The sequence below is a fragment of the Trachemys scripta genome, chromosome 5 (genome assembly GCF_013100865.1).
Source record: "Trachemys scripta elegans isolate TJP31775 chromosome 5, CAS_Tse_1.0, whole genome shotgun sequence".
In the NCBI taxonomy this organism is placed as follows: Eukaryota; Metazoa; Chordata; order Testudines; family Emydidae; genus Trachemys; species Trachemys scripta.
Genome location: NC_048302.1, coordinates 93,713,325 through 93,785,413, shown reverse-complemented (window position 1 = coordinate 93,785,413; position 72,089 = coordinate 93,713,325).

The following is a 72,089-nucleotide window of genomic DNA, read 5'->3' as shown; positions in this document are numbered from 1 at the left end:
GTTAATCTTTTATTCCTATAAGGTCATTTTACTTCTAACAAGCATTAAATCTTCCACAAGACATGAGATAGGGTCATAAGATCAGGTCACAGGTCAACGTTCTCGCTGGCTTCCATGACCAGGTTGTTACACTGTAAAAATGAAAATAAAATATGCCAGAAGCAGATGATTGCTGAACAAATATTACAAAAGCGTCAGCTGTAAATCCAGTGCCAAAGCCAAACTGTGAGGAGCAGCCAGAATGATGTATCTGGCATGTTTTTGTAAGATGCTCAGATGCCACAGTGGTGAGCATGCGACAGATAGGGAGCCAGTAGCCATTCCTCTGCATAGGATAAAATCCACAGATCCATTACTGTCGGTCTGCCCCTTCTTGCAAATGTATTGCAGGCAGAAACCAAACCTGTCAATCAAAATAGACTGGGAGTGGCTGCACCCTTGAAGTGGAGAGGAAAAATAGATCTGTGGGTCACCAGCATAAAGACGGTTGTTGAAATGTGAGCAGCATCAGGTCCTATGATATTAGATTACTATGAAACTATCTGGATTGACAGGACTGGGTTTCTGACTTTACCTGCTGCAGACAAAATCCACCAGAGCTTCCTCCTAGAGTAACATATAAAGAAAATGGATTTAAAGGTATCAGTGACAAGTGTGGGATGGTCAGACAAGGATTTGCCTACATGCTACTGAGACTCTAAAAGAGGAGACTACATCTAGGACAGTGTACTTCTAATGCATTTTTATTTTATTTATTAATGCAGTGTTTTAGTTTCCTATTCCTGAGTGGTTATTTGTGGCTTGTTTTGTGCTGTCAGCACTATGGTCATTATCCATTATTGATGGCAGGAGGTATGTTCACATAAACTAAGAGCTTTTACTGGCCACATTTGGACAGGAAGTCCTACCTGACCCATGCACTAGTGAATAAAAGGTGGGGGTGAGGTGGTTGCAGATACATGCTTTTCCCACGTATCTGAGACTAGTCTTAGACTGACGCTAGGACAGATGCATGTATGATTATTGAATTGTGTTGTCACTGTACAACTAAGTCAGGACTGGTACACTTAGTCTGTGAATTGTGGATAACCATTTGCAGAAGTCAACATTTTCTAAACAGCTATTATATGCATCTTAAAATCTAAATCAGATGATAGTTCATGCTAGTGAAATGTACATTTTATATAAAGCATATAAAAAACTAAAGAAAGCAGTGATGTAGGCCTCTTTGCTAATAAAAGGTATTAGCTCAGCTATCCATTAAACCAGTGGTTCTCAAGCAGGGGGTCTGCCAAGCAGGACCAGTGTTAGACTTGTTGGGTCCCAGGGCAGAAAGCTCAAGTCCTGCTGAGCAGGCCTGAAGCCCAGGGCCCTGAGCCTGCCACTTGGGGCTGAAGCAGAAGCCCGAGCAGCTTAGCTTTGTGGAGGACCCTGTGATGTGGGGCCCTGGGCAATTGCCCTGCTTGCTATCCCTTAACACCAGCCCTGGCTTTTATATGTAGAAAACAGGTGTTGTGGCACAGGTGGCTTGTGGCGTTTATAGCATGTTGGGGGCACAGAAAGAAAACGGTTGAGAGCCCCTGCACTAAACAATGGATTTTGTTTCTATAATTTTAGTTATATTGTCTCCATGTTCTGTTCCTTCTCTTTAAGAGGGTCATCACTTTCTTTTTACAATTAAATTAGTGTTTGCAAAAGGTGCCAGTTTGATATGATATCGCTGACCAGGCCTTTTTATTTATTCGTAAGTAACAATCCAAGTAGTGACTGTCTAACTCCTTTGACCCCTTAAAAGACCTTAATCATCTTCCGAAGGAACCACATTTAGGAGGTGAGAGGATAGGTCAATCTCAGGGTCCATTCAGTCCTTTGTGTTTTGAATGACTGCTAAAGGGTGTCAATTGGGATGAGAATGCCTATTCATTAAGAACTGGACCAAGATCACAATTTGTTTTAAGTCATGTTGTATTAAGAACTGATTTCCTCTTTGTTCCTCTGTTACCTGTCTCCCTCCCCGCACACACTTTTAGATGTTAAAATGTTGTACAACAAGAATAAGATGGTTAACAATATTCATTTGACCATAGTTAGTTGCTCATCTTAATAGAAGTAGCTATTGTGAGAGGTACTAACACTTCGTTTTTCTTTAGTCTGGTTTACAGAGTGAACTCAACCCTCCACCACATCTAAAAAAAAAAAAAAACCCACATCTTTTCTAAGTAATTTGCCAAATAAATATCAGGAGATTTGGCAAGAGTGACTGCAATGTGAAAGCAAATTATGAAACTGAGTCCAATTTTGCACCATGACCTATCAGAACATTTTTTGTATTCCCCCTGCCTCCTCTCCCAGGAAGAAACCACCACCCGTCCCTGACAGTTGCAAAAATATTTGATTGCATCTGGTTAAAGATTAAGAAACCACACACAGCCACAACAACACGTATTAGAGTAATACTACACCATAGCATTTTAAAATCAATCAGGCTAGACCAGTGGTTCCCAAACTTTAACAACCTATGAACCCCTTTCACTAAAATGTCAAGTCTTGCAAACCCCCTCCTAAAAATTAATATTTCCAGGGATTTTTCTCCTTCACCGGAGTATAAAATAATAAAAGTAGTGAATTTGGAAATATAAAATTGGTTTTTATGACATGCTCATTACACACTATTATTAATCATTACAGTATTTGTATTACATTATGAAAATGGCAACACTCTTTTTTCGACATAAAGGGCCCTTTAAATCAGTTTCTTTATTCCACCTCCGACGAGGGGATTAGTGATAAAATCGGCCTTAGTGGGTCGGAATTGGGGTAGTGTGAACGGAATTCAATGTTATTGGCCTCCGGGAGCTATCCCACAGTGCTTCATTGTGACCGCTCTGGACAGCACTCTCAACTAAGATGCACTGACCAGGTAGACAGGAAAAGCCCCGCAAATGTTTGAATTTCATTTCCTGTTTGCCCAGCGTGGAGAACACAGGTGACCACGCAGAGCTCATCAGCACAGGTAACCATGATGGAGTCCCAGGATCACAAAAGAGCTCCAGCATGGACAGAACGGGAGGTATGAGATCTGCTCGCCATATGGGGAGATGAATCAGTGCTAGCTGAACTCCGTAGCAGTAAACGAAATGACAAAATATTAGAAAAGGTCTCAAAGGCCATGAAGGACCAGAGGCCATAATAGGGACGCACAGCAGTGCCATGTGAAAATTAAGGAGCTAAGGCAAGCCTACCACAAAGCCAGAGAAGCAAACGGAAGGTCCGGGGCAGAGCCGCAAACATGCTGCTTCTATGTGGAGCTGCATGCCATGCTATGGGGTGCAGCCACCACTACCCCAACCATGTGCTTTGACTCCGTCAATGGAGAAACACACAGGGAAGAGGGTTCAGGGTACGAGGAAGATGAGGATGAAGATAATGTAGATAGCTCACAGCAGCAAGGAAGCGGAGAAATTGGTTTCCCCAACAGCCAGGATATGTTTATCACCCTGGACCTGGAACCAGTAACCCCTGAACTCACCCAAGGCGTGCTCCCAGACCATGAGGGCACACAGGGGACCTCTGGTGAGTGCACCTTTGTAAATATTACACATGGTTTAAAAGCGTGTTTATGATTAATGATTAATTTGCCCTGGCAATTGCAGCCAGTACAGCTACTGGAAAAGTCTGTTAATGTTTATGGGGATGGAGCAGGAATCCTCCAGGGACATCTCCAGAAAGCTCTCCTGCATGTACTCCCAAAGCCTTTGCAAAAGGTTTCTGGGGAGGGCTGCCTTATCCCATCCGCCATAGTAGGACACTTTACCACACCAGGCCAGTGGCACATAGTCTGGAATCATTGCATAACAAAGCATGGCAGCGTATGGTCCCGGTGTTTGCTGGCGTGCAGACAACATCCATTCCTTATCGCTCTTTGTTATCCTCAGGAGAGTGATATCATTCATGGTCACCTGGTTGAAATGGGGCGATTTTATTAAGGGGACATTCAGAGGTGCCCGTTCCTGCTCGGCTGAACAGAAATGTTTCCCGCTGTTAGCCACGCGGTGGGGGGGGGGGGGGGGGGAGTGATCATCCCCGAGAATTGGGTGTGGGGGGGGAAAGGGGGATTAGTTGGGTTTGTGCTGCATGTTAACCCGGAAACCACAGCCCCTCCTTTTACATTGCAAACCCATTTTAAATGGCCAACCCAATGGGTGCTTGGTATGGGAAATGAGGGCGCTACTGTTTGAAACCATTCCCACATGTTAAGGTTAAAAAACCCAAAAGACTGTGGCTTACCATGGCTGCCTGCAAGCCGAAATCTGTTGCCTGGCACTGCGTGAGTGATCTTTCACACCAAACCGCAGGCCCTCAATATAAGAGGAAAAATGCCACCTGGTAATGAAAGCACATGTGCTGTGTAATGTGAACAGCAAAATTTAACATGAAAGAGTGTACCCATAGTTCTCTAAAATGTGTCTTTTTAACTACCACCTCTCCCTTCTCCTCCACCAGCTGCAAATGTTTCTCCTTCGCAGAGGCTAGTGAAGATTAGAAGGAGAAAATGGCGGACTCAGGATATGTTCTCGGAGCTCCAGATGTCCTCTCATGCTGACAGAGTACAGCAGAATGAGTGAAGGCAGACAATGTCAGAGTGCAGAAAAGCACAATATGAACACAAGGAGAGGTGGTGGGCTGAATCGCGGGCTGAAGAGAGCAAGTGGCGGGCTGAAGAGGATAGGTGGCATCAGCTTGCTGACAGAAGGCAAAAGTCAATGCTCCGGCTGCTGGAGCATCAAACTGATATGCTCCAGCGTATGGTTGAGCTGCAGGAAAGGCAGCAGGAGCACCGACCGCCGCTACAGCCCCTGTGTAACTAACAGCCCTCCTCCCCAAGTTCCATAGCCTCCTCACCCAGACACCCAAGAACACAGTGCAGGGGCCTCCGGCCACCCAGTTACTCCACCCCAGATGATTGCCCGAGCATCAGAAGGCTGGCCTTCAATAAGAGTTAAAGTTTTAAACTGCAGTGTGTCCTTTTCCTTCCCTCCTCCCCCACCCATCCCGGGCTACCTTGGCAATTATCCCCCTAGTTGTGTGATGAATTAATAAAGAATGCATGAATGTGAAGTAACAATGACTTTATTACCTCTGCAAGCGGTGGGGTGGGGTTGGTTTACAGGGAAGTAGAGTGAACCGGGGTGGGGGGGGGAGCAGAGGGTTCATCAAGGAAAAACAGAAGTTTCACACCGTAGCCTGGCCAGTCACAAAACTCATTTTCAAAGCTTCTTTGATGCATACCACGCCCTGCTGTGCTCTTCTAACCGCCCTGGGGTCTGGGTGCACGTAATCTGCGGCCAGGCAATTTGCCTCAACCTCCCACGCCGCCATAAATGTCTTTCCCTTACTCTCACAGATATTGTGGAGCGCACAGCAAGCAGCAATAACAATGGGGATATTCTTTTCGCTGAGGTCTGAGCGAGTTAGTAAGCTGCGCCAGCGCACTTTTAAACGTCCAAATCCCCTTCCACCACCATTCAGCACTTGCTCAGCCTGTAGTTGGACAGGTCCTGACTACTGTCCAGGCTGCCTGTGTATGGCTTCATGAGCCATGGCATTAATGGGTAGGATCACGATAGGCATTTCAACATCCCCAATGGTTATTTTCTGGTCCGGGAAGAAAGTCCCTTCCTCCAGCTTTCGAAACAGAGCAGAGTTCCTGAAGACGCGAGCATCATGTACCTTTCCCGGCCATCCCACATTGATGTTGGTGAAATGTCCCTTGTGATCCACCAGGGCTTGCAGCAACATTGAAAAGTACCCCTTGCGGTTTATGTACTCGGTGGCTTGGTGCTCCGGTGACAAGATAGGGGTATGGGTTCCGTCTATCACCCCACCACAGTTTGGGAATCCCATTGCAGCAAAGGCATCCACTATGGCCTGCACGTTTCCCAGAGTCACTACCCTTGATATCACCAGGTCTTTGATTGCCCTGGCAACTTGGATCACAGCAGCCCCCACAGTAGATTGCCCACTCCAAACTGATTCCCGACTGACTGGTAGCTATCTGGCGTTGCAAGCTTCCACAGGGCTATCGCCACTTGCTTCTCAACTGTGAGGGCTGCTCTCATCCTGGTATTCTGGTGCTTCAGGGCAGGGGAAAGCAACTCATAAAGTTCCATGAAAGTGCCCTTACGCATGCGAAAGTTTCGCAGCCACTGGGAATCGTCCCACACCTGCAACACGATGCGGTCCCACCAGCCTGTGCTTGTTTCCCAGGCCCAGAATTGGCATTCCACGGCATGAACCTGTCCCAGTAACACCATTATTTGCACATTGCTGGGGCCTGTGCCTTGTGAGAGGTCTATGTCCATGTCAATTTCCTCATCACTTTCGTCGCCACGCTGTAATCGCCTCCTCGGCTGGTCCTGGTTTTGCTTTGGCATGTCCTGGCTCTGCATATACTCCAGGACAATGTGCATGGTGTTCATTGTGCTCATAATTGCCGCGGTGATATGAGTGGGCTCCATGATCCCAGTGCTATGGCGTCTGGTCTGAAAAAAAGGTGCAAAACTAGTATCTGACGGAGGGAGGGAGGGGTGAGTGACGACATGGCATACAGGTACAGGGAATTAAAATCAACAAAGGTGGCTGTGCATCAGGGAGAAACACAAACAACTGTCACACAGAATGGCCCCCCCAAAGATTGAACTCAAAACCCTGGGTTTAGCAGGCCGTTGATTTCACAGAGGGAGGGGGAAGCAAATGAATACAGAACAAATCTATTTTTTACATCTTAAGCTGGCAGACGACGGTGCAGCATGACTGATAGCCCTCGGCATCTTCTGGGTGCTTGGCAGAAAATACTGGGCACTTGGACGAAAATAGCATACTATGACTGATAGCCATCATCGTCATTGGGAAGGCAGTACGACAACGAAGGATACCAGTTGTAATATACCATCTTCTACCAAAAGGCAAGGGCTGCTGCTGTGTAGCAATGCAGCCGCACGTCTGCCAGCCCCACATCTGCCAGCACCCAGATTGCCGATGAAGGCTACTAGTCATACTGCACTGTCTACGGCCAAAAGGCAATTAGCTGCTGCTGTGTAGCAATGCAGTACCATGTCTGCCGGCACCCAGAGGACATATGGTGACGGTGAGCTGAGCTGAGCGGGCTCCATGCTTGGCGTGGTATGTTGTCTGCACAGGTAACCCAGGTAAAAAGGTGCAAATCGATTGTCTGCCGTTGCTCTGACGGAGGGGGAGGGGCCTGACACCATGTACCCAGAACCCCCCGCGACACTGTTTTGCATCATTCAGGCATTGGGATCTCAACCCAGAATTTCAATGGGCGGCGGAGACTGCAGGAACTGTGGGATAGCTACCCATAATGCAACGCTCCGGAAGTCGATGCTAGCCTCGGTACTGTGGACGCGGTCCGCCGACTTAATGCACTTAGAGCATTTTATGTGGGGACACACACAATCGGCTGTATACAATCGATTTCTATAAAACCGGCTTCTATAAATTCCACCTAATTTCGTAGTGTAGACATACCCAGAGTTCCTCCTACACAAGCATTCAGGTCTTGAGCAGTCCAGGCAAACACCGCATGTTACAACAAAGCTTAAACTTGTTCTTGATAATTTTAAAAACAATACTAGCTGCCTATTTAATTTTAAAAACGCAAAAAATATCCACCTCCCTTTCCATTTCTTATAAGGAGTCTTCAAGTTTAAATCTCCTCAGTGTGATCGATATGCTTGCTTTGATCTGGTTAGCTCTTGGAAGTCCAGGGGCTCCAGGCTGCTAGCCCAGTGCTGCCTGGGGTCCCTAGGGACAGCTATATCTGCCATTAGGAATTCCCCCCCTCCCCGAGAACCCTCTGTAACATTTTGTGAACCCCCAGGGGTTCACAAATCCCAGTTTGGGAACCACTGTGCTAGACTTACTAGTTTACTGTGTTCAGGGAGTCAGTGGCAGAAGAAGTGAACTGAGACCACTAGGCTTAACAAAGAGGTTCAAGCCACAAATTCAGACCAGATGCAAAATTAAAGTTTTAATAATGGCAGCTTGGCTAAAGCTCAACGCCAATATAGTGAGCCAATCAAAATACACAAAAAGTAAAAAGACTTAGAGGCAGAATACATGAAAAAGCAAAAGCAAAGAGGCTTTATTCAGGGCTTGTTTTCATTGAGAGCTAGTTTGCACGTTGTCCGAACCCAACTCCTGTCCATACAAAAACCCTATACTCACATATGTGGTGCTTTTAAATTCTAGGTGGTTGGCCTAACTGGGACTATAGGCTACAGCTCAAGTTAGCTAGTTCAACTCCTCCTCCCTGCTAACACAATCACTCTGTGCTGCTCAAGTGTTATTTTCCACAGTAGCTACTGCACTTAAGAGGCATTAACTCTGCAGTGAGAACATAGCCACAGGCCTTAATACTCCTAACGCCACCTAAATAGAAACAGGGGCTTAAATGTTGATCCTGTTTATACTGGTGTTTCCGCCCTGATTGAGTAATTTTTTCTCCAGCTGGGCACACTCCAGTACCTGTCTTCTTTCTTATCAATCCCTGCAGTAGGAGCTGACTCCTGTTGAAAATGCACTGTACAAAGACCAAAAACTGTATTCCCCATCCCACACTCCCCCCACTGCCCTAATGTGGGGGTGAGTTCTTCCTTAGCTGGCCTGACATTGCTCAGTTGGAAAAGAACTTGACAGGGACAATCACCTGTCACTGCTTATCTGCTCTGAGGGCCTCAGGATTGTTCTTTGGGCAGCAATATGAAGTATGCCACGTATCAATGTGTTCAGAAATAATTAAATACCCATTGGAGCAGGAATATGCACTTGAGTCTTCCACATCTCAGGAGAGTGCCCTGCTACCAGGATACAGAATCATTCTTCTAGCTGAGTCAAGGATGATTCAATATTTCATAGACAGTGGAACAGCTTCAACAGGAGAGCCTGAGACATGCCCCACCCCCCATGCTAGACTATCCAATTGCCCAATGGTTAGGAGTCTCCCCTGAAATGTGGGAGAGCCAAGTTCAAATCTCTGCTCCATATCAGGTGAGGGTAGAAATGAACCCTGGTCTCTCCCATTCCAAATGAGTGCCTTAACCACTAGGCTGAAAGTTATAAGGTGGGTACCTTCTGTTGCTGCTATGTTGTAAATAGTGTTTAAGACAGACACACACACACACACACACACACACACACAAAGTATTTGCCAAATTGATTTCAAATTTGCAAATATTTTCGGGTCATCTGAAACTACATTTTTCAGTGAATAAACTACTTGTCTAAAAAAGGTTTCCCCAGCTCTAATTATATGTACAAATCAGGAGTCCCAGATAATTTGTAGCCTAGTGGAATTCCAGACAAACAGGAAAGGTAGAAGTGAACTAAAATAGCAAGATATATGTTAAATAAAATATGCATCAGAGGTTCTGACTATATGAAATGCGATTATCAATCATGGACTGCCAGCAGCAAAATCAGTCTTCTACTGCTTGATAAAGGATAATTCCCTTAGTTCTGAGGAAGTAGAAGAATGTTCTATTCTCAAGAACAACCATTATGGGAGCTGCCTGAACTTGAGCATGTCAATGGGACTTCTTTGGGCATGTGATTTGGCTCCAGGCCCTATATTACATAGCCCTATATTACAATTAAGTTCAAGGAAAGGTTTCATGTGTGGAATCTCTCATTCTGCCTTTTGAAAAGTAAAGTGTACTGCTCATTATATAACTGCTAAATTGTTCTAGTGCTCCTAGTAAAAATCATGCAGTATCTCCTATTAGTCCATACTTCCATCTTTATGTGGGAAGATTTTGTAGGCATGAGGTGCCCAATGATATAAATGACAGCTGCAGTTGTAGCATACCTCTCAGACTCTGTGGTCATGATGGCCATTTATAGAGGTCTTTTTCTGTATTAAAAAGAGAGGAATAAAAGGCATGAGAAACTAGAAAGACTAAAGTCAGTAACAAAGCCAATGCAACAATAGTATGTTCTCCCTCTTGCTTTATGTAAGCAAACAAAGCTCAAAAGACAGCTTGGCATTTTGAGTTGTAGAGGTTACAGTGCCAAAGCTGGAAGGTGAGATAGAAATAAAGGGACCATGACCATACTTGTTAGGCCAAATGTCTTAATCTTGAAATTACATATTCTTATAAATATAAAGCTCTGTTAACAGGGGTTTAATTTTGCCAGAGTGTGACAGATGATTTTAGTGCCTATTAAGCATTTGCTTTAGAGATTCTAGCTTACATACAAATCATTTGTTCCGTTTTATACTATAGATGCTATGATCATGTTTACTTCAGACCTTAATTACTGTAATAGCCACAATGCTAACTTTGCGGAGTTGGCTAATTTTTTAGTCTATCCCATTTTCTGCCACAGTTATGGACCTTTATGCAAATCAATTTGTCCTTCCTTTTGGAAAACCTGATTTATCCTATTGATGACTATTTGACTATTGTTTCCCCAGGAGAAACACTGGTTAGCTTTGATGTGCTTGCGCTGTAGAACTTGTATGTGTCATGCCTTTCCTAACAGATTTTTAGTGCTTTTTATGGAAGCTGGGTGCTACTCATATCCTTGCACAAAAGGATTCATTGAAAATTATGATATTGCCTGTACATGGATCAGGGTCAGTTCCGTCAAGGAATTAAATATGTTGAATCTCTTCCTCTTTAGACGTCCTTTATTTTCAGACCGTCAGACTCATGTAGTGAAGTCATAGGATGAACACTTTCTTCTTTGCAAATCTGGATATTGATCACAGCTCTGTCTCTACAGGTGCATTATTTCATACTCTTGCTGCAACTTGAACTGTGCTTTGTTGGTTGATCTATACTTCTCTAGGCTCCTTATCAGGTTCAGGTGTTTCCCCTCAAATGCAGCAATTTCCTAGCAAGGATTCTGGAAATAATTCCATCAGTTAATGTGCTGGTCATGAAAATGCCATGCTTATTCATCAATATGAATGTGTTCTCTCAGCCAAGGTGCCAAAGTATGGGTGAATCACAAAATGCCACTGATCATATTATTTCACAGCACATGATGCAATGTATTCTGTGAGCACAAAGCACCACAATGCAAGAGTAACTTGAAGTTACTCTTGGTATGGATATTTTTAATGAGAAAATTTCCACAGCATTTTGTGACTGTTTATCCCTATTGACTAACTGCTACAGCTGCAACTCACTTCTAGAAGAGAGGGCAAGATGCATAGCTCCCAACTAACTAAGTTTCTTCCTCCCACACACGTGAACTCAGCCCTTAGATGTTTAGTTGCAGCTAAACAGATCGGGCTGTATTTTCTCTTCTCATACAGGAGAAACACAGCCCTTAGAAGCTTTGTTGTAGGTGGGCAGGCCCCAAGAATACTTGCAGTAAGGTATAGAGAGGCCCATAGCCAGATTATCAGAGTAGGTAGTCTTGGGATATAGGCTTTGTATGTAACCGGGCAAAGCATCCCAAGGTGGATCAGGTAATCACCATTTGAGGCTGACATGGAATATCTGAGCCTTAAACCACATACCCTTGTCCCGTTCCCTATTTCCAAAAATAGCTGGCACAACCATCTTCATTGTACTAGAATCACAAGACCACCACCATGAAAGCCTGTCATGGTGGAAGGTGCAGGGGGAAGAATGAGCATCAGTCAGGGCAGGTAGTGTTAGGATGAAGGTTTTGTAGGCATGCAGATGGCATCTCATACGATTTCACCTTTCCCAGGGATCTAATCCTGGAGTGCTTGGCTCCAGAACTAGATCTCAGGAAGGAGAAAGCAAATAATGGGAAATTGAAATGGTAAAAATGTAACGAAGTGTCATGAAGACTAATAATTTCAATAAGCAATGGCTCATTGTACAAACCCAGTTTTTTAAAACTAGCATCTCTTAAAAGACATTTTTATGAACAAGTTACTATGGAGTTCTTATCAGCAATGACTTTTCTAAAATACACAGCCAGGGCTGGTGCAAGGAATTTCGCTCCCTAGGCGAAATTTCCACCTTGCGCCCCCACACCTCCAGCCCTGTGGCAGCTCCCTGCTCCCGCTCCACCCTGAGGCGCCTCTCCACAGCAGCTCCCCCCCCGCACTGAGGCACCCCCCCCTTGCCCGCTCTCCCCCCCCCGTCCCGGAGAGCCATGTGGCAGCCCCCCCCCCAGGGACCCCCCTGCAGCAGCTCCCCACCCCCCCAGGGATCCATGCAGCAGCTCTGATCCAGGGGAACCCCTGGGCTGCCTGCCGGTGGCGCGCTGACCCAGGGGAACCTCTGGGCTGCCTGCCGGCGGCTCAGACTCCTCCTCCTCCCAGCGCAGCTGCCACTGTAAAAAAAAAAAAAAAAAAAGATTGGGGGCACCGCCTTTTGGCACCCCAAGCAACCACCTAGTTGGCCTAAATGGTAGCACTGGCCCTGTACACAGCAATGGCTTACCTGAGCCATCCTCCTGTTGTGACGCACTTCCTCCTGGATTTTTTTTTATTAGTCCAGTACTGTTTGGTGTTAAGTTGAATGGGGGGTACAAGTAAGTAAATAGTGATAAATACCGAATTAGTCTAAATTGTATCAATTTAGACTTCATCTACTGTGCAAATGAAGACAGGAATGATGCTTGGAAAAGTGTTATGGTCAGAAGAAAAGAAAGACCTTATATGGCAATTTAGCAATAGTGCACACAACTGAAAAGTGACTAACTCTTGCTAGAGCAAGATAATAGCATGTGAGATAAATCAGTAACAAAAACACCATACTAATTAATGGGAAAATGGATAGTTCTTCACTGATGAGCATTGTTCATAGCCTGTCTTCCTCTTACTCACTTATGTATGCAACTTCAAGGTGGAGTATGAAGGTTATACTTGTTATTGTTATGAATATCAGTGTCTCTGCATTACTAGTAAACAGAAATCCTTCAGCCTCAGTGTTTTCCAGTTGCATGGAGTGAATGAATGACATTTGAGGGTGGGAAGCTAGGATACTCTGATCCATTGTCAGAGCTTGAATAGGTCAATATGGTACAGTGGTCTTCTGGGGAGCATATCGTATCACTCCCTATGTGATGCTCGTATGAGTTAGAGAAAGGCCCTGTACTATTAAGTGGAAAACAAGACTTGCAGGTGCAGAATTTTAAATCCCCATTTGCTAAAGTGTGGGCAGAAGCAACCAGAACCAGTGATCAGGGATGGAGCATGTCCCAGAGCAGGAAGAAATGCTATGGACTAGAGTCAAAGGTACTTAGGTATCTAACTCTGACTTTAGGCCCCCAAGTCCAACATTTAGGTGCCACTGGCATTCACAAAAACCCCACTCAGCCACCACCTAACTCTGAAGGTGACTACATTTTCTAAGCACATACATTTTGCTGGAAAAAATCCTCAAGATACTTAAGTTTCTGCCACTGGGCATGTGGACACTGCCTCAGTCAGGCACCTGGATGCCTATCTCACACCTAAGCCCCAGAGGGATTCTAAAACTAGGGCCTGCCCCACCTATCTTCCCTGTGGGGCCCAAACCGCTAGACCTTCTCTCAGTACTCCTTGCTCTCCAGGCCAGCGTGTCATTCTCACTCTGTGTCTCTGTCGAACAGCTTAAGTTCAGCAGGCGAGTTGGAGAGAAACCCACCTCAGAATATCTCATAGCCCCAAGGTTAGGACTCTCAGCCTGAGAAGTTGATGGCACCTCTTCAAATCCCTTCTTTTCATGAGGCAGAGGAGGAATTGAACCAAGGTCTTCCACAGCCCAGGGGAGTGCCCTAACTTCTGGGCAAAATGTTGTAAGAGAGTTCTTCTCTCCCACCCAAGCATTTTGTTGAGAGTTAAGAGCTCACCATCACCTTTCCTTCAAGAAACAGCTTAGATGCCTGACTGCCACAGAGGGTTCACAGCTGTGAATACCAAAGGGGGGTAAGTGCCTCCCTCCTGCCCAGACTTAGATCCACAAATCCCTGTGAGAGGCAGGACTTAGGACACACACCCTCTCCTTGGCATCTACTATTGGCTAGGTTAGGTAGCTTCTCCCTCAACGTGCTGGCTTTTGTGAATCCCGTTGTTAGACTCCTAACTCTCCATATGTATTTTTATAGGGAACCTGGGCACCTAGCTCAGTGTTAGTCAATTCCACTGGTTGGCTTGGCAGCTAAAAGTTAGGTTTTGCAATGTTAAGCATTGCAATGACTAAGTTCCCTTTGTGAATCCAGCCCTGTGTTTCAAGAAAGGCTCAGGATAGACAGAGAGACCATGGAAAGGCGAGAGAGTCAGGTGAACAGAAAACAAGAAAGGGACTATGTTGCGGGACAAGTGCACCTCACCCCCTCTTGGGGGAGGGCCCAGTAATTCATTCCCTATGGTCACATGCTTATGACCACCTGTGACAGGGTTGGGACTCACCACCGTGGCGCCTCCCGCTGGTCACTCCGGGAATTAGCTCAGTCCATGGGGAGCGCCCTCTGCTGGTGGTGTCCCATCAGTCATCTGTTCTTTGCTGGTGTCCAGACTCGCATTGCTCCCCGCTCGGCGATGTCCATTTCAGGCCACTGCCCTCTGGTAGTGCCCCCTAGTCCATCCTCACCCCCTTCCAAGGGGAGGGGGGAGAAGGAGTTAACAGCAGTCTTTCTCTGTGCTCCAGCCACAGTGGTCAACGACACCCTAAAGTCTAACCCCTTGTTTCAGGGGTCTGGTGCAGTCCACTACTGTCATGTCCAATGGCTGTGTGTAGGTGCAAGAGGGAAGGGCAGGGGGGGACCCAGGCCCGCCCTCCACATTGGGTCCCAACCTAGGGACCCTTTGGCGGCAGCCTTCCTGCCCTCCTTTTCTCTCCCTTGTGCGTCTCCCTCCTTGGGCCACTTCCCCTTCGGCCCCTTTACACCAGCTAGGCCCTTCCCTCAGCCTGGCAGGTAGCGGGCTGGAGTTCCCTTCGGCTCCCCGAGCCTGCCCAGCACTGCACTGCGCTGCGCTGTCCCAGGTGCTAGTCTCCTTATGCAGGAAACAGACCTTCACCCTTTGAAGGCCTAGGAGAGACTGCCTGCTCCTCTCCTAGGCAGCCTTTATATAGTGCCTAGCCTAGCCCTGATTGGCTGGCTCTAATCTCGGCCCTGATTGGCTCTCAGTAGGCCCTTCCCTGATTGGGTGCCAGCCTATGCAGCCGCTCTGGCCTACTCTAGCCTTCTCTCCCATCCCTTGACTTGGGGTAGTGTGAACTAGTGGTAGAAGTCAATATGGCCACTCTCTCTCAAGGTTGTGTGGCCCAATGGCCAGAGTCAGAGTAACAGCCCCTTCCCTCAGAGATGTGGGACCCAATGGCATGAGTCAATATGGCTTCCCAGTTCAGCCAGGTTGTATCACCTAGTGGTAGAATTAGTGTGACCACCTGGCTCAGCAAGGCAGTATGGCCTAGCAACTAGAGTCAGTAGGGCTGCCCTCTCTCAGGGCTGGTCTCAGGGCTGCATGGCCTAGTGGCCAGAGTCAGTATCACTGCTCCTTCCATGGGGCTACGTGGCCTAGTGGCCTGTTAGGGGAGTGGGCCACCACCCCAGGGTGGGTGGTGGCCAGGTAGGGGGATCCAGGCCTTCCCTGTTCCACTGGATCCCAGGTCAGGGCCTTGTCAGTGGCAAGTATGCCCACCACTAGGTCAGCAGGGAATCTGCCCAAAACACACTCCCCACCACAACTAGTCTCCCTGAGCTACTTCCCACCAGGTTCCTGATGCCATGGTCCAAGTATCTCTGGGCTTTTCAGTCAGTGCAGCTCCCAACAGCTCCACCACTTCTTGGGCATCCTCCAGAGTCTCAGTGTCCTTGGCGTCTGCCATCTGGGGCTTCTGCAGTTCCTAGGTTGCAGCTCACAGCATATGTCCTCTTTCCTCAACAATCAACCATGAATGAGCTGAGCTGCTCTCTTTTATATCTAGTTTCCAGCTGGAGCATGCCCAGCAGGGCTATGGGGGTGTGGCCTGGTTGGCCCAGAGAGTGGAGTTAACCCTCACAGTACCAGTGCAGGGCAAGTGCACTCTATCACACTCTACAAGGCAGAGAACTAGGCACATGGAAAGGAAAATGAGGTGGGAAGAAGAAGAAGGGGCAGGGGAGAAAAATTGGGTGGGATATTAGAGAAAGTAGATTAGCAAAGAGGTATTTGGGGGAGACAGGGATAGAAAGCTGGGAGATTGTTAAAATGAAGGGAGAAAAATAGAAAGTGCCATTTTAAACTGTGGTTTGGGCTGAGGAGAAGAGACCATAAGAGTCGTAGGGTGAGGAATATACCAAACAATACTATTAGTCTGTCAAGTGAAACATCACCTCTTATGAAAATGTAAGAAGCCATACAGCTACAGAGAGAATTTATGCCCTGAACTACACCAACCTGAAGTATAGTAAAAATTATACTACATCATTCATAAGGCCTTTTATTGCTTCCTCAGTCTGTCTGTTCTTTTTGCATGGTGTTCCTTGGACCAATTTACTGGAAACCTACATTTCATTAACATTGCAGAGCTTTGCATACCTCAGTTTAGTCATTTAGAAGCTGATAAACCCTTTCAACTATTTTCCCTAAATAACTGTAACCGCATAAGATGACTATAGATTAGGGTAGCTACAAATCAAGTTTTACTGTGTTCAATTGGTTTTTAAACTGAACATCCCAAAGGGAGTCACTAATAGTCTTCATATAAAAGGAAAAGAAATTATGAACTTGTAAAAGTTCAAGTGTCTTCTGTTGATCCTATGAATAAGTTCAACATCAGAGAAGTACAAAGTATTTTAAATTAATTCTGGAGTGAGGTACTGTACAGTACTGCAGCATGAACTGTCCTCCAAGAAGCATCGGTAGGAAGCAGGACTGAAAAATTAGAAAAAATATTTTAAAAAATTACTGTTGCCCAGTTTGACCAAAGTGTCTATTCAAAGTTTGGGGCCCTGTGGGTGTTCCAGTTGGAAGTAGGAATTGGTGATTTATTTGATGTAGTTTTGTTTATTTACAAAAAAAATATACAAAATCCTGTGTCTCTGAATGCTGAATGAATCAAATAACAGGAAATGGCTTATTTTGCTTTTGATCCTCCACCCCAACCCACAACTTTCTCCCCCCAGGTTTCTTCCAGGGTCAGCCACTATGCTTTCAGCTTCTCCCACAGGCCTGGTCTACACTACAAAGTTTGGTCAACTTAAGTCGCCTTGCATTGACCAATTTGTGCATGTGCCTACACTCAAATTTGTCTCCAGATGATATAAGTGCCCCATTATGGCAATACAGTAACACAACTTCCCCAAATGGCTTTGAGCTGTGGTTGACCTACACAGTGAATAGTCTAGTTAGTGTACACACTGTATGACGAATGTCAACCCTGACTGTCCTCAAGCGACTGTCCCACAATGCCTGACAGTGATTGCTCTAGTGACAATTATGAACTCCACCGCCTTGGGGTCACTGAGACCAGAAGCTGCACACCTCTTTAAAACGCCTGAGTATTTTTGAAATTCCTTTTCCTTATTGCCCAGCTTGGTGAGTCCACCTAGCATTGCTCCTTTGTGAGTGCAACTGCCCAACTGACCATGCCAACTCCATGCTCTAGACATGCCTTTTCCTGGAGTAGACAGGAGGTATTAGATCTATGAAAAGATTACACAAGGCGTAGTAGGAAGAGAGCCTGAAATATAGGGCCTTGTATAAGAGGCCTGGTCTGAGGCAGGAGGCCTGAACTAAAGTAGTGGTCAAAGCTTTGCAAAATCAAGTTGTGATCTAGAGGCAGGCTCTGCTCACAGAATCTGTCAAGAACAGGACTGATAGTTCAAAAACACACATTCCTAAGAGGTACTAGATACAAAGCACTCATGCAAACACATTCCAGAAAGGTGGTACTAGAACACCTCAATATCAACACATTCCCTAAAGAGAACAGGAACATGATGACCCATCCTAAAGATAATGTCAGGATGACAATGTGATGGCTAGAGATGTGTGGTGATGGGTGATAACTGGCTATGTCAGAGGGTGTCAACTAACTACGTTAGAGGGGCAGTACATAACTTGTTTGTATTGATATATAAAATGGAGTCTCAGAGGGAGTGTCTCTGTCTGGCCGAGGGGAGAATGGAAAGTCCCGCCATTCTCTCAGCCAGTCCATTGTCACGAGCATACATGTGTTAGTGTACCTGTAACCATTGAGCCGGGACATTAGCACTGTGCCTCGTCGGCAATAAACCTGACAAAGTTCCTTCGCTACGAATCAACTCTGTGGATTTTTTGGGCGGTTCAATCGTAGTCTGTTGTATGGGCTATCTGACCAGAGTTAGTACAGCACACAGAAAGAACACATGCATGCAGGCAAACAGCTAATGATGTCTAACGAGACAAGGGATCTAGTCAAAGAGGTACAATAGGGATCGGCAGCAGTGCCTCATGAAACAAAGGAACGGCGGCAGGCATACCACAAGGCCAGAGAGGCCAAAAATCGATCTGGTGCTGAACCATAGACCTGCTTGCTGCTTTTACAATGAGCTGCATGCTGTATTTGACGGAGACCCACTAGCACTCCACAAGCCACTGTGGTTACATCTGAGGAGCCCAAAACACAGACTCCTGCTGTGAACTAAGGAGATAGGGTGGACATGCAGTGCGGGGTGGGCTAGCATGAGCCGGGATCTTTTTAAAACTCCACTGGAGTCTAGCCAGCCCCATGAGCTGAGCCTGTAAAGAGGAAGGAACCTTGGATAAGTGAGTGAATGTATTTTTCCTTACAATTTATAAAAGTAAAGATGGTGCCCAGCCCAACCCCAAGTTACAACACAGGTATATACGTTTCATTGTTTTGCTCATATGGAAAGAGGTAGCAGTGCAACAAACAGAGGTAGACTTGTTATCTGCTTTCATTTCCCTGTAGAGTTAGGTGGGGATGGAGCAGTTTGTTTATATACACATGTCCCTTGTGTCCTCCTGAAAGATATTGATGAAACTTTCATGGAGGCACAATCCTCTCCCAAAGGTTTCTAGGGATGGCAACCTTATTTCTTCCTTTGTGGTAGAATACTTTCCCCCACCACTCTGCAATAGCTTCAGCAGGCACCATTGCAATATAAAGGCTAGTGCCATATGGCCTGGGAACCTTTGGGGCATGAGCAGCGGTTGTGCTCTCTCTGCCTTTGTTATCCTCAGAAGTGAGATATTAGCTACAATCACCATCACCTGTGGAAAATAGTGCCAAGTCTGAGTGCCATTGCCCTGTACTCATACCCATGGATTTTGAAAATAGCTGTGAAAATTATGGGATGTGGATGGTATTATGGGATGGAGTAAGTTGCATGATGGGAACATGACCCCTTCCACTGGTCATCCCTGTATGACTGCCCCACAATACATTGTGAAAATTTCCCAAAAGACACTCTGTGCTACCTACCCATAGTGCACTGCACTGCACTGCACACCAACACAAGCACTCCTAGTATGTGAAGCAGTGATGCAAACAACCATGCATGCATGCGCAGGAGTGATATACTAACTGCGGTGGCTTTATGCCGATGTAACTTGTGTTGACCAAAGTTTATAGTATAGATATGGCCTCTGACTTTCTTGTCTGTTCTCAGGTTTTTTGTGTTGTGTCTTCGTCCCACACATGCACGCCTAACCAAGACAATACTCAGCAAAAGTTTCTGGACAAGTTCACACACTCCTTTTGTTTTAGTGGGATTTATGCTTATAGTTATGTTAATGGAAGGATAAATTCACATCTGTCAATTTCAATCCCATAACAAGTTTTCTCCCAGCTCATAACAATATTTTCTGTCAGTCAGTTGGGGGAATGTGGTTTATGATCCTACAATGATTTAATTCACTCTAATTATACATTGTATTTTGGCAGTTATGGAGGCATGTTTCTGCTATGTATAACCTAGAAATATTTCTCATCTCTATGGAGAATACACCCTCAATATGCCCTAATTTTCAAAGGGATCACAATCTGGTCTTCATTTGCATGCACAAGCAATTTTACACAGGAATAGGACAAGCATGTGTAATTTTGTATGCAGTAGCACTTGTGCAAGCTCAGTTTACTACTAGGCATACATACATACATATATAATGTATACATGTAAATTATATTACTTGTACATAAAAGAGTCACGGCCTAAATAAATAAAAATTGCACATGCAAGAGATTGTGTGTGTACAGACAGGGGCTGTGTTTTGAAATTTTGACCTATGATGTTTAGAGATGGATGGTTCTTCACTCTTCTAATCTTAGTTTACTTTAAGAATAGCAGGAAAAAATACCAATTTTTTGATTGCATCCAGTTCTCAGGATTATTTTGGCTAAGAGAGAGGTAGTATTAGAGGAAATATTTCTGCCAAAAAGTACTATCATGTACACATCCTTCTATATCTTTGGCAGCAGCTAGCTGACATTTTGTTATATAGCCATGTTAATGGTGTTACATTGCATAATGCATGCAATGATGATGTGTCTGAATTAGTAATTAAATACTGTCTCACGGCTGTCCTGCAAAAATGGCAATCATCACACACCTGCATTTATTGTGGAAAGCTACCATCAATTCCAGATGAGGTAGAAGGTAGACCAACAGAATGGCAAACAGAACAAGTGTCTGTGAAATTTGTGAACAGCTGGTAAGTCAGTGTTGCTGATATATGAATTGCCCATCAACAAAACAGCTCATACCCATATGCAGCTTGTTTTCATTCCAAATCTGAAACCAAAGGGAAAGATCTACGAGTAGATTTATGTAGACTCCAAACATGTGTAGAAGGAAAGTGATAGAAGGCTAGAAACCTTGCTCTCCATAAAAATAAATCTTGCAAGCTTGTCTTCTAAGTACTAATGCTCTAGAGATTAGATTGTGATGATAATATAATTATTTAAAAAAATAAATTGCAGTGTTATACCAAAGTACTGATTTGAGAATTAAAATGTTTTTCTGAGTTAAATTGTACCTAGGTTTCAGTCTTACCAATGTTGTTAAGGGGTTTTTAAATAACGAGGTACTGCCATCCAAAGGGTAGGTAAAAAAGGTAGTGCACCCAAATTATTTTCTAGAAATAAAGATTGGCAGTGGTCACTATTGACACAAGTTTGCTGGCATAAACATTTGTAACATTGGAGACTGATTTGAGGCCAGAGGAAAATTTGACTCAAAGTAGTTGCACTCTATTTTCTAAACTGATACTTATGATGTCTTTATAAAGAGACATAAGTGATTACCTGGTGTGATTAATTTAGCAGTGCTTGGTAATTACAGCTGTGTGAATAACAGATTTTTGGTTTGCCGACAGAACCAAAAAAAAGAAAAATAATAATTTTGAGTTGACCTGAAACAATTTTGTTTTTTGAATTTGACAAACTGAAAAGTGATATATAAACAAACAAAATTGTTTGGTCAAATGACACATTTTATTTTGATTTAGAGCTTTTTATTTCTTTTAAAAAAATTAAATATAGAAGGAAATTTCAATATGAAAACAAGTATTTTGAATCAAAAAATCAAAATGCTTCATTTTGAAAATGTTGAAATGAAATGTTTTGGCATTTTCAGAATTTTGTTTGCCCTTTTATTTTTTGTTTTCTACAGGATTGCTCATGAAAACCAACATGAATTTGCAAAATGTTTCATGACCAATTTGCATTTTTAGTTGGAAAAAGGTCTATTGATCTGAACCCCAAAATACGTTTTATGTGTAGGATTCCCAACATGGAGGGTTGGAGTCAGAGGGAGAAGACATTGTCAGACATTCCCCCACAGTCACAAGGCCTGTGAATGCAAGCCATTAAGGCTGAATGAGTCTGACTGCCAAACAATGGAACAATAATCACAGGGGCATTCTGTTGAATGGCCTGGATGGCCAATGGGTAAAACCATTCTTAAGGCAACATGAACACTTCACACCTAGCCCCCCTCTCCCTCCCAAAGCAATATAAGAATTGGGTCAGGCCCACAGGGAGGCTTTGAGAAGGGAGTTTTCCCTGAGATACGAGAACAGCCTGGGAGACACAACATCTGGAAGTCAAACAGAGACCAGACTGGGTTCCAGGATCTACTGGACTTTCTTCAGTAATGTAAGTTGGGTCTGTTCTGTTCCCTTACCTCAAGAGGAAAGCCCTTCAAACTTGGCTTGTAGTGAAGCATAAGATTAAATGAATCTAAATATGCATGGTGGGTTTGTTGCTTTGAGATCATTTTCTCTAATGTGGTGTACCATTTGCTAACAACATACTTGTTTTAAGTAGTCTGTTGGTCATTGTATATCACTGGTCACAGGCTCCCAAATGGAAGAAACAAAGGATTCCAGTCAGATCTACAGTGTAATAAGTTGCTGTAAATATGTCACTGTAACCAGATCCAGCTCTGGGAGAGAGAGAATTGTGAAATTCCACCCCAAGACAGGTAAGCGGTGCACTCAGACACCAGAAAAGTAACTGCTGCAAGAAGCCCTGGAACAGACACACCTGGAGAAAATTCTAATCATAGGCAAGTGAGATGGCCACTTGCAGCTTCCGTGACAGCTGCAGGGGAGGAGCAGAATACAAAAGTGGAAATTCTTGCTTCCTTTAGCAGTCAAAGTGATTACAACAAATGACTTCACAAACTGAGAGCCCAACTCAATCTCCATTGAAAACAATAGAAGTTGGACCAGGTCTTTAGGCCCTGACTTCACAATTGGACTCCTGAGAGCTGAGGCCTGCATCTATGCAGAGGACCATTGATTTCAGTGGGTTTCTATGCAGGCACATGGGTCTGGTCATATGGACCTCATTTCAGCACCAAAGCTTCACTAAAGGCTTAATCATAATTTAGAAAAGCCATCAGTGTAGAGGATTAGGTGCTGAAGACACACAAAGACCTGAAAACAAAAATATAATGATACTAAAGTACATTCCTGGAAATCATGGAATGAACCTTCCAGAAACGCCAACTTCCATCCCAGAATCTAGACATCTATAGTTATATAAGTGTAACAAGAAGCATAAACAAGTAAATGTTATGCTGGGGGATCTGAATAAAGCTGGAGTTTGTAAAATATTGGGCCTTTTTAATTTAATTATCATTGGCAATATTTGCTTTTTAGAGAGTATTTAGGGAAAAGTCTGCCAAAACCAACTCAGAGACCTATCAAATCATGCTTACGGTATAAAAGTTATCAATGCCCCACAATATATTGTTGTTTGTTAAGTCTGCAAACCGGAATTCCTATTTATCTAAAACATGTCAAGGGCAAAAAAAGACTAAACTTCCCATGCATTGATGAAGACGGGACACAAATCTAGAAAAAAATAGGCACTATAAAACTGCGGGAGATGTTGCATTAAAACACATGTAGTTTCATAAAAGGTGAGGGTAATTAACCATTTACCAATTGTTACAGTGGATTCTCAATCACTGACAATTTTTAAATTAAGATTGGATTTTTTTTTCTAAAAGATCTGCTCTAGGAACTATTTTGGAGAAGTTCTATGGCCTGTGTTACGCAGGAGGTCAGACTAGATGATCAAAACCTTCTGGCCTTGAAATCTATAAACTTTATAGATTATAGGAGCATACTTGGTTTAAGTGGCAATAATAAATGTGGAAACAGCTGAAAAGTTTTAGGTGATTATAGGAATCTTTTTTGAATGAAAAAATGTTAAAATATGTTGTAGAACAGTAGCAATAATAATGGAATAATATTTGGAGAAAAATAAGTGTACAGCTATGAGAATGAATTCCAACATGTTTCAGGAATTAATGGAGTCCCTAAATCAATGTGAAAATGGATATCTAATAGCTTTATCATTACTAAGAGAATCATATCTAGGCAACAGAAGGATGGAATGACTTACTCAGAAAGAACAGGAGTACTTGTGGCACCTTAGAGACTAACGGACTAACACGGCTGCTACTCTGAAACCTGTCATTACTCAGAAAGGAATTTCTAATAGAGCTTGCAGACACAGCCTCATGTAGAAAGGTACATATATATTAGAGGACAAAAATGAAAGAATGCATGAAGATTTGGAACACATTTTAAAACTATATAGGGAAAAATCATAGGATTATAGACACTATATGGTTTGACTGTGCTGAGCATAAAGTAAGAACAAAAGTAACATTCATAGATTATCAAATTGAGGGAAGAGATTTCTCTCTTTGTCTCTCTTTAGATAGGAATTCTAGTTGCAGTAGTCCCATTGAAGTTAATGTGTCAGATTCACTGCTGAAAAAACAAAAACAAAAACAAAAAAAACAGGCTGTTGGCCCTCCAACCAGCACTAAATCCGCCAGGAGCGGGGGACAGCATTGCAAAGTCACTAGCATCCCCTGCTCTGTTGGGTGGGCCAGTCCCTGCTGGCAGGAGATTCATTCGCCATCTGCACATTTCCAAATTAGATCAGGATCTCGGTCACAGTCCCTTGACCCCAATCTTAGCAAGTAATAGGACCAACTAGGGGGAGGGGAGGAGGAACATAGCTTTGCCCTAAAGCATAAGCAGAGGATCAGCATGACTCTTGATTATATAGAAAGAAAATTAGATACATTCTCTTCATGTCACTGGTTGCTACATCCCATTACTTTAAGCAATTTGTTGGTGAAAGTAAAAGTAAAAAGTCTCCTTGTTTTCACATTCTCCAATACTAACCGTGAAAAGGGAATTCAATGGATTCTATTTTAGAGGGTTTAATGTAAACTTACAATCATTGTTTCCAAATAAACATTTTTTGGTGTATAAAAAAGTTTCAGGAGTCAGAGTTAGCTGAAAGTTCTCTAGATTAGGTTTCCCATTTTGAATTACTGTTCTGGAGACTGAATACAATACCTTCTCTCTCCTGCACTGCCCCACCAAGGCCCCTGTATAGGAGGAGCCGATACATTTACAAGTCTTGCATGGATAAGGTTTGTAGGCTTGGGGCTTAAATGCTTACAGAATTAAAAGCAAATCAGCCATTCAAAAGTAATTACCAAAATATGACTCAGAGTCTGAATATTTTTAGGAAAAATCTGTATTTCTTTGAATTGATCATACTGCTCACTAGGACCAATGTCGTAATTTCATGATCAAAATGCTCATGTGAATTCAAAGCCTTTTAAATAAAAGTCTGGTTCAACTAAAAGTTAGCCTCCATAGCTTCTTATAATGGAAACTGCAGTGTCATTTTGTATACCTCATGACATCCAAGGGTACCTGGAGCGTGTTCTGTGAGTCACCACCAGATTTATTATTGTGGGAGGACTTTTAAGAAGCCACACTGGACAGTTTCGTTGCTGAAATAAGCCATGGACAGCCATTTATTATATTCTTTTCTCATTAATCATCCTAATATTGAGGCAGATGTAGCGGCCAATGGCCAGTGTGAATATGCTTCTGTGTCTTAGCTCAGCCACAAGCTTTTAGCCAGGGAAGAACAGCAAAGGGGAAATACGTAGCTTAAGGTTAAAAATATCCCACATTTCTACAAGTATGAATAGAATGATAGCTCCCACTAAGAGGTTCCTGCTAACATTAACCAAGAGATTGCAAAAGTAAAGTGTTTATTAAAGGCACTGCTTGGGGCTTGGCTGCAGGAAGCTCATGCATTACTCCCAGAGTTTCTGTTATAAAATACACCTCTACCCCGATATAATGTGACCCGATATAACACGAATTTGGATATAACACAGTAAAGCAGCGCTCTGGGGGGCGGGGCTGCACACTCCAGCGGATCAAAGCAAATTCGATATAACGCGGTTTCACCTATAACACGGTAAGATTTTTTGGCTCCCAAGGATGGGGTAGAGGTGTAATATCTGTTGGATTTTGTGCTCATCTCAGTATAACTTCTGAGTAAATCCACTGAATTTAATCAATGCATGTAAAAGCTGGACCAGGACCTACACATTTCACAAGTCTACATATCATTCCTCTTCAAGGAGACAAGTAGCAATTACATTCTGCACTGTATAGCATTTAATTTTAAACAACTCCATCCAATCCCCAGCCCAAACCCATCCATCTGTGTAACTGTCCATGAATGCAACCATAGCTTAGCACAGTAATAGTCCTGAGGTGAACATTACTGCAGGTAGGAGTGTGGTTCATCCAAGATGCAAATTTTATTTTGACAAGCTTCAGCTCCACAGTCCATGTCCTTAGAGTGGGGTGATTGTGCTATTGAGCTCCCATGGCAGACAGATCTTCTTGCTGAGTAGCATGGCCTGCTACAGTCTTAGGATCAGTAATATTCCAGGGTTTGCATGGATTTAGAATGGTGATGATATTTGTAAGTAGTTCAGGAGCTGATTGCACCCTTTCACTTGCTTTTGTTTAAAGGTTGGTGGCACTATAGGTCATACAGATAACCTGAGATATGATTTAAATCCAAATATAGGAAACTGTAAGTGCCTTTTGAGAGTACATCCATAGAGGTAGGACATGATTTACAGAAAGAGGTGGGGGATGGAACATAAAGAAGCAGTCAAAACTGAAATTAATTAATATCTTTGTCATCTCAACAGGAAATAAAGATGAAAATAATGAAAAAAATAACTTCTTAAAATATGTGACTTCATCAGGACTGTGAAGGTTGATTAATTAAATAACATTATTTAAATTGGTTAATAAAAATAGACCACAGTAGGCTGTATGAAGAAAACAATTCTGTCATTATACAATAAATACACTAATTAACAATGAGAGTGTTGTACACAGCAGGGAAAAACAAGAGCAGGTAGAAATTAATTTAATTATTTTTTGGGGAAAAAAGAACAACTAAACACAAAGCATTTGTATTAATAAACTCCTCGGGCCATTTCTATGCAAGCATCACATTTGTTAGAGAACCACTGTTTTTTTCCATAAACCATTAACCCTTCATATGTAGGTGCTGGAAGAAGAGAAACTGGGGGTGCTGCTGCACCCCCTGACTTCCATTATATACAGGGTTTACAGTTTGGTTCAATGGCTCTCAGCACCCCCACTATACAAATTGTTCCAGCACCCTTGCCTGCAAAGATGTGTACATGAGCAGTCTATAATTTCGAAAAAGGGTAAACAGCAAATTTCCCATGGATTTAATCCTGTATGAAGACTAGTGGTTTTAATATATTTTAAGACATTTAATTCCGAAATCAAAAGTGTTCTGAATGCAGCACTGGTTATTCAGAATATTTCATGTTTTGTCATGTTTACACCAACAGTTTGAGGTCCTGTTGGTGCTAGGGAAATCACCCTTGTAGCTGAAAGATGTTAACATTGACAACAAACTCATGAACTGCATCAACTCCCTCAACCAGAGTTGAAAACAGTTTGGCCAGTGGTGTAGTAGACAAGCCCAAGCCATTTTCAGCGCCTGTTACAAAAACTGTTCTAAACACCAGGTGTAGGGGAAAGGTTGCAGAAGATTGGCGAGGAGCTAAGTGGCGGACCAAGTATGTGACTGAATGTGAGCGGAAGATGCAGGCGTGCAGTTGAAGGCCGTGCAATGAACCTTGTCCGGCAGATCCTGTCAAAATGTAGTTTAGTATAGTTCAGCATGTTTTTGCCTTTAAACAAGTCAGCTTATATAATATGTATGATTTATGAATGCAATGAATATAGCCAGCTCTTGACCCCATATAACCTTGAGATAAGTGCGGGGGGGATATAGCATTGCAGCGGACTCCCTTCAGTGGAGTCCTGCCTGGCCAGCTGTCCCGAATGGTCAGAGTTCCCTGCAGCCCCCCTGCGCGCCCTGGGACTCCCCACGCAGCTTGGAGTGTAAGTTCTTCCTTCAGTAAAGCCTTGCTTTTTACTCTCAGGCCTGAGTGTCATTCTTTTGCCGGTATCACAGCCCCCCTTGCGGGCACAATTGGCATCACGAATAGGATACCAGTGGGGGGATGCCTCTTTGGGGGAGGAAGGATAATGGGGAGGGAAAGAGCCACATCCCTGGGTGGCCCACCACGGGACGGTGGGCACCGGTGGCTCGTAAGCTGGTGGGGATGGTTGCCCCCGCCGCATGGCCGGAGCTCGAGCAGGAGCCGGGGGTTATCCCACTTAGGCTGGAAGAGCTGATATCCAAGCTCTGGCTGGATAAAACAGGACCCACAGAGCATAAAGCAGCAAGAGACCTGGGATGGGTTTTCCTGACTGCGCTCCGCACGGTGGACAAGGCACTGCTGGTTCAGCCCCAGAGGATAGGACGGTTAGAGGCTGATTTGCAGCAAGCAAATGAGGCACGTTCACTGACCCAGGAGGTCATCACTGGAGCACTGGAGCAGTTGGAGCACTGATGAGCAGTCATGGCGGCTCGTATTGCAAACCGCCGGTGGTGAAAGGGAGGGCGGCGGGACGTGCGCCCCCTCGCCGTACGTGCACTGGTGTGCAAAACCGATTGGGACCCAGAGATCTGCGATGGGGACATCTGGGAGACAAGTGAAGATGAGTCCCCCGGGGAGGGGGACGGGGCTCTACCCGCAACTGCGGCCCATTGTCGAGACACGCTACAAGGGGCCGCATGGGGATAATGGTAATATGGTGAGAAGGGATACTATCCGGGAATTTAAATCCTCTGAGATACAGAACTTCGTGCAATGTTTCAAGCAGCGCCCCAAAGAATCGCTGCTGGCTTGGCTGCTACGATTGTGCGATGAGGGGGCGAACGCGATTACCCTTACCCCTGCTGAGCAAGGCAGGATGGGCTCTCTGACCACAGACCCCCTCCTTCATAGAAGCCTTAAGGCAGGGGCCGCCATGACGACGGACTTTCCATATCCTTCCCTTATGTCATCATTAACCATGTCTATCAAAACCATTTGGAGTTCGCCCGCAGACATGGATGACGGGTTAGAACAGTGGGCTTCCATCCCAGAGGGGGTTAGCCAGCTCCGACAGCTGGGAATGCTCACCGGCATATTTGCCGAGGACTTTGAAGGGCCTGACGCTGTGATGCTGACCCGCATCATTCGTACCCGACTCCTGCGGAATGCTCCCCCCCACCTGAAGGCAATGATCCTCCCGATGGTTGGAGGGGCCACAGGGTCGGTTGGTGATGCAGCACAGCTCATGATGCAATTGACAGAGATTGATGGTATGATGAAAACTACCAAGCCACAGCAGGTGAATATAAGCAAAAGGAGAGGGTTAGCCGCAACACTATGTTCAAAGACTTACTGAAAGTGGGGACCCCCTTAGAGGAGGTAGATGGGAAAGCCAACGCTGAGCTGTTAAGGTGCTGGTTACAACTCAAGCCTGAACAGCGCACCAAGGACAAAGGGGGGGCCCCCAAAACAAAGCAGATGGCACCCCTCAGCAGGCACAACCGTCTGCCCTGCTGGCGGACTAATTGAGTAGAAACTACCTGCCCAATACTGACGGGGTGGCAGGTCCCTCCCGCCCCCTCCTTGGAAGTGAGGCGGTTTGAAGTGGGGGACCACCGCCCTTATGTCCCAGTAGAGATCTACTGGCCTAGCCAGGGGCGACAACGAGTAATGGCCCTTGTGGATATGTGGGCGGAGGTGACTATACTGCATGGCACCCCGCCCTGTCGGGGCCGGTCGTTAATGGTAAGCGGCCTCGGAGGGGCGGATGTTTGGGCTGCGCTGATGCAGTTAAGGCTGGCGATCGGGAAGGCCCCGCCCATGCAAGTCACCATCTTAATCGCCCCCATTCATGAGTACGTATTGGGCATAGATCTCCTCCAAGGGCAGACCATAGACACTCAGTGGGGACCCTTTTCCTTTGGGTGCTCACTTTATGTGCGAGCAATCGTAACCATGCTGCGAGGGAATCCGCGGTGGGACCCCATGGTGCTTTTGATTCCTACCACGGTAGTCAATACCAAACAGTATCGGATACCTGGTGGGCACAAGGAAATAACCACCACTGTTAAAGGATTGCTCCAGGCGGACATCATCCGTTCCACCATGAGCACGTTCAACAGCCCAATTTAGCCAGTCCGCAAAAAGTACGGAACCTGGCGCCTGACGGTCGACTACCGCAATCTGAACAGGGTCACCCCCAACCCTAACTGCGGCAGTTCCTGACATGGTCTCCATCATGGAGCGCCTCGCAATGCAAGTAGGGCAGTGGCATGTGGTGGTGGATTTGGCGAATGCCTTCTTTTCCATCGCCATTGCCCCGCAGAGCCAAGATCAATTTGCCTTTACGTGGGAGGACCGGCAGTATACGTTCACCGTGCTGCCCCAGGGCTATAAACAAAGCCCTACCATCTGCCATCAGTTAGTTAACCGAGACCTGGAGCAAGTGACTCTGCCAAAGGGGGTGGTTTTGGAACACTATATTGATGATGTTTTACTGAGTGGGCCCCACGAGATGGCATTTTCAGAGGCCAAGAACAATGTTTTGCAGGTCTTGGCAGCCAGGGGATGGGCCGTCAACCCCAGTAAAATCCAGGGGCCCTGCTAGGAGGTGATCTTCCTGGGCATACTTTGGTCAGGGCCTCAATGTAAAATCCCACAGAAGGCCATTGAAACAATTACCCACTTCCCAGAGCCCACTAATGTAAGCCAAGCCCAAACTTTCTTGGGCCTCCTAGGGTACTGGCGCACGTTTATTCCCCATCTAGGGTATATCCTGCAGCCCATACAAGCAGTAGTCCAGAAGAAAGCCACATTTAGTTGGGGTGCCAAACAGCATGCCACATTTCAACAGGCTAAAGAGGCACTCAGCCAGCATGCAATATTGAGCCCAGGTAAACGGGGCACCCCCTTTAAACTTGAGATAACAGTGGTTGACCACGTGGGGGCTATGGCAGCAAGCCTCATCTCGGAAGGAGCCCATAGGGTATTGGTTGCGATCCCTACAAGGCTCGGCTGAGCGGTATACACCCCTTGAACAGCAGCTGCTCACAGTAGTATGGGCCCTCCAGCAAACTGAGCCCATAACAGGCGCAGAACCTGTGAAGGTGCGTACTCCGCTTCCGATTATGGGTTGGGTCCGGGACGAGAGCCCGCTTACGTGGACTGGAGTAGCCCAGGCCCAAACCCTATGGAAGTGGAAACACTACCTGCAGGTCCGTATGCAAATGACCCAGGTGAACATTACCTATACACACGTGCGACTCCTAGGTGCTGTTACCTTCAAGGAACTGGTGCCCTCCATAGCTCAGCATGCCTACGCCCCCCAGGTCAAGGTACCCCAGCCCCTCTGTGTGGAGGCCCCTTCCTACGTTTCCTTAACCGAACAACAACGAGAAGCCGCGCATGCCCCCAACTGGCAAGTGCCGGCATTCCATGGGCTGCAGTGCCATGGAATGAATCCTGGGCTCTTAACGATACCACCTTTCTCACCAAGTATAACGAGACGCCCCCCTACCGGCGCCAAGGGACACTGGTAGTGGTATTGGGGGATGCGCATTGGTGTGTGCAGCGACCTCCGGCGATGGACGCTGCTCGCCCCGTTGGAGAACATCCCCCGTCCTTGTGCGCAGTGCTGGTAGAATACCTGCCAGGCACCGGGCAATTTAATGTCACCGCCCGCCCACCGGGATTGCACAGTGTGTGGATGGCTGAAGAGATGTGGGCCCCAAGAGATAATTGTTCCGGCTTTCCCGGGACCAATTTGACTTATACCAATGGCACCACCCTTTGCCATTGATGGTGGCATTGGGGCAGGTGGGGGCTACACACCCGTAGGTTTTTGTACTATTCTAATGCCAGCGCCTCTGTATGGAGGACACCCCTCAATACAATTAGATGCAGGCCAGTCCCGCGCGCCCACTGCTGGCCTCAGTGTAGCCAGAGCTCCGACAGTTGGTGTCGCAACACGTCAGGTAGCATATGGCTCCCCACATCAGGGCTGCCGGGATTGTACTGGCTATGAAGCCATTGGGCGTATAAAACCCTACCCAACCAATGGTACGGATGGTGCACACTGGGACGGCTCCTCCCCTATTCGTATGGAATGCACACTATGCACGCTTGTGCAGTACAATTATATATTGGGGACACGTTCACGACAGAGCGCAAACCCCATTGTGCAGAGACCCACGAGCTTTCATCAATTTATTCGCGCTTTCCTCCCCTGGCTAGGGGTGGCCGAATTAGAGCGCGCTATTGTAAATATTTCAGCCACGTTAGAGATTATAGAAAATGATAGCATAGATGCAATTCACGCTTTGCAATTAGAGGTAACTTCTCTATCGCAAGTAGTATGGCAAAATCGCATGGAGATGGATTATTTATTAGCTGCCCAAGGCGGTGTTTGTGCCTTGATTAATGAAAGTTGTTGTTTTTATTCAAATCAGGATAAGCGCATTGAGACTGATGTTCATAACATGATGGACTACTTGAAGGTGTTGCATGATGTGGGCTCTGAGGCCTCTGTATGCGATGGCTAACCTCCTGGCTTCCAGATCTCGGCGCCTGGGAGAGACGCATCAGACTCCTATTATTAATGGGACTACTGGGATTTGTATGTGTATTTGTCCTCCTACAATGCTGCATAAACTGTTTCTCCACACTCCTGGCCCGGCTGGCAGCACCCAAACCGGTGCGCACGCTCACCATGTGCTGGTGGCAGCGACTAGACTAATACACCTCAGTCCGTCAAGGGGTGGAGTGTAGGGGAAAGGTTGCGGAAGATTGGCGAGGAGCTAAGTGGCGTACCAAGTATGTAACTGAATGTGAGCGGAAGATGCAGGCGTGCAGTTGAAGGCCGTGCAATGAACCTTGTCCGGCAGATCCTGTCAAAATGTAGTTTAGTATAGTTCAGCATGTTTTTGCCTTTAAACAAGTCAGCTTATATAATATGTATGATTTATGAATGCAGTGAATGTAGCCAGCTGTTGACCCCATGTAACCTTGAGATAAGCGCAGGGGGCTATAGCATTGCAGCAGAGTCCCATCAGTGGAGTCCTGCCTGGCCAGCTGTCCCGAATGGTCAGAGTTCCCTGCAGCCCCTCAGAGTGCCCTGGGACTCCCTGCGCAGCTTGGAGTGTGAGTTCTTCCTTCAGTAAAGCCTTGCTTTTTACTCTCAGGCCTGAGTGTCATTCTTTCGCTGGTATCACAGCCCCCGTTGTGGGCACAACGGGTCAGTTTGTCTTTCTAGAACACTCGCAGTAACATGTTCAAAACTCTTTGGACCCAGCTATTCCTGTGACCCAACTACTCACAAATTCAAATAAGCTGGTGAGAGGGTCCTATTGTTCTCACCATTTATAAACAATAGGTTATTTCCTAGTGTAAATATACCCTCAGCTTTTGAAAAAGATGAAATGATGTTCTGTGCATGGCATGCTCCAGTGCTCCCCTTTTCATTAAAATGAATTCAATATATACTACAAAGCTGAATAACAGAAATTATTACCTGTCATACAATCAGGACAGAAGAGAAAAAATGGTTGCTGCCACTAGCAGTTGTGTGGTTGAGGAAATAATAATAAAAAAAATCTGTGGGTGGGAAGTTGTGGTGCACAACAATACTAAGCATGTGCTTTAATGTGTAGAAGGGGACCACAGAGTATAGACATTACTTAGCAATAAATATTTCTAAACATACGTTGTGAAGCCCAGACATGCACACCAATTGCTCTGTCTTCTTAGATATCCACTACAATGATTATATTTTGCCACACTGGAGATATGTAGTTTTGTTACTAGAAAGCCAATGCAGCTCTGTACTTGGCATTGGGTTTTTTAATGTTCCAGAAAAATATACTTTTGCTTTTCCCCACTGTCTCCCACATTTCTTCAGACCACTCCCCCATGTTTTAAAGATTGTCTGTATAGAATCTTTTTGTATTGTATGTTGGCATGCCACTACAGGAAGTAGTAAATTACTACCCCATTCACCTGTTGGTCCCAGATCTATGGACAAAAGTAATATAAAATCAATAAAAGAAACACAGATACAGAGAAAGGAAATGTGTTTGCAAGAAAATAGAAAATACATTCAGATGAATGCAATTCAGATGCTGTAGTGGAGTCAGCAGTTTATTTCACCATTCATAGATTTCACAGTTTTAAAAGCTTATTAGTTAGTGATAAACATTTACACAATTTAAAGTGTCCATCTAAATGGACCATATGGAACTATCAAGTCTCTCTACACACTTGATATTACCTTTGGTATTCCTTAATGGCCTTGGTTTATGGTTGTTTGTTGAAAATTCAGTCTTCATTTGTAGGTATTTCTGCTGAACTGTTCACGCTTCCATAATACTAATTCTTATGGAATAAACATCTAAATGAAGATATTCTATAAACTTTATGGACCAACGCAGAAAATATCCATCTGCTGATTTTCATTTTATAATGGTTTATTTTCTCCTTAGTTCTAAGATAGGATTAAGAGCACTAGAGGTTTTATGATTCTTATTGAACTGTAAAGAAACATTTATCCAGAAGATGAGTCCCTTGGCTATTCTTTTACTGGGAAAAGTAGGTCTGAGATCAGTTGTAAACTTCAACACAATAGAATTCCCTCAAGTGCAAAGAACACAGGAGTCCAAGACTATACCTATCATTAAGCCTGCTTTTAAAAAAAAAAGTTACATCCAAACTGTGGTTACAGTCAATTTATTAAAATGATTTTGAAAATAGAAGTGCTAATCTTTATTAGGAAAATAAAAATGTAATTAACTTTGGGTTATGGCATACCTTCCATGAACTAGGAAATGTTAAAGTCCTTCTGTCATGGGGTGTATATACCCCATGCTGGCCCAGCAATCTAGGGGTTAATGCAGCTACTGCAGGCCAATGCTGATTGGCAGCCTCACATCCCTATGTTTTGTATTTTGGCAATTCAGGACAATACACTACAAACATAGAATAAAGGGGATTTATAGAATCATGTTGGGTTAACAATCCAATTCATATACAAAAGAACAGAAAAAGGTGAGTGAAACAACTTGGTTTTAACCTCTTTTGGTTGGAGATAACCTGGCTTTGAGATTAGGCAGCCTACCCCAAACCTCACCCCTACTAAGCACAAGAGTTGCTGCAAGGTGGTTGAGAGAACATAGTTTGAGTTTCACTTTGATTTACTCTTGTGCTTGCTGGGAGACGGAGAAAACTCTCAAAGTTGCAAGAGCCTCATATTCACATAACACACTAATGAGCATGTCCCCCCACTTGGAATGATGCTCTCAGTCAAGTTATCTCCAGGGAGTGAATCCAGAACCACTGGATCTAAAAGCAAGTGCCTCTACTACTTGAGCTAAAGAACTAGATCCATTAGTTTGGAGATAGTAGCAAATTCATGTGTGGTCCAGGCACTACAGCAGAACAAAGGCACACTTGGCCAGTGTGTCACATCCATAACAACTCAAAGAGGCTATTCAAATGCTTAGAGATAGATGTTAGAATAAGAAATTTATAAATATTCATCCTGCATATGCAGTTTGGTTCAAACATGTCACTGTGCATAAATCAACCAGAAACATTGAATTAAGGGACTTCAGACAGAACAAATTTGCCTGGAACACATTAAATACCAAAGAGATGGGAGCTATAGAAAACCCTAAGACAGAGAAATGGGATCCACTTCTTTGTTTTAGTTATTTGCACTCAAAACCCTTCTTCAGTCATCTTACCTTAGCATCTCTTGGAACCTAACTTCAGCAAATCTTTCATGACATTTTCATATTCAATAACCAATCCAGGCTTATGACTTTTTTGCAAGATGTCACTTTAACTATTGGGTAATTTATATGACTGGTGATTTAAATGATCCAGCATGCACCGTAGGACAGGTTGACCCCCAGATTGTTAGGACCAAGATAATTCTCTAGGATAATTACTGCCTCAGAAGAGCAGCCCCTAGTAGACTGTGAATATCTCCCACTGCCTTCCAAACCAACCCCCTTTATTTCAATAGTCAGACTAAATCCTATAAAGCCATGGTTACGCTCTGCAGTTTTTCTTGAGCACTATGTCCAAACAACAATCACAGGCCTTGCTGACCCTAAGATGGAAGCTCATCTTGAATGAATAAGATTCTGGAATTAAAAAAAAAAATATGGGACCTAAAGTGGCTTTTGAAAGAAACAAACCAATCATGGGTGTTATTTTAACTTAAATAAGTCTTTTAAATGAGGGCTGGGTTTTTTAGTTTCGGATTTTTTTAAGTAACTGTTTTGCATCAAACCAGTTTTCTTTTCTGAACATATGAGCCTGGATGCAAGAGTTAATGGTAATAAATTATTTTAAAAAAAAAAGTTCTTCCAAGGACCTCTGTAGACATAACTGAGTTTCAGTTAACAGCAATGCAGGAAAGATTCAAACTGCTGAATCCCATGATGAGGACAAAACTTCTGGGGACGCAGAGACCCCAAGAGATGGAGACAGACTCCACCATTTTTAGCACACAGTGTGTAAAGAAACAAACTACATATGATTGAACATGACAGACATGCAGCAATGCAGGAAAGACTCAAACAGATGTTAATGGAGGCAAGATTCACAGTTGGTAGTAAAGAGCACAACAGTAAATGATAATGGTAATAAGAGTTATGGTTTATAGTAGACAAAAATGTGATAGTGATACATAAACCTCTTGAACCCGTGAAAATAAGCATAACTCAGCTTGGAAACACTAATAAATGTCAGTTATTATTTTCTCTTTCTTAATAACTTGTATTTATCTTACTTAAACTCCATTGGAATTGCACACTTTTTTTATACCAAGGCTGACCTGATCACACATGAGAGGTTTGAAAAACAAAGCTCCAAGACAAATGAAGGGTAAAGAAAGGCAAAAGCACAAAGCAAAAAATTACTCAGAGATCACATAATGGTGACAAAATTCACAATTGTCTAGTGCAAAACAAAGTAGACACAGTTGTTTTCAAAACAAATGAATCACGGACCGAAGAGAGGAAGATCTGTTTATGACTCCTGCTTGCAAGCATATCCGTGTTACCTCTTCTTCCAAATTTCTGTTTAAAAGAAACACCATTTAAATCAGTCTAATCCTTTGAAGTAGAACTTTCATCATTTTTAAAGAATCACTGATGGAACAAAGAACTGAGATTGAATGTGTGGCTGCTATTTTTTCCCCAGCGAGCACCTGCCATTCTTCTGAAAAAGGAAAGAAATAAAGAATTTGTTGAAGGTGTATTCACTGTTCTCATTTGCATCAGAGAATAGTTCACTAATACCATCATATATTTTTTATAATCCCCTGCCTCTTCATTTCTTTTATTTTCTTTTTCCTTTTCTCTTTGGTAATGCAAATTCATTTCCTAACCAGAGCTAAGAAGCTAAAAAGATTTAGGTCATGATTAAATGCTCCAGTAGCAGTGACTATCAGCAGATGAAAACCTATGAAAAGAAAAGGGTTCAATTTCCCAGTTAACTATGAGAAATATCTGATTCCATTGGTTCTTTTCATTTATTAGAAGTATGCAATAGAAATAGCATGACTGGGTAATTTTAACAGCCAGTAAATTTATACAAGACATAGCTACGTGTATCTTTTAAATTTGCACTGGGAAGGCAATTTATTATTTTTATTGGATATTAAAGAACAGAGTTACAGCAAACTTATTTTCTTCAGGTCATCATAATATTGTAATGGGTATGTTTGCAATAGTTTGGCAATAAGCTCAAACACGCTCACTCACATAGAATGATCATTGTCAAACCATGTGGCAAATTCCATAGATCTCTTCCACTGATAAAGCCTGATCTAAATAGCTGTTTTCACAGTAGTGATTACTGAGCAATGGATATAGTTTCCTGATTGCATTGGTAAATGTTTAGCAGATGAGTATAAGGAATATTTTGCAAACCATTCCTGCATGGAGTAGAACAGCTCCCAATCAGTGTTCATCTATTATCCCATAATACTCTTGTAGGAAACAGACAGTATAGTAAAAATCTATTTATTATAAAGATACGTGTTTTTAAACACACACACACATATATATATATATATAAAAAAAATTAGATATATATATATATATATATATATATATATATATATAAAATCTCCTAAAACTTAGTGCATGTTATTGGTTGCCAGGGCCTGCCTAATACAGCTACACTGAGGGGAATCAGTTTCCAAAATGGTTAGACTAATTAGTCACACTGCTAAAACAGTACAGGCATCACTTTGCCAGGTGTTCACAGGTAACAGTATCTTGTACATATGGCCCCTCCGCTTGCCAAGGCATCACACTATTTTCTAGGGAATGGATGTTTAAATAATATAGATGTAGCAAGGGGGTGTGGTCTCCCTCAAAGACGGACTGAGGGACAGCTTCAAACCCCCTGGTGGGCAGAGCTGGGACACCCACGCCCGCCCTGCTGGAAGCAAAAGGAAGGGACAGGAACCAGAAATATGAAAGGCCAGCGCTCCAGATCTCTTAGAGCAGAGCTGCCGGAGGAGAAGGACATCTCTCACCCACAGCTGGAGCTCGGATCCAACAGCACCTGCTGCAGTGCCAGAGATCTGCAGGGCACTGGAGATGTCGAGGAGTTGCTGGGGCTGCCATTAGACGTTTATCCCAGCGAGACAGATGACGACCCCAGCACCAATGTACCCCCCTTTGAACGGGAATGTAGGAAGTAACCCAGGGGAGCCAAATATAGTTTGGATGTGTTCCTGACTGACAGCTAGCCAACGTGTTGTGGCCGGATTTCCCCACTGACCCAGTGGCAGACCACTCTGCCGCTGTTAGGGCCCTGGGCTGGGACGCAGTGGAGTCGGGTGGGCCTGCGTCCCTCTATCCCTGCCAGCCCACCTGTGGGGTGGCAGCCTGTGTTTGTCAGCAGTCTGCCAGAGCCAGGACCCTGACTGTTTACTGCCCCACCTTGTTTGAGGGCCCGGGCAAATAGTTTCCTTATTTGCTCTGCCTGGGCCGCCTAAATGCTTGCTGCTTCGCCCTGCTGGAGACCCGGGGTTTGTGGAGACTCCTGCCCTACCCTGACTGTAGGCTAGAGCCCCCTATCTCTTTGGTGCAATGTCCAGTCAGAGGACTGGGGTCCCAAGACTCAGTACTGGATTACCCCACCGAGTGGCAGAGAACCCGATGCTAATTGTCCCCTGAACAGTGCTCTTCCAGGGGACGTGTAGTGAGGGGGGTGGCCTCTCTTCCAGGCAGACAGAGGTAGAGGCAGACAGAGGTACAGCCGTGACTGCCTTATAGTAGATAATTATCAGACACTTTGATACTGAGTCTGTCATGTCATATTTATAATTGAAGCAGAACCTTGTTAGCCAAAACCATATTTGGACAGGGATCTGACACAATCTCCTTGTGGAAACACATTCATTGCTGGAAAAACACAGGCCAGGACATCTGACACATTTGTTAGAAATATAGTTTCTGTGCATTATTAAGCACACTATTTGTCCATGTGCATTTTTTAAAATTTATACACTTTCATACAATCAGGCCCAGGGACATGATAAGACCAGGATGAGAGCTCTGGCTGTCTGGGGAGAAGCAAAAGGTGGACCTTACAGATGTTTTGGTGGCATGAATCTGCAGAGAGAAAATATTCATCCTTCATCAATATTGTAACTCTTTTTGCTACTTTATTTTGCTTTTCCATTTGGAAGGTGAGTCCCATGAACCCAATCCTCAATTGTAATGAAATGGAGCTATGCCAATTTGCACCAACTGAGGTGAGCTCTGGCCCTAGAGCTTCTGTTATTTAAAAAAAAAAATGTGTCCCCATATCTCCTTTATTTTACATACTAATTTTACTCATTTACTAATTTGAAAATAACCTCCAGCTCAGGAACCTTAATACATATGTTCTTCATCCTACAGAAGACATGCTTTTCAATTTAATTTTTTCCCCAAGTTCTCATTTCATTTGTTTATATGCTATTTCTTGCAATATTAACCAATAGCTATATTGGTCTTGATTCTGATCTCATTTAAACTGAGTTTATACATATTTGATTCCCACTGACAGCAGCAGCAAGCCCATTTTCTTGGGAACCAGGAGACTTTCTCTCCTGTGTTATTATTATCCTAGCACAATGGCCAGGTTAGCTAACTTCCCATGTTAACAACCAATTTAGTTTCCCCCATCTATTTAATAACTCATTAAGTTTGAAGGCCAGGTTCCTTTTTCATATTTTACCCTTTCATCTGATTCAGTCTAGTAACCTCTCCTAATAAAAATGAGAGAACATGCTATAAAGATGAAAGTGTATCAATGCACACTCTACTGTATGCCTGCATTTCAGGGGGGTCTGTGTGTCACCCCAGCTGTGCTATAGCAAATGACTACAGAGAAGCTTTCCAGCTAATCTAAACACATCAAACAATCCAAAAATGTAAAAATGAGGCATAGCGTGCTCCCTAATTGTCAGGAGCGTGGGCAGTTTGCAAGCTATTGTCCCAGGTCTCATTTCTTTAATGCACATAGTGGTAGCTGTGGCCATATCTCATCTGCTGTCATCGCAGATAAGTCAAAGTATTTTTTTCCCCAGAAACTCACAACAGGTTGTCAGAAAGTTTTCTAGTCATTTCTCCCTCTCGAATTCAGAGTCACTGAAGTGGTGTCAGTGCCTATTAGCATAATAAAGTTGACTAGGACACTTCTGCCTCTAGCTTTCATACCAAACACGTCTTTTTTCCTCACAATTGCTTGTTGCTAGGACGAAACAGAAAGTTCAGAGTTGCTCTACTGGAAAAAAGAAAAGAAAAAAAAAAAAAAAAAAACCCTAGGTAAACTGTTCCAGAATGCTGCAGGCTTTTTGAGAACACATGTCAGTTAGACATAAAAAGAATAAACTTGGCTCAACTGTGTTTACCTTTTTAAGGCATCCTTGGGCTATAAAAACTACCTTCACTTCTGTTCCCCATCACCTAGAATTAGAATTCATGGCTGAATTCAGGGTTGATACAACTCCACTGAATTCAGTAGAGTTACACCACAGATGAATTTGAGCTTTGGGCTTTAAAGCAGCCTTTCCCCTTGTCTGAATCAAATAACACCATATGGTGGGTCCTTAGCTTACTGTCTGCAGCAGAGTTTGTTGACATTCTTTTCAGATTGTGTTGATGGAAAAGGTTAAAGCCTGCAGAGCTAGTTCAGTCAATGCCAAACCTGCAACCACAGGAGATCACACAAATGTGTGATGCTTTCTGCTCATGCTCCAGTGCTGCACATTGCAGAGCACTTAGTGATGATGATGAGTTGAGCCCTTTGGAAAATCAGAGCAACCTTCACCCCTATTCTTACCAGTATGTAGAGCCAACAAAGCTCAATGGTAAGGTAGGGTAGTCAATGAGATCCCTCTGTGTGTAGGACACTTGAAGGGAGACAGCTCTTTCCTGAGCCTTGTGTAATAGTATGGCTTCACACTACTTCCAGTATAGGTCAGTGCCTACACCCTACAATCTGACCCTGAATAGCGGGCCTATAGCTGTGGACCCTTTGAGCAGGGGGTTGGACTAGATGACCTCATGAAGTCCCTTCCAACCCTGATATTCTATGAAATAGCTTTGCAGAAGAGTCCTAGATTGACTTGAACTGGACCCAAAAGCCTGCATTCTAAATATCCATCCCAGGTGCTGAATTTATAAGGAGGAAAATTGTAGGGAAGTTGCAGCCAGCTGCTCTATGTACTTACTCCCTCACTTCTCAGACAGCGACTGTCTGGGAGCATCAGCCTCACTTTGGTTCAGATCATCTGCGTGAATGGCCTCTACATTTCCTCTTAGCATTCACACTAAAAATAACACATCACTGGACAAAGTCCTATCAGCACCATGACATTAAGTTAACAGTTCTTGCTTTAACTTCAGAGATAAGGACAGACAAATATGTACCACACACTATGTATGTTCCTGGCTCAACATTCTGACTATGTCAGCCCTTTGTAAGTTCCTCCACTAGTTCCCCTCATTTCCACCATATCAAACACAAACATTTTGTCCTAACCTGCAAAGCCCCCCACAGTTTAGCCCGGCTAGACCTACTGTCCTATAATCTTATTATGAGATCATTCCCTGCCTGCATTCCACCAACAATGCCAGCCTTGGCCACCTGCTTGTCCACTTCTCCCACAACTGTCTTCATGTTCCCCCCCACCCATGCTGCTCTGTACACATGGGAAATCACTCCCGTCAAAAAACAAACTAACACCCTACTCTCCTTCAGCTCTTTCCTTAACACTCACCTCTGCTGTAATGTGTAGAGAAAACTGACATCATAGGCTAAGAAGTTGGCAAGTCATGATGACTGATACTGCTTTGTACTTAAATCAGGGATTCAATCACTTTGGTATGTGTGAAGAATATAGCATAGCATAGCCAAAATTCCAACACATACAAAAAGACTTTTGGAGTATGTACTAGTGAATCTGTTAATTAGTTTAGTTTAGAATCAGACTTTTCAGAAATTTAGCATGCTATGTCAGACCATTTTCTTGTCGCAAATCATCTCAGAAATGAAATAACACAGACACTTCAAACTTTCCATAAAGTTAAAAGTCATGGAAACCTTTGGCAGATGACCCATCTAAAGACTTTTTTAAGAAGATTAAGGGTCAGTTTTTTCGGTTCTTCCCAATTGAAAATTTCTCCCCCAGAGGGAGTTTGTGCATATGCACAGTATGATACCATCCTTAACTGCATGATCACATAATATTTTTTTCCACAGAAGCCCTGCGTCATTCAGTGCACAAGACAGACAGTGCTTGCTGAATGAGCAGCTATTCTATATTTTAGCGAATCCTCAATGGCAAAGTGTGGCTGTAGACCTTATTTACTGCCCACTATTTAAACCCTGCTCTGAATTACAAATTTCTTCATGTGCTTTCCTATGGAGCTCATAACTATAATATCTGAGGGCTAAATTCACAAAAGGAATTAAGCTGCCAATTTAGGTACCTAAATCCCAGAATCAGCCCCACTGGGATTCACAGTACCCCTGCTCAGCTGCCGCTGAATGCTTTAGGCACCTAAACTTGCTCAGCACCTAAATGTTTTGTAGTAAAAGTTCCCTAGGAACCTACATTTTTGCCTTTGCACATGTCCACTGCTGTTGTAACTTATCCACATTTTGGTAGATATTCACTGGAGCAGCAAAAGACACACCCCTGACACTAGGGAAACCCCCTGAAAATTAAAAGGGTAATTTTTTTTTAAGCATGGGCTAAATAAGTTTTAATCCATTTTTGGAAACACTGAACTTTTATTTGTTTATTTATTTAGGAACTTTCTAAATAAATGCAGCCTAAAGCAAACACTTGACATGCAAAATCTCAGCCAGAACAGTTAACATTTGCTAATGCTATGAAGAACTGAAAACAGGGTTTTATTATAACGGCCAATGTTGGGCAGCCATAACCATAGGCATATAGCTATCAGTTCTGCCAAAAATATACAGTTTACCATATAGCTATAGTAGTGGAGAGAAATATTTTAAAATATTGCCAGAATCTTTGCAATTTCCTAGTAACAAATAATGAATAAATAATTCAATAATTTATGAAGATTATAATATCCCTAGAAAACATATTGCTGGTTTCCAGACAATACTGTTTAGTCCTTAATGAATATTATATATATTCTACATCTCACAGGTCCAAAAATTTTATACAAGTTTCCATTAAGTACTGAATAGTATTGTGTGTGTGCGCATTCGCATGTATATAAGACAGCATCTGGCCAAAATCAAGAGCATTAATGTATGCCTAATCATAATGGCAGTTCTCTTATGATGTTTATTACTATTTTCTATTGTTTAATGTCTAGGCTTTTGCTGTTGCCTGCGTCCTGAAAATAGACCTGGCATACCCTTTGGCTTCATAGACAATTGTCTCTGTAGCATTGTAGAAAATGTGTGTTAATGGGATAAGGCAGACTTTAAAACAAATAAACAAACAAACACTGTTTTGCTGGATGCACATAAAGCTGCTTTCCCTATCTCCCTACTTCTGCAACTCACAGGAAGATTATGAGTCCCCAGGCAACTCATGGGTCTTTGTAAACTAAGACTAGGAAATTAGAGCTACGAGAGCTTCATCTTTTCATGGAGAAAGCTCTGTTAAAAACAGAAATATTTTCCTTGTTTGCATATAACAGCCATAGTAGCATAATAGCATAATTCTAATCAACGGAGAAATTTAAGGGGGTGGGGGATTTGGAGCAGCAAAATATGCAATAAGATATAAAACCTCATTTGCCTCCATTTGGTTTCTCTAAATCCCACCCTCTGTCATTTTCACTAAAAACATACTTCAATCCCCTCGTTTTCCAGAAACAAAACAAAAGAACTTTTGAACTTAATAAAAAAATAATAAAAAACCCTCCAGAGACACTTCCTTCTTCTGATAGTTATGTTGCCAACGGGATTGAAGCAATATTTCTTTAAAGATTTATTTATATTAAAATATTCCAACAGGGTTCATAAATTTATTTAAAGCATAATCTTTTGTAGTTCTTTGTCCAAATAATGTACTTTTCAAGTACAAATATATATATATAGAGAGAGAGAGAGAGAGAGAGTTACAATTCATTTTGCTCACTTAAATCTGTTCTTAGACTACTCAAACAATGGAATGATTCCTTGAAATAGTTTGCTAATATTTACCTGCTGCAGGAGAAGCATCTATATAGTACCTGCTACTCCTGCTATGATAATATTCTCTCTGATTTAGAGAAAAGATTTCCATTGACATGGACCATAAACCATAATCTCTTTAGCACCACCTACCGTGTGCTTTTATTGTTCACAAGCTTCCCTTAACTTAATATGCTGTACATAACTTCTGCGGAACCCAAGGCCATACAGTGTGTATGCCCACAAGCTCTTATGGGTGACCCTGCCTTACTGTACATGTACATTATGGATGGGGGAAAAAAAATCACATTTCAGATCTATATGGCAGATCACAGTTCCACTATTCTGCAATTCCTGCCTCTGTTGAGCTACATTTGTCATCAGTGGGAGATCAGGGTATGTACAGAGAAAAGAACATTAGGAGATGAGATCCACGAGGATGAAAGAAGAATTTTGCCCTATACTGCAGATTAATGAGACTATGGAATAATAGTGAAGTGCTCTTGTAAGAAGCAGCCTTGAATTCGGTAATGATAATAGTTACAGGGTGGTTTTGTAGTAATTTTAAATTAAACACACTCCTTTGCATGTCTCCACTTACTCACAGTATGTGAACTGTTGCATTTTCATGTTATGATTAGGGTTATCCTGCATAAAAGCACTGCAGCCATATTTGTTTTCTGAGAAGTGGGCCTGTCAGCTGCACACACTGTGGAAGGTGTGTTGGGGCAGTATTCACAACCAGCTATGGATAGTTGTGGAGAGCTCTTTACTTGAAAAAAGAAAACTGTGTTTTGGGTTTATGTTCATTTCTTCTAGACCAAGGGCCTGTTCTCACATAAATATAATAGGATTTTTTCCATTTAGTTCAATACAGTCAGGGCTCGGTACAAACATTTTGCAAAAAGCAGAGAAGAATATTGATGGGAGAGGAATTTTTACATGCTGAATCAAAAGTGTAAGGGAAAAGTGAGTATCTGTGCATAGCAAACATTCAAACTCTGCTATAATATTTAAACATTACTAATAATCCAAATATATCTGAAACACCCAGAAAGAGGTTTAAATCAGTTAGCTTTTGTATTAATAGATTTTAAGGGCAGAAGGGGCTATTGGATAATCTACACTGACCTCATGTATATCAAATGTATATCCTTAATTTTTTACCCAGCTACCCCAGTACTGAGCCCTAAAACTTGTGTTTAATTAAAGCATATCTTCCAGAACACCATCGAGTCTTGATCTGAAGACATCAAGAGATGCTAAATCTACTATTTTCATGGTAATTTCTTCCAAACCGTTCATCCCCCTCACTGTTAAAAATGTGTGCTTTATTTCTAATTTGAATTTATCTGGTTTAAGTTCCAGCCATTGATTCTCATTAAGCTTTTGTTCACTATGACCCCTAAATCCCTTTCAGAGTCACTGCTTTCCAGGACACAGTCCCCCATTCTGTATTTATAGCCTGCTTTTTTTTGTTCTTAAATGTATGTTTACATTTAATATTTAGCTGTATTAAAACATATTTAGTAAACTCAGAGACCTGGTAGGTAAGGTCTCATGGGAAGAATATCTACAGCAAAAAGTTTTTCAGGAGAGTTGGAAGTTTCTCAGAGACAACATTAAAGGCACAACGGCAAAGTATCCCAACGTGAAGGAAAAAGAGAGGAAGAATAGTAAGAGATGGATATGGCTCATCAGGAGGTCCGTAATGATCTGAATATAAACAGGAATCCTACAAAACATGGACAAATTGCTACGGATAAGTACAAAAGAATAGCACAAGCCTGTAGGGACAAAAATCAGACAGACAAAGGCCTGGTCTACACTACGACTTTAATTCGGATTTATCAGCTTTAATTCGAATTATCCCTGTAACCGTTCACACAACGACGCCATTTAATTCGATGTAAAGGGCCCTTTAAATCGATTTCTGTACTCCACCCCAACGAGCGGAGTAGCGCCAAAATCGATTTTAGCAATTCGAATTAGGGTTAGTGTGGCCGCAATTCGATGGTATTGGCCTCCGGGAGCTATCCCACAGTGCATCATTGTGACCGCTCTGGACAGCAATCCGAACTCGGATGCACTGGCCAGGTAGACAGGAAAAGCCCCGCGAACATTTGAACTTCATTTCCTGTTTGCCCAGCGTGGAGAGCACAGGTGACCACAGATACCTCATCAGCACAGGTAACCATGCAGGCTGATAATCGAAAAAGAGCACCAGCATGGACCGTGAGGGAGGTACTGGATCTGATCGCTGTATGGGGAGAGGATTCAGTGCTTGCAGAACTTCGTTCTAAAAGACGAAATGCAAAAACTTTTGAAAAAATTTCCAAGGGCATGATGGAGAGAGGCCACAATAGGGACTCTGAGCAGTGCCGCGTGAAGGTCAAGGAGCTCAGACAAGCCTATCAAAAAACAAAGGAGGCAAACGGTCGCTCCGGGTCAGAGCCGCGGACATGCCGCTACTACGCCGAGCTGCATGCAATTCTAGGGGGGGCTGCCACCACTACCCCACCTGTGTTCGTGGATTCTGGGTCGGGGATAGTCTCGACGCCTGAGGATTCTGCCGATGGGGTAGAGGAGGAGGAGGAGGAGGAGGATGAGCTTGCAGAGAGCACACAGCACTCCCTTCTCCCCAACAGCCAGGATCTTTTTATCACCCCGACTGAAGTACCCTCCCAAGCCTCCCAAGCCAGTACCCAAGACTCTGACCCCATGGAAGGGACCTCAGGTGAGTTTACCTTTTAAAATATAAAACTTGTTTTAAAAGCAAACGGTTTTTAATGATTACTTTGCCTGACTTTGCATTCGCGGTCAGTTCAGCTACTGGAAAAGTCTGTAGCTACTGGAAAAGTCTGTTAACGTGTATGGGGATGGAGCGGAAATCCTCCAGGGACATCTCAATGAAGCTCTCCTGGAGGTACTCCGAAAGCCTTGCCAGAAGGTTTCTGGGCAGTGCATCTTTATTCCCTCCTCCATGGTAGGACACTTGACCACGCCATGCTTGCAGCAAGTAATCTGGTATCATTGCCTGACAAAGCCTGGCAGCGTATGGTCCCGGTGTTTGCTGGCATTCAAGCAACATCCGTTCTTTATCTTGTTGTGTAATCCTCAGGAGAGTGATATCACTCCTGGTAACCTGGTTGAAATACGGGAACTTAATTAAGGGGACAGAGGTGGCCGTTCCTACTGGGCTGTTTGCCTGTGGCGGAAAATAAATCCTTCCCTGCAGTTAGCCAAGCGCAGATGGGAAATTGGCCCTGAGTTTTTCGCGTTTGGCTAGCAGGGATCTTCCCTGTTACCAGCCACGCGGTGGGGGGAGGGTACCGTGATCATCCCAGAGAATTCATGGGGGGGGGGGGGGGTCGGCGGCGGGGGGGTGGGTAGTTTGGTGCCTGCAGGGATCTTCCTGCAGGGTTAGTTTGTTTTCTGGTGCTGCTGAATGTTAACAGAAAAACCGCAGCACTCTACTTGCCTGAAGGGGCCCAGACAAGCACCACCACACCCCCCCCCCCCCCAACTGGCTGAGATTGGCCAGGCTTCTGCAGCACTCTACAAGCTATGCTTGGTATGTTGGAAAGCACGGACGGCGCTGAAGCTTACCATGGCCGCATGCAAGCCGAATTCTGTTGCCCAGACCTGTGATTGATCTCTAGCAGCAAAGCCACAGGCACTCAGCATTAAGAGGCAAAATGCGACCTTGCACAGAAATCACATGTGCTATGTAATGTGAACAGTGTTGGTCACCGTGAAAGAGTATAAGCATTGTTCTGCAAAATGTAGCTTTTAAAACAATTCTCTCTTTTTTCCCCTCCCTACAGCAGCTGCAAATTCCTCAAGCCTCCCTCCTCCATCCCGAAGGTTATCACAGATAAGGCGTCGTAAGAAGAAGACGCGGGAGGACATGTTTTCTGAAATTATGCAATCCAGCAGGAGTGACAGAGCTCATCTGAATGAGTGGAAGGAAACAGTTTCAAAGTATAGGAAAGAAGTCAGTGAACGTGAGGAGAGGAGGGACCAACGTGAGGAGAGGAGGGACCAACGTGAGGAGAGGAGAGACGATCGAGATGAGAGATGGCGGCAGGAAGACCAGAGGATGAAGGATGCAACGCTGGGGCTGCTCCGGCGTCTGGTGGAGGTTCAGGAACGGCTGCTGGAAAACAGACTGCCGCTTCAGCCCCTGTTCCACCCTCCCCCCTCCCCATGTTCCGTATCCTCCTCACCCAGACGTGTAAGAACGCGGGGGGGGAGGCTCCGTACACCTTCCCATTCCACCCCAGTAGACAGCCCAAGCAAAAGGCTGTCATTTTTTTAACCTTTTCTTTGTGGCTTTTTCCTTCCCAGCAATCCTCCTCCCAAATACCACCCGGGTTCCCTCCCTCTTTTTCTAATCTATTAATAAAGAATAAATGATTTTTAAATGATAGTGACTTTATTTGGTTTGAAAGAAAGCTGGGGGAAGGGGCAGGGTGGGTTCCTTACAGAAAATCAGTCAGTAAAGGGGGAGGGTATTCATGAAGGAGAAACAAACAGATATTTCACACGGTAGCCTGGCCAGCCATGAAACTGGTTTTCAAAGCTTCTCTGATGCACAGCGCTTCATGGTGTGATCTTCTAATCGCCCTGGTGTCTGGCTGCGCGTAATCAGCAGCCAGGCGATTTGCCTCAGCCTCCCACCCCGCCATAAAGGTCTCCCCCTTACTTTCACAGAGATTGTGGAGCACACAGCAAGCAGAAATAACAATGGGGAGATTTCTTTGGCTGAGGTCAGAGCGAGTCAATAATGAACGCCAGCGGCCTTTTAAACGGCCAAATGCACATTCTACCACCATTCTGCACTTGCTTAGCCTGTAGTTAAACAGCTCCTGACTCCTGTCCAGGCTGCCTGTGTATGGCTTCATAAGCCATGGCATTAAGGGGTAGGCTGGGTCCCCAAGAATAACTATGGGCATTTCAACATCCCCAACGGTTATTTTCTGGTCCGGAAAGTAAGTCCCTTGCTGCAGCCCTTTAAACAGAGTAGTGTTCCTGAAGACGCGAGCGTCATGAACCCTTCCCGCCCAGCCCGCGTTGATGTTGGTGAAACGTCCCTTGTGATCCACAAGTGCTTGCAGCACCATTGAAAAGTACCCCTTGCGGTTTATGTACTCGGTGGCTTGGTGCTCCGGTGCCAAGATAGGGATATGGGTTCCGTCTATTGCCCCACCACAGTTAGGGAATCCCATTGCAGCAAAACCATCCACTATAGCCTGCACATTTCCCAGAGTCACTAACTTTCGTAGCAGCACCTGAGTGATTGCTTTGGCTACTTGCATCACAGCAGCCCCCACAGTAGATTTGCCCACTCCAAATTGATTCCCGACTGACCGGTAGCTGTCTGGCGTTGCAAGCTTCCACAGGGCTATCGCCACGCGCTTCTCAACTGTGAGGGCTGCTCTCATCTTGGTATTCTGGCGTTTCAGGGCAGGGGACAGCAAGTCACAAAGTTCCATGAAAGTGCCCTTACGCATGCGAAAGTTCCGCAGCCACTGGGAATCGTCCCAGACCTGCAACACTATGCGGTCCCACCAGTCTGTGCTTGTTTCCCGGGCCCAGAATCGGCGTTCCATGGATAGAATCTGCCCCATTAACAACATGATCTCCAAAGCACCGGGGCCTGTGGTTTCACTGAATTCTGTATCCGTGTCTGTGTCCATGTCCTCATCATGCTGCCGCCGCCGCTGCCTCCTCTCCTCGTTTTTCTGGTCCTGGCTGAGCATAAACTCCACGAGAACGCGCGAGGTGTTTGCAATATTCATGAGTGCTGTCTTGACCTCAGCGGGCTCCATGCTTGCCGTGGTATGGAGTCTGCAGTGTTCACCCACCCAAGAAAAAAGGCGCGAAAATGGTTGTCTGCCGTCCGTTGCTTTCATGCAGGGAGGGAGGGAGGGAGGAAGTGAGGCTGTACCCAGAACCACCTGCGACGATGTTTTTTGTCCCATCAGGCACTGGGATCTTAACCCACAATCCCAATGGGCGCGGGAGACTGCGGGAACTATGGGATAGCTATGGAATTGCTACCCACAGTGCAACGGTGCAGAAATCGACGCTAGCCCCGGTACTTGGACGCACACCACCGAATTACTGTGCTAGTGTGGCCGCACTCATTTCGACTTTATACAACCTGTTTCTCAAATCCGAATTATCTAAATTCGGATTAATCCCGTAGTGTAGACATAGAGAAAGACACAAAATGAGTTACTTAGCAAGGGATATAAAAGTCAATAACAAGTTCTATAAATACATTAGGAACAAGAGAAGGAAGGCAGCACTAACAATGGATGACATGAAGAAGGCTGACTTGTTAAATGAGTATTTTGCTTCAGTCTTTAATAAAAAGGTAAATTCTGTCCAGATGATTAACACAATAAATATTAACAATCAATGGGAATGAATGCAAGCCAAACTAGGGAAAGACAATCTTGGAACCTTAGCAATAGTTAGGGCCCTACCAATTTCACAGCCATGAAAAATGTGTCACACACCATGAAATAAGCCCTTGCCCATGAAATCTGATCACCCCCATGCTGCTGGGAGTGCCCCAGACAGGGGGGGGGGGAGTGTCCTAGCTGCTAGTCCCAGCCAGGCTTGGGAGGGACAAGACTTGTCATTCCCCTGCATGGTCACTCTCAGAGGGAAATCAGACCCACTTCCAAGTGCCTCCCCCTGCTGCAGGAAGCTCTGGGGCTTGTCAGACAGAGGTTCCTGCAGGTGGAGGAGGCTTATGGAGGTTGGTCCAATCTCCTGCTGCTGGGAGCACTCCAGCTGGGGGGAGCTCCTAGCTGCGAGTCCCTGCTGGGCTGGGGAGGGACAGGACTTGTCCTTCCCCTGGAGGAGGAGGAGGGGAGATCAGACCCACCCCCAGGTACCTTTTGGGTTTGGACCCCCACAGTTACAACACTTGAAATTTCAGATATAAACATCTGAAAATGTGAAACTGACCAATTTAAAACCTCTGGCCATGAAATTGATCAAAATGGACCATGAATTTGGTAGGGTCCTAGCAGTAGTCTTTAAGAACTCATGAAGGATAGGTGAAGTCCCAGAGGACTGGAGAAAGGCAATCATAATACGTATTCTTAAAAAAAGGGGGGAACAAAGAGAACCCAAGGAATTATAGATCAATCAGCCTAACTCTAATAGCTGGAAAGATACAGGAACAAATTATTAAACCATCAATTCATAAGCACATAGAGGATAATAGGGTAACCAGGAATAGACTACATGAATTTGTCAAAAACAAATCATGCCAAACAACTTAAATACCTTTACCGAGCAGGTTACTGGCCTAGTGGATAAGACTGAAGTTGTAGATGTGATATATCTTGATTTTAGTAAGACTTTTGGCACAGTTCCACATGACATTCTCATAAGCAAACTAGGGAAATGTGGTCTAGATGAAATTACTCAGGTAGGTGCAAAAATGATTGAAAGACAGTACTCAAACAATAATTATCAAGGGTTTGCTGTCAAACTGGAAGGGGAAATGCAGTGGGGTACCATGGAATCTGTCTTGGGCTTGGTAGTAGCCAATATTTTCGTTAATGACTTGGATAATGGAGTGGAGAGTATGCTTATAACATTTGTGAGTGACACCAAGCTAGGAGTGGTTGCCCTTTGTAGGACAGGATTAGAATTCAAAATGATCTTGACAAATTGGAGAGAGTCTGAAATCACTGAGATGAAATTCAATAAAGACAAGCGCAAAGTACTATACTGAAAAAGAAAAAAAATCAAATACACAATTACAAAATGGAGAATAACAGGCTAGGAAGTAGTATTGCTGAAAAGGATCTGAATTGCTGAAAAGGATTGAATATGAGTCAACAATGTGATCCAGTTGCGAAAAAGGCTAATATTATTCTGGGATGTTTTCACGGGACTTTTATATGTAAGACACAGGAAGTAATTGTCCCACTGTACTCGGCACTGGTGAGGCCTCAGCTGGAGTAGTGTTTCTGTTCTGGGTGCCACACAGTAAGAAAGATGTGGACAAATTGGAGAGTGTCCAGAAGATAGCAATAAAGAGGTTTAGAAAACCTGATCTGCAAGGAAAGGTTAAAAAGGACAGGACACATTTAGTATTGAGAAAAGAAGACTGAGGGGGAAACCTGATAACATATGTTAAGGGCTGTTATAAAGACGATGGTGATCCAGTTTTCTCCACATCCACTGAAGGTAGGACAAGGGAAATTTAGGTTGGGTATTTTCCAACTAAGGATAGTTAAGCACTGGAATAGACGTCCAAGGAAGGCTGTGGAATCCTTGTCATTAAAGGTTTTAAATAGCAGATTAGAGAAACATCAGGGATAGTCTAAGTGCACATGCTCTTCCTTAATTGCAGGGGGCTGGGCTAGATGACATCTCGAGGTCCCTTCCCGCCCTACATGTCTATGATATCTTGTTTGAATGGGCCCAGTTTACTCATTGATCCAGATTACTCTGTATGACAGCCCTGTCCTCATCATTCACCAGTTTTTATGTAATCCACAAATTTTAATCAGCAGTGATTTTATATTTACTTTCAGATCATTGATAAATATATTTAATATTAAGAATATTACAGGAAAACAGAGAAGAAGACATAGAACTACTCCTACATAGTGCTCCTATTTATGGTACACCAACCTAAGATTTTATATTCTATAGCTGTGAAAAGACCGTTTTGTGGAGCAATTAATCAGTCAAATATTGAGGAACAAGATGCAAAGTAACTTTATGGGGCAAAATAACTCTAATTAGGGCAAAGAGAGACAGATTGATATATCAGAGCATAAAGGGGAAGATGGGGGGCAGGCCAGAAGACAGACCAGGGCCATCCTGACCCTTTACCATTTTTGGTCCTGTAAGATTTTTTTTAATGATTATTTATTAGAATTTAACATTAAAGTTTTAGAATAAATTAGACACATTTTGTCTGTCTGACCTTCTGCTATCACACAAAGATGACTAACAGAAGGGATTTTCACTGGTGAAACCCTCAGAAAAGGCCAGAAATTTAAGGCCCTTCCTCACATTAAGTAGTGCCTTCTACCATAAGGCATGCATCCGAAGAAGTGAGGTTTTTACTCACGAAAGCTTATGCCCAAATAAATCTGTTAGTCTTTAAGGTGCCACCAGACTCCTTGTTGTTTTTCTACCATAAGTAGTCCCATTGAAATTATGGGAGAACTATAGAATTATGTTGTCTTATGTGCTTTCTCTCTCTCACACACACACAAAACTTTCAGATGTTCAGGGCTATTTGCGGGGTACAGCTGAGTGCCTAATGGCTTCCATATTTATCTGTGCACTCACGGCAGCAATTAACTTACTAAGTAATGTGCTTTGACTGTGAAACAATATTTTGAGTCTGAATGAGCAACAAAAAACCTTCTATCTATTCTGTGTTCAATGCAGCAGATCTGAAGTAATGATGAGAAGTTTAGGCTCAGTTTTTGTAGAAAATGATATTCTTAGTAAGCTTTCCAGGGAAGTTAAATGCAATCTTTATTGAAGAAAATATGTAGATCCCACCATGGGGTAAATTATTAATAGTAAATCTTCAACATTTAATGAGCACCTGCTATGCAGTGTGGGTCAGTTTTTTTGATGAAACATTTACAAACCACTTATTATAATTAGCGTAATTAGGCCTTTTGAATTGCAGCCCTATTTGAAGAAAAACAGATTCTCAAACCTACTTTGTTGGTGGTTATAATACCCACTGATTTAGATGAGTTTCCAGCTGTTCAGACATAATTTATTAAATTCACCTATTTTATGGGAAAAATGCTTTGTAGCAGTCATAGGAACATAGGAATTTCCTTACCTGATTAGATTAGTTGTCCATCCTAAACCAGTATTCTGTCTTCACAGTGGCCAGTCCCAGATGATTAAGAGGAAGGGTTTGCCTTTTCCATTTACAGCCTTTTCCGTTTAGAATGTAAGCTGTTTGGATCAGGGACTGTCTTTGTACAGCTCCTAGAATAAAGGGACCCCATTTCAGATGCAGGCTATAGACATTGCTATAACAAAAATTATTAATTAATAATCCCCTTGTTCTGGCATTTTGAGAAAGAAGGTAAATAAATTGGGTGCTACTATTTACCCTATATACCATTCATTGGTTTGTTTATCTCTTTCATGTCTCCTCTTAATTATTTCTTCTCTAAACAATTTCAATCTTTCAGTTTCAATTAATATGAAAGTCTCTCAATACTTTTGTTGATGATCTTGGAAAACCTTCTATTTTTGCTATATCTTTTTTGAGATAGGCTAACACAGTATTCCAGGGCAGGGCATACCATTTATCTTTACAATGTCACTACGAGAGGTGGTTGGGAATTTTCTTTTGAAACATTTCGGTGGAAAATACAATTTCTGCAAAATCAATTTTTTTCCACTGAACATTTTTTATTTTGCCTTTTTTTTCAAATTTCTACTGCAAAAATAGAAATAAAACATTTTGTTTTGGCTCAGGTCAACCTGGCTAGAAATATTTCAGTTTATTTAAGATTTAGATTAATACTAAACTAAGCTGAAACAAAATATTTCCACTGGGGATGTTGAAAAAATTCATTTTGACTGGGGGGTGGTGGTGGTGGAGGTGCTATCTCAATTATTCTTTTGGAAGATACACCAGCAGTGGGTTTTATAAATTGTGCATTCTGACATAAGGTTTCATAAAATGATTTAGTTCAAAACAGAAGCCTGGTTTGAAAGTGTAACATTGACACCTTGAAAACATCAAATACATTGTTCAATGAACACTGTTTAATCAGATTATGGAGCTGGTTGAATAAGTTAATGTAAAGAAAAGTGCTCACATTTGATGAATATACTATTTGACAAATATTATTCTAGCAGCGCCAACTGCAACCCTGGTTGGGATTGTTCCTGTTTTCTAATTATGTAAAACTGTTGTTGTTTCTCATGTTTTACCCTATGGATTCTCAGACCTCTATATCTTGCTAATGAAAGACCAATTTCCATTGCTAAATCAGTTTATTCACTATTTCACATGACACTATAAATTCTATGCACATCATTCCTGATATACCACAATCCTTGCTTTAACCTGAGCACACTGAGAAATTGTTCTGTTCTGATCCCACTTAAAGTAGGATGATTGCCAATTGTGAAATTCAGTTTTGCCTTGCTTTCTATGAATGTTCTGCAAGTTTTGCTTAAGATTCACCTTTTTGGCAAACATTGCAACCAAAATACTCATTTCGAGGCAATGTTCGTGGAAAGCCAACACGTGAAAGGATGTGAATACTGTTGACACAAAATTGTTTAACCATTTGAATGAATATTTACTGAATATTTTACAGTATTCATCCAGACCCAGTTCTAACTGAGTTACAAACTCTTGAATTGGCAGCATAACAATGAAACAACTGAGTATTGCTAAGCATCAGTCTATACGCATCCGCCTTGCTTGTCATCCATATTCTTCCAGACAACTAGATCTTCATTAAACTCACATTTGTTATGTCAGATTCTTAGGGAATTTACTTTAATGTATGTGGACATTGTGTGCCAACAGTACCTATATAATGCTGAATATATTTTTTCCTTTGCTTTCTTTGGCTCATCGAAAGCATTTATTTCAGCGGGGCTGAAAAGCTCTTCTGGCAGGATACCAGCTCATATTGAATGGCTCAGTTTACTCTACAACCTGGGAAATTCAGCTGGCATTCTTATATAAAAGATGTTTCAAGAGTTCTACTAACACTCCTAAATACTAGAGTGTTATCTTTCTTTATATCTTAAAACCCTTGGTTACATAAACTATTGCAAATAAAGTAAATTTATGAAATACCTTCCAAAATGTTGACTATACCAGATTTAATTTTCATCTATAAAAAGGTGGCCAAAATATTTGAAGTATTGTAGAGATGACTTAGGGGGGAAAACAAACTAAGAATTGCTTTGATCAAAGAATCCTCTTGAAGCAAAGCTACAGTTTATTTGCAGGTTAATCATCTTAAAGTGCTTCAATACTTTAGATCTGCTGCATTAAAGTTGTCAAAATGTTTTCAGATTCAGAAGCCATGACTTCAGAGAAGCAGTACTTATTGTCATATGATCCATGCCCTAGTTTCAAACAGGTTTGTTCTTTCTCTGCCTTGATCTAACTTAAGAAGAGTGACATCAATGCAGAATGGTGAGAATGTGTTAACTAGCTGATGTTATATTTCAGCTCTGCTGTGGGAAAACTATGGACTACCTCCTTGGATGTGGCCAGGCCACAAACAGTGCAAATTAGAAGGGATATGGGAAAAAGTTGCTTATAACCTACATTTGTATTTCTCTCCTTCTCCCCCATAATTCCTGGGCTATCAGTGCACCAAGCCAGTTCTCAACAAAAATTAGAGCAGAATGAGGGCTCTTTTAAAGATCCCAAGAATGATTATGGCAGCTGGAGATCAAGGAGGCAAAGAGCAGGGCCGGCTCTGGCTTTTTTGCCGCCCCAGGCAAAAAAGTCTCCCGCCGCCCCACCCTCCCTCCGCGGGGAGCGCGGCAGGGGAGGGCGCCGAGCCCGGCGCGGGCCCGCTCTCCCTGGCAGCCAGAGCGCCGGGAGGAGGGCGGAGTGCCTGGCTGGGGCTCCGTTCTCTCTGGCGGCCAGAGCGCCGGGAAGAGGACGGAGTGCCTGGCTGGGGCTCTGTTCTCTCCGGCAGCCAGAGTGCCGGGGGGAGGGCGGCGAGCCCGCCGTGGCTCCGCTCATCCCAGCGGCCAGCTGCGGGCAGGGCCGGCTCCAGGCACCAGCTTGCCAAGCAGGTGCTTGGGGCGGCCACTCCGGAGAGGGGCGGCAGGTCCAGCAATTCGGCGGACGGTCCCTCACTCCCACTTGGAGCGAAGGACCTCCCGCCGAATTGCCGCCGCAGATCGCGATCACGGCTCTTTTTTTTTTTTTTGACGCTTGGGGCGGCAAAAACCCTGGAGCTGGCCCTGGCTGCGGCTCCGCTGTCCCCGGCGGCCGGAGCGCCGCGGGGAGGGCGGCGAGCCCAGTTGCAGCCCCGCTTTTGGGCCGGAGCGCCGCACTGCCCCCCTCCAGGTGCCGCCCCAAGCACATGATTGGTGGGCTGATACCTGGAGCCGGCCCTGGCAAAGAGGAAACTTGGCCATGACCCTTTTCCCCTCACTATGCTGCCTGTGCTGGCTCCAGTTTAGCATAGGATTTGGTATAGGAACAATTTTGCAGCTCTATGCAACCAGAAGATAATTCTCCCAAGGCAACTATGCAATCCTTAAGCCAGTTATATGCCAGCTATGTGGTACAAAGCAGCCCTAACCTAGTAAAGAATCTAGGCACAACCTCCGAACAGTATCTTGCACTGCTGGAGATTCTAAAATATGTTCAAAAGATGTTTTGTGTGACTAATCCTAATAATAACTGACATTTTTTGCCCACATAATGACATCTCTGAATTTTAGACATCTTTGGTGGTGATTCTTTTACCAGATAATTAGGATTTTAAGGCATCATTCTGCTTCACTCAAAGATTTTTGATTAGGGAACTTACCTCCCTTTCCTGCATCTCTGCTTTAGATGCAGGAGGAAATGCAGTTAATTTACTGATCAAAGCAAGGGAGAGAAGGAATTACTACAATGGGAACAACAGTAGGTTATTTTATTGTGCTGAAATTGGAAGAGTGGAGTCCATTATCATCTGACGCATTGAGAAAAAGTTTCATCAACACAAACAAACAAACAAACCCCAGAAAATGGCACCGTTTCTTAAAAGAACTTTCAAGAGAAATCATGTCCTTGTCACAACAACCTGTTTCAGACTCTCTGAGGTTCACTTCTTGATCCCGCACAGCGGCAGGCAAATTACAGTTTTATTGTATGTGGTTACACACAGTAAGGTTGCAAATATTAACAAAGACTGTTTTAAAAAGCTTATCAGTTTAAAACTTGTGTTTATTTATAGGTTAATAGACCAACTGGTTTCAGCTCAAACATATTCAGTCACAGTTTGAGCAGACCCACAAAAACAATTCTGGGCAACGACAAGGTATTAAAATAGGCAAAAAACAAACACTGAAAATGAAGGAAAATACAACTAAAAACCACAATCAATAGTCATCATTCACCTTGCAGTTATACATGTCCATACATGCTAAATATCTTATTTTATAGCTTTATTTTGGTTTTAAAACCTCTTGGGATTAGATGCAACCATAGTCCTTGCTTATGAGGGTTGAGCATTGTTTATGACATTTATGTTTTTCCATCAGTCGTTTGGGCTAGTTGAAAATTATTCCATAAAAAACTTTATTTTCAGACATTGTATGAACTGATAATATTGTTCTTGAGGTGTCACCAGGTGGCACTGTTACACACTGAACCTGGAAGACAGAGCCAGGAGCAGAACTGAACCCTCATCCCCTGCTCTGACATTTACACCATACTCCCTCATAGCTGGATGTAACGTAATAATAAGGTGGCATACCTTTAAGCAATTTGTGAACCTTCTACTGGCACTCACTATATTCTATATTTTAGAAGCCTCCAGAATCCAATCAGAGCATACGTAGCTAGACCTTGCATCTTGTTTATATTCAGTAAAAGCAATTATTTGGACCCCACTATGGTGGTTCTTTTAGACTATGTTTGTTATGTAAAAAGCAAAACAAACAAAACAGAAAAGACAAACACGGGTAAAACTAACTATATTGTAGGCAAAATGAGGCAAAACTGTAGCCATCAGGGGAGTGGTGGACTTGTGGAATGCATTTGAAAATGTACACAAGAACTGGATTATAGTCTTCAGTGAGAGTTAGGATTGAATGTGATAGGTTCCTGGGCGCCCATTCTATCCATGATACAAAATTTAGTAGTCTAGCAAAATCAATCTGCTTTCATATCTGTCTTGCAGCTAAAAGTTCAACCAATTTACCAGGGTGAGAAATTGTGATCCATTCCAAAGGGCATTGGACTAAAGGCAGGAAATCTAGATTCTATTCCAGACTCTGCTATGGACTTGCTATATAACCTTGAGCAAATCACTTCTCTTTCAGCATCAATTCCCTAGCCTGTAATGTGACGATACTAATGCTTCCTGTCTTCGTAAAGCACATTGAGATCTATGGATGATGATGGCCTTGAACATGCAAAGAATTACACACATGCTTAATTTTCCCCTACATCCAACCTGTAAAGCTAGAATGCCACATCTTTTGTTTTATAAAAAAAAAAAATACAGAATTTTCATAGCTAGTGAAAGAGAAATACTTAATACACTAATTTTTCTGTTGTTTCTAGGAAAATTGAAATTACTATTCTTTAAGTTGCCAAAACTATTCCACTTCGAGTGCATGAAGCAGAATTTAAGAAAAATGAACTCCTTTTTTGTCACAACCTTAATACAATCTTTAAGATGCTTTGAGAACTGCACTGTATCAGGAGTTTGATTTTTATTTTTTGTTAAAACTATGGAATGTTGTTTCAAAACTTTGAGAGTTAGGCCCCAAAACACAAGGTTTCTCATTCAAATGAGTTACTGAAAAATAGATTAATTTTCAGGGGTCAGAAACAGCATTAGAAATTGCTTTTATATGCCATTTTCAAGTTACACCTGCTCACCATGAGGCAAAATGTCAGAAAATAATGAAGCAACATTATACATATCAAATTTGCAAGATGGGAAATAGGATTCAGATCAAAGGTCTCTGAAGGATGAAACTTACAAACAAATGAATTTCTGGCATTGAAGGGTGAGCAGCCTATCTTTGAAATCTTTTCTACAACCATTGGAGCATGCTTAATGGGTTTTGTGTTTCTTTTCTAAAAAAAAAACTTCTCATGACAGAATTAGATATTACAAACAAACTCAGGATTATGGCTGCATATTTCCTGTGAAGTGGAGGAAATGAAATAATAAGCTAATCACTGACAAGCATATTAATATACAGACATCAAAAATATTTCATTTACCTCATCCTATGTGTGTAATCCCAGAAAGTCAGGGTGATCTAAAATCCTCTCCAAATATTTGCTTCTGGCCAACAGTGCTATATCAGAATCTTTTAATCATGCCTAGAACCACTGCCTTTCTTCAGGAAAGGAACTTCACCCTCCTTTTTTCTTTCCTTTATTTCCCGATCAGTATTTTCAAAAGCCTTGCAGAACTGTCATCAGTACCTCCCTCCAGGTGAAGTGCATTAAACTCAGCTCACTTTGGAGGTAGCTAACATTATTCAAAATTTGCTATGGGGAGGCACATTGTAGGGTGCTTTACTCCCTTCCATCATAAAGACTGCGGGACTGAGCTCAGATTCTGAAATCAGATCCTTAATGTGGCAGTACACTGTGCTACCATTATACTGCTAGGCTCATGCATACACCTCTGATTCAAAATTATCAATCAAAAGATGTATAAGTGAATAAACACCATGAGCCAAATTCCCAGCTGGTGTAACACTATTGAATTCAGTGGAAGACCTGGGCCAGTTAAACTGATTTAAACTGTTCATTCTTCTGTATAAAATGCTACTGAATCTTAGTTCATTGCATTTTGTGTAACATTTTACTTTTACCTGTCTACCTTTTTTAGTCAAGATCCTTAAGCTAGATATTTTAACTATTGTGTTACAACAGAAGCTTCCTGATGATTCAATCATCTTGATTTTCAAGTGTTGCAGAATCACAGAGGCAATTTTGAAAAGGCTTTTTCAGCCTATTTTAATTCATTAAAAGTATGCTCATTTAATTTAAGAGACAAAACAATTCAAGTGAATCTTTGGTCAATTAGCTGTTTCAATATTCTTAAATCATTTCTCACCAGACATATTAATTCTTACAGTAATGAAAAGAGCTCCCCAAATCCACTGGGTGTCAAAACCTTTTTCAAAATAAGATATAAGACAGAATGTCAGAAGGGAAAATAAAGAAATAGGCTTATTTTTCAGCAAAAATCAGGGCTGAGAATCAAATTGAATTTAAATAATTGTTTTAGGATTTTAGAAGATCTACAAGAGACGATTGTTTTCTCTGACATAGTAAAATAATTTCCAGAACAGGCAATCATCTTTGAAATGACTGTGTAGGTGTCATGCTTAGCTAATCATGAAATGTCATATTAAAAAATATTAATGTATTCCTCTTATAATATGAACCAAAGTAAAGTATTTTGTAAATAAGATCAGCCTTCTTTAAGTTTTGGAAAATGCTATTCACTGGCTGCACCATAATGCAGTCCCCTCTCTCTTGGTAATGAAAGCTGTCATTCTTTTTTCCATAATGTTCTTGAAGACTGGGAACTGATAAAATAAACATGCAATAAAAAACTTTGAGTAGTATGAATAAAGCGTCAAAGACACACTGTGGAAATCTAAACCCAATGGGCTTGATCTTGTAAAATGCTGTGCACTTCCTGTGGATTGATGACCATATTCCAATTCCACTGAGGTCAGCGGGAGATAAAGATTTGCACCATTCATCCTGCAGGATCAGAACCATAAGTCTTGTACTTTAAATGACACAATTAAAAGTTAATTACCAAATTGGACAAAGCATTGACATTGTTATAGTAAAACTAGTTCTATAGAACTGTGCCTTTTATTTCTAGAAAATGTTTATAGTAAAATAGGGTGATGGGAATTATGGTCATTCCAAGAAAAAAAGGCTGCGGCGTTTTTGTGAAGTTGATATACACAGTTTCATCAGAAGGTTCTAGTCTCTTCTTACACTATTTACATTTTCTAATTTTACAAAGGTTTCAAATTTTTGTTTTCTGTTTGACTAGGATTTTCCTAAGTGTAAAATGTAAATTTTTACTATCATGAATGAGTAAGTGAATCTCAAATGCTAGAATCTAAATACTGAACCTTGACAGGCTTCATTTATTTCTCTTTTTGAAGCAAAGTCTTTAGGTAACAATGTCTATCTTTCAGTAACTCATGCATGAATTTGTCATAAGAATTCTTCCTACTTCACAATAGTACTGTACATTTTTTAACATACATAGAATCATAGAATCATAGAATATCAGAGTTGGAAGGGACCTCAAGAGGTCATCTAGTCCAACCCCCTGCTCAAAGCAGGACCAATTCCCAGCTAAATCATCCCAGCCAGGGCTTTGTCAAGCCGGGCCTTAAAAACCTCCAAGGAAGGAGACTCCACCACCTCCCTAGGTAACGCATTCCAGTGTTTCACCACCCTCCTAGTGAAATAGTTTTTCCTGATATCCAACCTGGACCTCCCCCACTGCAACTTGAGACCATTGCTCCTTGTTCTGTCATCTGCCACCACTGAGAACAGCCGAGCTCCATCCTCTTTGGAACCCCCCTTCAGGTAGTTGAAGGCTGCTATCAAATCCCCCCTCATTCTTCTCTTCTGGAGACTAAACAATCCCAGTTCTCTCAGCCTCTCCTCATAAGTCATGTGCTCCAGACCCCTAATCATTTTTGTTGCCCTCCGCTGGACTCTTTCCAATTTTTCCACATCCTTCTTGTAGTGTGGGGCCCAAAACTGGACACAGTATTCCAGATGAGGCCTCACCAATGTCGAATAAAGGGGAACGATCACGTTCCTCGATCTGCTGGCAATGCCCCTACTTATACAGCCCAAAATGCCGTTAGCCTTCTTGGCAACAAGAGCACACTGTTGACTCATATCCAGCTTCTCGTCCACTGTGACCCCTAGGTCCTTTTCAGCAGAACTGCTACCTAGCCATTCGGTCCCTAGTCTGTAGCAGTGCATGGGATTCTTCCGTCCTAAGTGCAGGACTCTGCACTTGTCCTTGTTGAACCTCATCAGGTTTTTTTCGGCCCAATCCTCTAATTTGTCTAGGTCCCTCTGTATCCGATCCCTACCCTCTAGTGTATCTACCACGCCTCCTAGTTTAGTGTCATCTGCAAACTTGCTGAGAGTGCAGTCCACACCATCCTCCAGATCATTAATAAAGATATTAAACAAAACCGGCCCCAGGACCGACCCTTGGGGCACTCCACTTGAAACCGGCTGCCAACTAGACATGGAGCCATTGATCACTACCCGTTGAGCCCGACGATCTAGCCAGCTTTCTATCCACCTTATCCTATCCATACTGGTGAAAGACTGAACCTATACATTATTTTGCAAAGGTTTAGAGGAAGGAAAAGTTTCCTAACCAGCAACCTGCTTAGTGTAACCTCCTCATACACTGAAAACTTCGAAGACAGACATTTGCATTAATTTGGATTAGGTTCATTACACAATTGTTTTTTCTGCTTCCACTTTTGTACAGTAAATCTCAAGGATGACTATGTTATATTTCACTGTTTTTTAATGTCAAGACAGAGATAACAGAACAACTGTTTTCCAAAGAAGTTAGAGGCACACAACACTTTCTGGATAAAACACAATGGCACGTGTGGATAAATAAACAATGACTATGGGCCAGATTAACCTTTGCTGTTGTCTGGAGGTGTAAATTGCATTTCCATGTGCAATGCTAACCCCCAGTCCACCAAAGGGATTCACCTCAAAGGAAAGGCAGATGGCAGGTGTTGAAAGAGTAGATTTCAAAATCAGTAATTGAAAAATTTCCCAAATTACAGAATTTTGCCTGTTATTCCTTTTCCAATAAGACAATTTTTCACTTGAAATTGTGTTTCCTGATAGACTTTCCAATCATTTAGAATAACCGGACAACGTAACAGCCGGGTTACACAATCAAAATGAACCCCTTCCGGGGTAGCAAAAGTCCAACAAAACTGTCTATCTGCCCTCACCAGGGTCTTTAGCCCCCGCAGTGGACCCTTTAAATTCAGCCCTTCAAGTGTCCTTCCACCAACAGAAGTCAGTCCAATGAAAAGATATTACCTCATCCCGCTTGTTTCTTCCAGGAGCCTTCCAAGCAGGCAGCCTAGGAGCCCTCATTTCACTTTCCCCAACAAAAAATTGAACTTTTTCTGCAAAGTGAAATTTTAAAAATTTCCATGGGAGTTTTGCAAAAAGGGCATTTTTCATCAGAAAATCATGGCAATGAAAAACGTTCAACCAGCTCTAGCACTTAGCACAATTGGGGCCAGTCTGGTTGCTACTTTTAGGTACCACTGAAATATAACTGTTAACTAATAATAATAATAATGAAAAGTTGGAAAAGGGAACAAATGAATCATACCACTAAGTTTAGAGGGACTCTTTTGGCTCATCAGTTCTCTCATTAATTATTATTTGCTTCATTTTTTATATTATAAATTGGCTTTTGCTCTCAGACCTTTGGATGTTGTATTCAAAAGTGTAAATATACTTGTATTTTGCCCAGGGCCTCCATGGACATAGGTCCAGTAAAGAATGAGCTTCTTGGTTTATTTTGTTATATGTACATATTTATACCTCAATATTTTACCCATTGGGCATATTAATCTTCCACATGACATTTGGTTTAAAAGTTAGCTACGAGGGGTAAGAAAAGCCCCATTTATAGGGTAATCTAATTATACACTTCTAACATGAAGATCTAGCTGAATGAGACCTCATCCGGTGTCTTTTAAAAAGGTAAGGTGAATAACTAATAGGTAACAAAATAACATATGCCTATTCCTGAAAAACTGTTACCTGTTCTTTAAACTAAAAATAATCTGTGCATTTGGTTTTTTGCTTCCTTCTTTAGGCTAATGTTAGCTTTTGCCTTTTCCTTCCTCCTCTGCAAGAAGGGGAAGGCTCTAAATAATCTGAGTTTGGGTCAGAAGCAAGATAAAGGTCCTTGCATTCATCACCCAGTTCCCCTTGCAAGCTCTTCACTGTCAGCTCCTGGCCCCCGTGGAGCACGTCCATGTGCAGTGATACTTCAGCAAGATTTGTGTGAGTGTTTCATTCCACTCTCCTTCACCCTCCACCAGGGGTGTTTGCTGAGCAGTTGTATCCTTCACTGTCTCCACTGCCAGCTCCAATTCACCCACCTCATAGGCTGGGCCATCGCACACCCTCTTATTATCTTGCTCATTCTTAGAGTCCCTGCATTTCTTCCTTCAGCAAGTCCACCACTTCAAGGGGCACTTGTTCAGCTAGATCCCCAGGTCTCTCACCTAACCGTTAACTCTTTTCGCTCTTTATTTGGATTTTGTTATGGGGCTTTACTGATCTGTTCTGACTCCCATGTTCCCTTGATCTAACTCCAGGGATATAGTAGATAATTTCTTCACTTACCTGATAGGTATTCTTTTAAAATATTAGAGTATCCACTTACTCAGGGTTATTACTGGATCCCACAATTACAGAAAAAAAACCAGTTCTTTTAAACCTGTCCAGATTAAAAAAAAAAAATCTTCACAAGTAGTCACCATCAATTCAGAGAGCTAATGGATCTGACTCTAGATTTTTCTGTAAACAAGAACTGTGTGAACAGTCAAGAAAAGCAATTATTGTAAGTGAACAACTCAGAATATTGACAGTACAGGATCAATATATCACTATTCCAACAGCTGGCCCAGCAGTGCCTACAACACAATGTGTAAATTCTATTTCTTTAGAAAACAGTAATATTAGAGATGCTCCTGAAGGAGGAGTCCCTTGGGCCTTCACACAAGGTTTCTCTCTCTTGATTAATAAAGCCTGCCTGCATTCTCTGTCTCTAAATCTCTCCTGCTTTGAACAGTGGCAAGTGGCTGGAATACTAGCCAAAGGAGCTCTTCTCTTGCATATCTCTTTAACTCCATGATGCTGTGTCCTTTCACACAGGCTGGTATCATATTGGAAAAACATCGCTAGAAAATACAATTATTACATGATTCACTTTCACACTCTTTTAAAAATTTATTTCAGTGGCATGGGTACAGAATCACTCCCCTGCATGCCTGCAAACAGCCCTATTTCTATCCCATTGGAGGAGAAATTATATATCTGAAGCTGTCATTAGCTCCACTAGTGAGCCAAGAAGATTAGTATATCTACATATAATCTTATTTATCTGTTTCAATAGTAATAGTTTAACACTTACTCTAGCTTGTAGCTAATGAAGGGATAAAAAACGCATCTCCTTGCACTCCCTCTTTCATTTAAATCCCTTCTTAAAACACATTTCTATCATCAATCTTCCAAATATATTTCCCAAATTTAATTTTGAATTTAATTAAAAAATACATATCTGTACAGCTTCAAAAATGGACCATTGAAATAGGTGTTTGACAGTATTGTCTCTGTTTGATTAAGACTGTAAACTTCTTTGGGCACTACAAAGCACTAGATATGATTTTGGGGCCAGCAACTTGCAAATGAAATCTGGCTTCTTTGGTCCCTTCTAATTTATTTCATTTGGATAAACTAAGTACATCAAAATGCATTCCTAGTCAGAAAAAGTCATCTCACTTCCCTGATGTCCACAGGAATTTAAGTCCCATGTGGGGTGCCATTCTGTAACAGACTATGGCCATATGCATATAAATGCCATGGGTATGATCCGGGATCTTATCTAGTACTTAAAAAAACCCAAAACCCTCCTTTTGCTATTAGTGAACAGCAGACTCTTATACACAAGGCTGGCTAGTCATTATAGAGACATGATTATCACAAATACTTAGCCTGTGTCTTAAATTTTTTACATTGTTACATCCCCCCACTTTTCTTGCCATCTCTTTTCTATCCGGTGCCTTTGCATGTAAATTACACAAACGTAGGCTATGTCTATCCTGCAAGCTAGTGATGCGATTTCCTGCGTGCATACACATATTCGCACTTGCTCGATGAGAGCTAGTGTGAGTATAAATAGCATAGCCACCAGAAGCACAGGCAGTGGCAGCAGTGGCACAACTAAGCTGTGTCACCTACACACTCATGGGATTCAGGCAGGTTTGTACTTTGCATGGCTAAAATGTGCCACCATTGCCCGTGCTTCTGGCATTCACTATTGTCTGTACACATGCTAGGTCTAAAGCTAGCATAAGTATGAGTATCTGAGCTGGGGAATCACACCCTTAGCTCAGAGTGCAGATGTAATATTAGAGCCCCTTACACACAGACTCAGTGGACCAAACTCAGCGACAATATGTAAGAGGCAATGTAAGTTCATGTTGCTACAGGGGAGAAGTGTGAAACTAAGGGAGTGTGATATAGTCTGAGCTGGCATAACATGTATATTCAAGAGGTTGGAAGAAAATTTATGTTACATCAAATTGGAATCTCTCTAATTCACTTAGGCTTACCTTGGAACTTGGCCCTGCACTGTACCTTAGCAACATATGCTCTAATAATACATTTTTACTGTCTGGCAAATTGGGTAAAGGTCACAATTTTCAATATGTCCAGGGTAAGAGGTTGTGTTGACTACCTGAACTGGTAAAATTTTACTATGGATCAGTTTTGCAATTCTCATATATACTCTCTACAATCTTAACTTTGGAATGTGCGTATTTGCTAAAAGTAAAATTCAGCCTTTGGCTGACAGCCTGTACATGGTCCTCGGTGTTAAAGAAGCTCTGCATAGCCTCTCTGCCTTCTGTTTGTTAGGGAGGTGGGATCTACACTTAATCTGAATATAATGATATAGAATGGATCACTGTATGTATGCAGTTGGAGAAATGGGTGGATCTGTTCTTATATAACTGCAGTGGTTGGGAACCCCTGCTTTACAGCTAGTTGTAAAAGACCCTGATGGAAGCATTTGCCACTAGAAAATGCAGTTGTCAAAATTGAAGCGCTTCATGAAATTATGTAAATATCACCAAAGTTATGTAAATATTTGCAAATATCACCAAAAAAGATCCCATGTTGACACTTTCAGAACAATTAAGAATATAAGAACAGCCATACTGGGTCAGACCAAAGGTCCACCTAGCCCAGTATCCTGTCTTCTGACAGTGGCCAATGCCAGGTGCCCCAGAGGGAATAAACAGAACAGGTAATCATTAAGTGATCCATCCCCTGTCACCCATTCCCAGGTTCTGGCAAACAGAATCTAGGGACACCATCCCTGCCCATCCTGGCTAATAGCCATTGATGGACCTATCCTCCATGAATTTATCTAGTTCTTTCTTAAATCCTGTTAAAGTCTTGGCCTTCACAACATCCTCTGACAAAGAATTCCACAGGTTGACTGTACATTGTATGAAGAAATACTTCCTTTTGTTTTAAGTCTGCCACCTATTAATTTCATTAGGTGACCCCTAGTTCTTGTGTTATGAGAAAGAGTAAATAACACTTCCTTATTTATTTTCTCCACACCACTCATGATTTTATAAACCTCTATTATATCCTCCCTTAGTCATCTCTTTTTCAAGTTGAAAAGTCCCACTCTTATTAATCTCTCCTCATATGGAAGCTGTTCCATATCCCTAATAATATTTGTTGCCCTTTTCTGAACCTTTTCCAAGTCCAATATATATTTTTTGAGATGGGGCGACCACATCTGCATGCAGTGTTCAAGATGTGGGTGTACCATGGATTTTTATCTTTTATTTTTGTCTGTCTTATTATCTTTCCCTTTCCTAATGATTCCCAACATTCTGTTACCTTTTTTGACTGCCGCAGCACACTGAGTGATGTTTTCAGAGAACTATCCACAATGACTCCAAGATCTCTCTCAAGTAGTAACAGCTAATTTAGACCCCATCATTGTATATGTATAGTTGGGATTATGTTTTCCAATGTGCATTACTTTGCATTTATCAACATTGAATTTCATCTGACATTTTGATGCCCAGTCATGCAGTTTTGTGAGATCCATTTGTAACTCTTTGCAGTTTGCTTTGGACTTAACTATCATGAGTAGTTTTGTATCCTCTGCAACTTTTGCCACCTCACTCTTTACCCCTTTTTCCAGATCATTTATGAATATGTTGAATAGGAGTGGTCCCAGTACAGACCCCTGGGGGGACATCACTATTTACCTCTTTCCATTCTGAAAACTGACCATTTATTCCTACACTTTGTTTCCTATCAGTGTCTGCACCAGTTTAATATAATCAATGCAGCTTTACTGTAGACCAGACCTTAAGGAGAAAAAGTAGATAAACAGGTTTAGAGAATTTTTAGAAATTTTAATCCTTTCCTGTGTGGGTCACACAGGCCTTGCCTGAGCCATGATTCCTAGAAAAATCAGACTATTGTAAGACTAACTGGTTGAGTGCAAATTTTACATTTAATTTTCTCTCATCATGATCACACAAATATTTGAGTGTGTGTGTGTGTGTAGGGTCCTAATTGCAAAGCATATTGTTGGAGCTTTATCTGGTTCATTTAATTGTTTTTGTATCAGGGTTCTGGCAAGCTATTTTGTATGTTCAGTCACTGCCAGTTAAAAACCAAACACCATCTAACTAGGAAAATCTTGAGCCCTGAGGCAAGGCCAAATAACTGCATGTTTGCAGTTTTGCTATCAGAATGGGAGGATGGGATAAGAAGTGAATGTATAGTGAGAATAGAAGGAGTTTTTGGACGACTGACCTTGGTTTTGAGCACCTCGGACACCTTTAACATGTAAGTTTTATTGTTGTTATGACTAAAAATATTTTGATAAGAGATAATGAGTAGCTTTGCTGAAAATAGGAGAATTGGTGACCCAGTAGGGATTACTATTATGACCCACTAGTAGTCACTATAGGTTATGTGCTTTGTTTGAAGTTAGCTATAAAAGATTAGGCAAAAGAATTTGCTTTGGGAGCAGTGTGAGAAAATTTTCTTTGGGCAAGGATCTGGCATCTGAACTCTCCAGCAGTCAGACAGAAGCTTGGGACCTCCTGAAGCCTGGCTGCTGATCCCTCAAAACCATTTCAGACTCTTTAGATAACTATAAATGTTTTGAAATGCTCTAATCCTACTGAGACAGTGTGCGTGCTTGAGATCTAATAAAAAAATAGTTTTAGGCAAAAGCGCTTTTGCTTGTGCCAAGCATTTATCAGACGGATGAGCTGTGCCCACATTGATTTAATCCAGAAACCCCTCGGAGAGAAACAGTTAAGTTACCATTGCTCTGAGTTTTGAAAACCCTGGATAACAGAAGTATCCTACAATTGCATGGGACAACTTCATTAATCTTCTCTATCCCAACAATCTGCAATCCACTCTATTGCAAAAGGAAGCCACTCCACCTTTGCAAATGGCAGCAGCTCGGGTCAGTGTTAGCCCATTCTTTTCAGATCACTGATCTGCAAGCAGAGTATCAGAGAGCCTCCTGGTTTGCAACGAAGAGCAGACCGATCAAGTCTTTTGCAAAGTGAGCTGCTTCCTGGTAATGTGCAGAGTAGGCAAGTAAAGTTTTTGCACAGGGCACCACAGTTCTAGGGCTAAAGTGGCCACCTTTCAGGGGGAGGGAGGCACTAGGGACTCTGGCATATGTTACTTTGACTCAGGTCTGTGTACTGCATCGTGGACACCAGAGCCCTAGGTTCAAGCATGGATTAGAAAAGTCTTAACATAGAGTTAAAATACAACATAGACACTCCAGCCCAGTGTTCCCTAACATGGATCAGCTGACTCAAGTCCCACTAACTTGATTGTACTATAGTCATACCCTTAGTTCCTGCTAGTGCTAATCAATGGCTTTTTACTTTTAATGCTTAATACTTTGTAGTTTATTAAAAGGTAAAACCCAACATTATTGAGATTATTAAAACATCAAAATTGTATTAAACCACTGTGGGCATAATTTTAATACACTTTTGGTGTTTTAACAAACTCAAAGTTGTTGTTTTACTCTTTAATACAGTGTAAAGCAAACATCAGCATTATTCCCTTCATTCCCCGTATCTCTATATCAGTGATATTGAAGTTCAAAATAGCACTTCCATTTATCAGAATGCCTGGTTGTCCAAAAATTTTGGATATCCCCCAGGCTGTGTGTCTATATGTGTGTGTAGGGTGGCTAGGAGGGAATGATCCTACTTTTTTAACAATAATTACATAATTTTTGCTCCAAAAAAAGTGAAATCTAATCATACATACAGGAAACCTGTTTTACAGCAGCTAATCAAAGGCATTGATGAAGTAAATTGCTTAATGATAGTGGTCCACTAATATACGCTGAACACAACTCTATTGAATAATGTGATGAATTCATAGGACAGGAAGTTGTCTAATAAGAGTGGTCCCTTCTTTGTATTTTACTCTACATGATAATACTGTATAATATATAAGTACTGGTACACTACCACATTATTGTTGCCCTTCCTCAGTTTATATAAAACCAGCATTCTCAGCCTTAAAATATTCTGTAGCCCAAAGTGCAGGACATCTCCTGATGGTCCATGACCAAACAGGAGAAGCTGATGGTCCTCTGTTCAGTGGCCATTAATCTCCAGAAAATGTCCATACCGAAGTTGCTATTTGCTTTTATAATACGTGTGAGAGGGGCCCTGCGTGTTGAGCTGGGTCATTCCCGTTGACCCCGCACGGGTTCATACACCCTGTCACCGGGACTCCCTGTTAAGCAGGTGATTGAGGCCAACTGGGTTCTGGTCACATAAATGAATAGTCTGTAGCCCCTGAGCAAGCAGAGCAAACAAACAGTCTAGAGCCCTGCAGCCTCCTGGTTGGGGCAAACAGTAGCACTGCAGTGAGTGAGTTGTCCACAGCGTAGTCTGGGTCTACCAGCTCTACCACCTGGAGCGTCACAGGTACTTCTGCAGGAATCCACAGTACAAGTCCTGCTCCCTCCGCCAACCGCCCAACTGAGCTGGGCTGCCTC